General features: G+C 33.6%; 7 protein-coding genes and 1 long non-coding RNA gene across 10 annotated transcripts; 5 read left to right on the top strand and 3 right to left on the bottom strand.

The window, feature by feature from the left end:
- The first annotated feature begins 28572 nt into the window (after positions 1-28572).
- LOC112277734 (uncharacterized) lies at positions 28573-30829 on the top strand. The gene has a single exon (XM_024510415.3). The coding sequence runs from the start codon at positions 29366-29368 to the stop codon at positions 30557-30559; it is 1194 nt and encodes a 397-aa protein (XP_024366183.1). The 5' UTR covers positions 28573-29365; the 3' UTR covers positions 30560-30829.
- A 4964-nt stretch (positions 30830-35793) lies between these two features.
- Positions 35794-39016, top strand: LOC112278177 (uncharacterized). The gene is made up of 8 exons (XM_090247932.1): positions 35794-36569; positions 37022-37121; positions 37270-37365; positions 37529-37581; positions 37847-37895; positions 38179-38226; positions 38563-38660; positions 38883-39016. The coding sequence occupies exons 1-8, from the start codon at positions 36283-36285 to the stop codon at positions 38926-38928; spliced, it is 777 nt and encodes a 258-aa protein (XP_090104058.1). The 5' UTR covers positions 35794-36282; the 3' UTR covers positions 38929-39016.
- A 1025-nt stretch (positions 39017-40041) lies between these two features.
- On the bottom strand, positions 40042-41530 carry LOC112278178 (actin-depolymerizing factor 8). The gene has a single exon (XM_024511353.3). The coding sequence runs from the start codon at positions 41021-41023 to the stop codon at positions 40595-40597; it is 429 nt and encodes a 142-aa protein (XP_024367121.1). The 5' UTR covers positions 41024-41530; the 3' UTR covers positions 40042-40594.
- Positions 41531-45531: 4001 nt separating this feature from the next.
- LOC112278094 (uncharacterized) lies at positions 45532-47199 on the top strand. The gene is made up of 3 exons (XR_002968594.3): positions 45532-45888; positions 46401-46514; positions 47017-47199. It is a non-coding gene; the product is annotated as an uncharacterized LOC112278094 (long non-coding RNA).
- Positions 47200-47326: 127 nt separating this feature from the next.
- Positions 47327-51448, bottom strand: LOC112278093 (putative glucuronosyltransferase PGSIP8). The gene is made up of 5 exons (XM_024511159.3): positions 50113-51448; positions 49531-49786; positions 49188-49389; positions 48611-48758; positions 47327-48297 (listed from the first exon to the last, which is right to left on the bottom strand). Exons 1-5 carry the CDS (start codon positions 50394-50396, stop codon positions 47724-47726), a joined length of 1464 nt encoding a protein of 487 aa, XP_024366927.1. The 5' UTR covers positions 50397-51448; the 3' UTR covers positions 47327-47723.
- Positions 51449-56820: 5372 nt separating this feature from the next.
- LOC112277861 (uncharacterized) lies at positions 56821-59418 on the top strand. Its single transcript, XM_073531764.2, has 4 exons — positions 56821-57070; positions 57370-57451; positions 57710-57879; positions 58161-59418. The coding sequence occupies exon 4, from the start codon at positions 58759-58761 to the stop codon at positions 59200-59202; it is 444 nt and encodes a 147-aa protein (XP_073387865.1). The 5' UTR covers positions 56821-57070; positions 57370-57451; positions 57710-57879; positions 58161-58758; the 3' UTR covers positions 59203-59418.
- Positions 59419-63556: 4138 nt separating this feature from the next.
- On the top strand, positions 63557-68683 carry LOC112277975 (uncharacterized). Of its 3 annotated transcripts, XM_090247957.1 has the most exons (8): positions 63866-64004; positions 64692-64769; positions 65068-65866; positions 66198-66411; positions 66666-66895; positions 67053-67184; positions 67448-67573; positions 67999-68683. In XM_090247957.1, the coding sequence occupies exons 3-8, from the start codon at positions 65570-65572 to the stop codon at positions 68152-68154; spliced, it is 1155 nt and encodes a 384-aa protein (XP_090104083.1). In that variant the 5' UTR covers positions 63866-64004; positions 64692-64769; positions 65068-65569; the 3' UTR covers positions 68155-68683. The 3 variants fall into 3 exon arrangements, 2 of the variants coding, with proteins under 2 accessions (XP_024366676.1, XP_090104083.1); XR_002968540.3 differs by lacking the exon at positions 64692-64769 and having other exon boundaries at positions 63557-64004; positions 67355-67573; XM_024510908.3 differs by lacking the exon at positions 64692-64769 and having other exon boundaries at positions 63557-64004.
- Positions 68684-69618: 935 nt separating this feature from the next.
- Positions 69619-70890, bottom strand: LOC112277864 (uncharacterized). Its single transcript, XM_024510651.3, has 2 exons — positions 70293-70890; positions 69619-70197 (listed from the first exon to the last, which is right to left on the bottom strand). Exons 1-2 carry the CDS (start codon positions 70353-70355, stop codon positions 69778-69780), a joined length of 483 nt encoding a protein of 160 aa, XP_024366419.1. The 5' UTR covers positions 70356-70890; the 3' UTR covers positions 69619-69777.
- Between the last annotated feature and the right edge of the window lie 1199 nt (positions 70891-72089).

Here is a 72089-nt window from a genome sequence, read left to right as displayed (position 1 = left end):
TTAGCATGGTTAGATGACGTGTTGTCGTATTACGTGAAGCCTTACTTAAGAATGTGCCAAGCACCTGGTTATAGAAGGTAAAAAGAATATTGCAAAAATAAGATTTTTATTTTAATAGAATCTTAAATAACTCTAATTAAACCTTAATAATGCTAATGAAGCTTAATCAAATCCAAAGAACTTCAAAAGAATTAAAAAAGAAGGAAGAAAAAATCCTAAAAAAATTCAAAAGAAGTATTAAAATAAAACCTAAAATATATCTTAATAAATTCCAATAAAATCTTAATTTAATCCTAGTTAAAATTCTAGTATTCCTTACTTAAATCCTAACCTAAATTCTAACTAAATCCTAAAAAAATTCTAAATCTTAACCAATTCCTAAATCCTAAATCAAATCCTAATCAAATTAATTTAATCTTAGATTAGTTTAGAACCTCAATATCTATCAATTGTATTTTTGATCTTGTTTAATTTTTTACACACCTTTTAACAACTAAGTTGGTATTAAGCATACAAAATTTGAAGAAGATTGAACTTACCAAATAGAAGATCGATCCTAAATTTTGCTCGAATATTGGCTAGCCTTCTATTCCAAACTGAGTGTTGAACTATTAGTGCCAATATTTCTTTCTTGGATCATAGAATTGCCTTCAAAATATACTTAAACTATGAAAAATCAAGTGTAGTCTCTATACAAAAAAAAATTCACTTCAATCAAATTAACAAATTGCTAAAGATCTTAAAAGTATTTTCTAATCTTTAAATTCCAATTTCTGAGATCTCAATTCACAAAAACCTTTACATACTTTGATCTAACCATTTGATTGACCTCAAAATCTTTAAACACACTAATAATTAAAACACCAACACTTTGCCTAAAATTCTCTTATATATACACCACAAAAATAAAAAATCCTCAATTTTATAAGCATAATTTTATTTTTTAAAATCTAATCTAATCAAGAATATTACTAACTTTAGAAATATTCTAAAAACTATATATTAACTTGATTGACATAAATCAACACTCAAAAATCTCTTTTTTAGTTTTCTCTCAAATTCCACTTTCTAATCTACCAAAAAATCCTAGAGTTGCTATATGTAGAATAGATATTAGTTTTTTTTTTGTAAGATATTAGTAAAATAGACTAATAGTCCATAGAATAGTCAGTTCAGGAGGACGAATGGTTAACTTAGTTATTAAAAGTAGTTAATTACAAGATTACGGTTAAAATCTGGAAATAGGGAGTAAGTATATAGGAGTTGTAGAAGTTAGTATGAGGGCCAGATTGTGATAGTCATGAGCCGGGATAAGCTTAGTGCTACTTCTTTGTTTCTTTGTTTCTTTATTGTTGAAAAATAATGGATAGTTTCTGAATACTGAGAAGTGAGTTTGTGGAATAAATCAGAGATTGATTTATGAATTATTGATTATATAATTGGAGAATTGAGTGATTGAATTATATGAGGAGTTGTTAGAAGATTATGATTGTTGTTTATTGAGAGCTCTATGTGTTTTGATAGAGAAATTCTGTGATTACAAAAATTATGTGAATTTAGATTGGTTGAAGTGAAGTCTATTATTTCAGGTGTTAGATGAAATTATTGTATTTTGAGTGGTCTTTTGAGAGTGGAGGATTATATACTATTGTTATGACTTGATGAAGGAGTACTGTTACGGGAAGAAAGTATTGTAGTATTTCTTGGTGTTTTAGTGGTTTAGAATATGGTTAATTGTGTGATCCTAACAAGTAAAACTCATACACTTAGTCTTTCTCTAAGTTCGAATCCCCCTATACAGGTTTATTCTAAAAAGAATTGTAGAATAAGTAAAACGACAATCACACCATACATATATGATTTTGTGTCTCAAGGTTTGATTTCAACTGAGGTTGACAATTGGTCCTCTCTGAGTATTAATATTTGGTAATTTGAGGTAATTTTTTCTTGAACTTATTGATAACTTCTTTCTAAACATGTGTATATTAATTACTTATCTTATTTACTTTGATTTAAAGCATTTATGTTCCTATAAAGCAAATAGAAGTTCTTTCTTTAAAAAGTAATATTAAGACTAAATTTTTTATTACCTTCCTTTTATTTATCCTTATTTTTCTACCATATCTTTCTACTAGGCTCTTCTATAACAACATCTATATTTTTATTTTCCACCATATAGTCGTATCATTATATGACAACATATGTTTTCAAATTTCATACAAGTACTACACTGAACTTCAAATATACCATCATAGGAGATAATTTGCATTTGAATCACTTCATAGTGTGGTAGGAGGTGAAGCTCCAATCAAAAGTGAGAAAATTGGTGTATGCTATGAACATTATAAATCTTACAGATTTAAGGATTTATAATTAACTTTTAAAGATTTGGTCTTCAAATTCTTTATTATTATTTTTTAGAAGATTCTAGTATTATAAATAATTTTACTATATTTACTATATAGATAAATTTGTAGTTATGAATCAAGAAGAAAAATATCTACAAAAAAATCTAGCCCTGGCCATTATTGACTTCTAAAGTAATTTAAGGAATGCTATCTATTAATTCCACCTTGCCATTTATATCAATTATCTTAAAGAGATGGAATATTAAAAAGTAATTAGGCAATAGATTCAAACCTACTTCAAATAAATCAATTAAGATAATAAATGCTCATTTGAATTTTTTTGGACCTACAAGGAGCGCTTGGTTGTAACACAAATTACAAAATTCATAGATGAAAATGAAAAGCTGCACAACTATTCAAAGGTGCTCGACCACATCAATCATGTTTTCTACAATAAACTTTATAGAAACCAACTTTTTTCATTTTCTTCCAAAAGAGCCAGTGAATAGCTTTATTTGAGGAAATAGATTGATTTATCTTAGATAAAAAAAATAAAATAAAATAAGGCTTTTATTTTAGCAAAATTCACAACAACACTTTAAGATATGAATAAAGATAAATCTCTTAGCATGGATGGGATAATCATAGAATTTTACTTAATTTTTTAAGACTTAATGGAGTCAAATTACTTAATGATGATATAAGAGAGCATTCTAAAGAGGTGACTCCTTCTAAAAGTGATACAAGGGCTTATTGCATTGATTCAAAAATGACAAGTTAGACATGATTTTTCCAATTGGAGACCAATCACATTATTTTATATTAGATATATGATATATATAAAAGTAATATAATTTAGATTTTAATCAATTCTTATGAATATTATTAGCTTAGATCAATCTATATTTTTAACCAATCTATTTACTCTTGACAATATTTTATTGATACATAAGACTATGGCATGGGCAAAAAAATTGAGGCAATTATTTTTCTTCTTTAAACTTAATTTCTTAAAAACATATGATATGGTTGATTGGAACTTCTTCTTTCTCACTCTAGCATTTATGGGGGCCTCTTAAAAATTCAATGATATGGTCTGTATCTAAAGTATGTATAAAAATTAATAGAACTTTCTTCAAACTTTTTTATATAATAAGAAAGGTAAGATAAGATTATCTACTTATTCTATATTTATTTCTTATTATAGCAAAGATTTTCAATATAATGATCATACAAGAAGTATATTTGAGATTGATAAAAAGAATTTAATTATTTATAGCTTATTAACAATAAATTATGACATAATATGCAAATAATACTTCTTTGATTTGGTTAGATAAAGAAAAAAAATATATGGCATGCTATCTACATACTTCAAATATTTTGCTTAGAATTTAGTATTGTATTACATGTGTTCTTGCTTGTAAATATATATTGCATCTAGCTATAGAAGGTAAGTAGAAATGCAAGAATAATCCTATCAAGACTAATAGAATCTTAAATAATCGTAAATAGACCTTAATAATCCTAATTAAACTTTCACCAATTCAAAATAAATTTAAAAGAAGTTATAAAAAAAATAAAGAAGGTTAGAAAATATTTAAAATAGAAATCTTAATATATTCTGAATTAAAATCCTAATTGAATCTTTACCAAATCCTACATCAAATTATAGATCAAATCTTAATTAAAATCTTAATTGAATTCTAATGAAATCTTAAATCTAGATAAATTCTAAATAAGTTCTAAATCAAATCTAAGCAAATTTTAGACCGAATCCAAAATCAAATCCTAGATCTTGAACAAACTCTTAATAAATCCTATAGCAAATGGAATGTCAACAACTAATAATCAAATCATTGATATCAACTCAAAATTTATAAAATTCTTGATGTCTTAGTTAAAAATAAGTAAAAGAAAGATAAAATCAATTTTACTTAGAAATTAAACAAAATGCAAGATAATCCAATTGAGTATTAGGTAGCCTCCTACTTCAATCTGAATACTAAACTTCTAGTGCCAATATCTCTTTCTTGAACTATTGAATTACTTCCAAATTTTTATCTTAAATATTGAAAATCGAGTCTAATATCTTTTCAAAAAATTTCACTTCAATCCAATTAATAGATCATTGAAGATCTTAGAAATACTCACTAATCCTCAAACTCCAATTTCTAAGACCTCAACTTACAAAAACCTTCACATACTTTGATCTCAGTATTTGATTGACCTCAAAATTTGTACACTTATTTACAACTAGAACACCAATATATTATCCAAAATTTAACCATATATACATCACAAAACTCAAGAAATACTCAAATTTTTGAATATATTTTTATTTTTTAAAATCTAAATTGATCAAGAATATCATTAATTTTGAAAATCCCTCAAAAATTCAACATTAATTCAACTAATATAAAAAAATGCTCAAAATCTTTTGTTAAGTCTGCTATCAAATTTTATTCTTTAATCTACTAAAAAACTCTAGAGTCACCATAGGTATGTGGTTTTATACCTCGAGATTTGATTTCAATCCAAATTAACAACTGGTCCTCTTTAAATATCAATTCTTAGCTTCTTGAAGTAAATTTTACTAAAATCCACTCTTAATTCTTTTTTATATATGTTTATATTATTTAATTTTCCAATCTAATTTATTTTTCTTTATTTATGGTCCTACAAAGTAAGTAAAAGCCTATTTTATAAAAATGCAATATTAGCACTTTTTAGGTTTACTATCTTTTTGACTATAATCTATATTTCTAAGATAACTTGCTATAATATTTTAAAATGAGATCTTCTATAATGTAATATTTTCTTCTCTCTTTCTTTCATTAGCCATGTTATATCATGACATTGACTTGATTTTGAATTGGCATAAATCAATTAGACATTAGAAAATTTATTATGTACAAATTTTTTTGCCATAGACAAGCAATTTAGGCATATCTTGGTTTGAAGATGGAAAAATAAACAAGCTTCTAGATGCACTTTTTGAACTTTTATTAACCTTAACAGATTTTGACACCTTTTTAAAATAAAAAATCAATACAAAATTAAACTATTGGATCTCACATATAATCAATGTAATAAGAAGGGAGATTATTGTCAATACAATCTTATTTTCTACAATATTTTTTTCATCTTCATTTGAATCAAGACTAAAAGAAACATCTCCAAAATTAAAATATGAGATAAGTACTACATGCCACAAAGTAACAGCTCAATTGATCACCAATAAGAATAGAAAGTCACAGTATTCAATCCTTTAAGGATTCAATGTGTATATGCATATCACCAAAAGATTCAAGTAGGTTAGTTGAATTTGGATTTTACTATGGAGGATAGTTATATAGATGCTTTAGGTAGAAAAAAATGATGCAATATTTAATGGAACCTTGCAATCTTAAGAATACATATACTATATAATATAATTAAAAATAATTAATTAAAAAAAGAATTCTTATATCAAAATAAAAGTGTGTATAAAACATAATTTCGTTCATACTACAAAATATTCTCAACTTTTTCATTAACAATGGTGTGAAAATAGAACCTTAAGAATATTAATAAGTAATAGATCAAAATGAAATTTATCATGATTGACTAATATACTTATCAATAGTATATTATTAAGGACAAGAATTCAAAGAAGATACATAAAAAAATAAAAAATAAATAGAAAAGAGATGATAAAATAAATATAAGAAAATAAATATATTTAATAAGAAATTAGAATGGCTATTGCAAAAGATTAAGAAGCTAAAAACTCTTGAAACTATACTAAAAGAAAAAAAAGAATTAACAAGAGTAAAAAGGCTACACTCTTGTTTCTATATATACTATCTACATAAGAGATATGTGGCAACATTCTACAAGATCTCCAATGCATATTCAATTTGTAAGATACATGTTTAATTTATAAAATAAATTTCTTATATATATATATGCCACATAATTAGGTTGTTCTACAAGCTACTAACATATGTAATACATAGTTAATTTATTGAAAATTTTTCTAATCTACCAATCACCTATAGACATGTATAAATGTAAAGATACATCTATGAAGCTTTTAGGAAGCTTTTCTTCAAGATATTATCAATTTAATTTACTTTTATCTACTCTTACTTATTCATATTACTTAAAAAATTATTAGGATAAATATATTTGTGACATTATCTCTCTTTTTAGGAATGAATTTTAGAAGGAGTGATTCATATTTTGAAAAAATCCAAGATGAAGCAAATTGTATTTACCACATACCTTGATCATTGTTTTCTTCAAAGATAATTAATAGATCTTCTTAGACATTAATAATATATCATTCAAAAGTAAAAAGACCACTTTGTGATTTGATTATTATTTAAGCCTTTATAACTTCTTTCAAATAAAATATTAATTATACCATCAAAGATCATTTTTACTTCTATTAAAATCACCAAATATTGAGAGTCTTTTTTAAGATTATAATATCAAGTACATTGTATCTTGCCATCTATTTGAGGAAAACCATGTCCTTCTTTAGGATTTTTATTTCAATTATATCATCTTGAAGGCTGTAATAATGACAATGTCTTATCTAATAAATCAACAAATGATGGCTCTTGAATTGAATCTATTGATTGTTGGTTTTCTATCTCTTTGGCATTGCTAAAATATAATAAACTCATAATAAAGGATAAAAGATAAGATGCAATATTTATTGAACATCTTTTCTTTTATAGCAAAGAATTGCTTAACTCTTTATCTTGATTTTGGTGGATTTCATTGATAAAAAAAATTTAACCTTCTTTATTATATTTATAAGATTCTTTATTAGCTTCTATGTGCATTTATTAATATTGTATCCACACCAATGAATAAGATATTTCAACTTATTTTGGCACTACCTTCAATCTAAGATTTCTTCAACCTAGAACTTTTAATAATTATCTAATTCTATAGAAGGTGGTGGCATTTGTCTTCTTCTTGAAATATTTATTATCTTATATGGCTCAATAAGAGACATGTTGTCATGTTGTAACATGACTATATAGTGAAAGATGATAACGTGGATCTTATTATAGAAGAGCCAAGTTAAAAGAAAAAGTAGAAAAATATGAATAAAAGATAGGAAGGTAGTAAAACTTTTAGTAGCAATGCTCCCTTTTTAGAAAGGTGACTTCTACTTACATTGTAGGGCCATAAATAAGGCAAAACAAGGTAGATTGGAAAAATAAATAATATAGACATCTTTAGGAAGAAGTTAAGAGTAAATTCCAAAAAAAATTACTTAGAAAAACTAGATGTTGATACCCAGAGAGGGCCGTTTATAAACCAAGGTCGAAATCAGACCCTGAGGCACAAAACCGAGTCTCGACGATGACTCCTGGACTCTTTGGTAAATCGGAGAGTGGATTTGATAGAAGATTGGATAGGGTTTCTATAAGCATTGATTTTGGATGATTTGGAGTTGATAAGACTTTGTAAGAGCTTTGCAAAGTCAAGGTTTGTTTTAGATGACTTGGGTTTTATGAAATAAAATAAGGTTTACGTTTTGGATGATTTCGAGAGTTTTGTAATAGATCTACAAGTGAAATTTTGTGGATTTATGGTTATAGTTGTGTTTAATATGTGTTGTGAATTTGAGCTCGATCTAACAGTTGAATTGAGGGATATTGAGGTTTAAGTGGGTCAAGGTCTCAGAAAGTAGAATTTTAGGTCTAGTGGGGGTTTTTAAGATTTCTTAGAATCTATTAGTTCGATTGGAGTGAAACTTGCATGAGAGGATATTAGACTTGATTTTCTATGTGTATGAGAATTTTGAGATCAATCGAATGGTGCAAAGGAGAGATATTGGCTCTGGAAGATTGGCATCAAGATTGGAGAAGGAGGCAGGCCAATACCCAAGCACATTTTTGAGGTTATCGTCAATTTGATAGCTCCGATCCTTTTCAAATTTTTTATGTTTATTTTAACTTATTTCTTTAGAAGTGTGAAAAATTTGAGTTAAGATCAACGGTTGATTCATTAGTTATTGAGATTTAAATTTATTGTAGAAATTATTAGGATTTGATTTAGGATTTGGTTAGGGTTTTATTTAGGATTTAGGGTTTGTTTAGGATTTGATTTAGAATTTAGGATTTAATTAGGCTTTGATTTAGGATTTAGGATTTGAATTAAGGTTTGGTTTAGGATTTAGAATTTGGATTAGGATTTGGTTTAGTGTTTAGGATTTGGATTAGAGTTTGATTACGGTTTCATTTAGGATTTAGGGTTTGGTTTAGGATTTGGTTAGGATTTGGTTTAGGATTTGGTTGGGGTTTGGTTTAAGGTTTATTTAGGGTTTGATTTAGGGTTTAGGATTTTATTAGGATTTAAGATTCAATTAGTTTTGGCCTAAAGTTTGAATGAAGTTCAATAGGATTTTAACTAGAATTAAATTAAGATTGAATTGAGATGTATTTGAGTGATATTTGTGATCCTTCTAATATTTCTTTAAGAATTCTTATTGTTTGTTTGAAATTTCTTTGAGGTTTTTTTGAATTTGATTAAGCTTGCTTAGCATTATTATGGTCTAATTAGAGCATTATTAGTATTCTATTAGAATTAGGATTTTGTTGTTGTAATTTCCATTCTTTCTTCCATAGCCAGGTGCCCAAAGCATTCTCAAGCAAGTCTTCACGTATTATGACAACGTGAAATATATGATAGATCTTTATTGACTCTGGTAGATGTAATGAATAAGCAACTAAATTGATTTTTTCATAAATAGAAAAGGATCAAGTGTATAATAATCCAATTTATTATAAGAAAAAATAGTCTTAATGTTGCAATAAAATAATCATATCTTGTCACTCATGTCAAATTGTGGTTGTTCCTTGCAGTAGGCATCTAAATTGATTTTTTGTTGTCCTTGAACTTCTTTTAACTATGTCTTCATTGTTACATGTAGCTTTGACAAAAAAAATTTCAAATCCTTTGCTACAAAATTATCAAATTTTAAAAAGTTAAAGATATTCAATCATTAATGATAATTATAATTGATAAAAAAAAAGCATTTATTGAGTAGAAGAATGTATCAAATTATTATACACAAACTTTACCAATGGAAAAAGAATTATTCAATCATCTTGATTATAGTTGATAATATATTTCAAATACTACTCCAAAACTTGATTCATCCATTTTATTTATCCATCAATTTATAGATGAAAGGCCAAAGGCAATTTTATATCTATGTTCAATCTTTTAAAAAGCGTCTTTAAAAACCTTAATACAAATTGTATCTCTTTATTAAATATAATATCTTTAAAAAATATATAATAGCAATAAATATAGTTTAAAAAAAATTAATTGTTTCTTCATCTGAAATAGCTTTTATACATAGTACAAAATATATCATTTTGGTGAGATAATCTAAGATCACAAATATAGAGATATATAAACTTGAATTTGAATGATTTGTAATAAAATCCATAAAAATAAAAGACCATAATTTTTTTGGTATATGCAATAGTTGAAAAAGTCTATAAAAACAAGAAATTTTTTATCTTGAGAAAATTTTATATGATAATTTAATGTCTTTTATAGCCTCATATTTGTTGCCACAAAAAATTCTAAATATAAGCTCTCAAGACTTATTGTATTCAAAATATCCTACCACTAAAAAACTACAATAAAGTTGAAGAATATATAAATATGCTTCTCTTTTTAGAATATAAAGGAGATTATTCTTGAATTTGAACTTGAAAGTATTATAAGACTTAGAAAAAAATATTTTTAATATCATAAATAATAAAATTAAAGGATAGATTTAATTAAATTTTATTGACAAAGGTTAAATCAATAGTCAATGTTGATTTTATTGCTCTAAGTCGAAATTGCTTATTCTTCAAGATGACTATTTTTTGTTGATCAAAAGCTGCATTTTTTTCTTTTGGTACTAAATAAAATTTTTTAAAAAGTACATCTAACAAACTTTGTTGTTTTTTAGGTTGATATGTAATCTTGAAATCAAATCTTGATATTAACATGTTCTAATGAGCTTGACAACAATTCAACATGTGTATTGATAAGAAATACTTAAGATTCTTATAATTTATAAATATGATGTCTAGATTAAAAGTGCCTTCTAATTAATGATGCCATTTTTAGAAAGAATCTATAATTACAAGAAGTTCTTTATTGTAGATTTTGTAATTAATCTCTACTACTAAAAACTTCTAATAATAAAAAGCTATTAAGTAGAATTTATCATTTACTCCTATTTGTGACAATACCGCACTCAAGGCAAAGTTTGATGCATTTTATTTCAAAAAAAATGCCTTAAAGAAATCAATATGATATAAAATTGGTGCACAAATAAATTCTTTCTTTAAAGCATCAAACAATGCTTTGGCTTCTTTACTCTACTCAAGTTTGTTTTTATAAGTCAAATGTATAAATAAAGTTGTAACTTAAAAAAAATTCTTCATGAAGGTCTACTAGTAATTAATAAAGTCCAAAAATCATTGCACATCTCTTATTGATCTTAGAATCTTCCAATCTATGATAATTTGGACTTTCTTGAGATCCATTATGAAATCTTTATTGGAAATGATGTATCCTATGAAGTCAACTTAAGTAGTATAAAGTAATCACTTTTTTATCTTGGCATATAATCATGCATCTTTAAGTTTTTATAACACATGACAAACATGAAGTTCATGATCTTCTATATTCTCAGAGTAGATTAGAGTGTTTTTTAAATAATATATAATAAAATCATCAAAAAATTCACAAAAAATATTATTCATAAGATAATAAAAAGTAATTGGTGCATTTATGAATTCAAAAAGCATCATATTATATTCAAAATGTCTATACTTAGTTTCAAAAGTACTCTTTTATTCATTTTTTTTTTGATACAAACTACATTATATGTTCTTTGTAGATCTATTTTTATATAGATCATTATTTGATTGAATTAATCAATAAGTCTTGAAATCAAAGGTAGGAGATATCTATTCTTGATGGTAATCTTATTAAGTCCTCAATAGTTTATACATATTTGATTAGATCCATCTTTTTTCTTTACAAATAAGATAAGAGTTTCTACTAGAGATTTTGAATGGTGTATGAAGTTCTTAGCCAAGTTCTCATCAATGTATTCTTTTAATATAGCTAATTTATTTTGCAATAAGTTATAGATTGGTTCAAATTACAATTGAATTTCTTCTTAAAGATCAATTGGATTATCATAAAATCAATACTCTAGACCAATATTTATATATTTTTTTTCAAAAATAACTTGGAAATCTTATTATTGGCTAGGAATATTACTTGATGTCTTTCTATCATCAAAAATAGGTATGGCATATATAGCAAAAGATGATCTTTTGTTTACAATATACATGAAAGCTTTTGAACCTACTAGTAGAGGTTCAAATGTACGAGACTTATATATTTCTACTTGACTAACAAAATTTTAGATTAAACTATAAGAAAAATCAAGGTTACAAGAAATCCAATGTATCTAAGAATTATACTTATTTAATTATGATAATCCTAAAACAACTAGATTAGAAGGAGATCTTATCACATTAAATATTACTACATTAGTATAATCTTTAATTACTATATTTTAAGGAAAAATCTCATAGATAATATCTCTAAAAGATAACAAACAATCATATATGACTTCTATATGTATGGATTTAGTTTTTTTGATTAAAGATATTTCTTATTTTTTGACAAAATCTTTATCTATAAAACAAGTTGAAGCTCTTGAATCTAATAAAATAGAGACTTTGTAATTTTTAGATTCTAAACATATATCCATTATATAACAAGGTGAAAGATTTGAAGAAAGAATAAGACCTTTACTAGATGTTGTACATGATTCTAATTATATAATCTTTATTATAAATAGAATTTTTTTTTGATACATTGTTATGTTTGAAATAGACTAGTCATATTTCAATGAGATAGACTGATCTATCTTAAACATTGCTTCTTTAGATAATATTAAGTAATATACTTAGCTTTTTCATAATATAAGTACAAATACTCTTGACAACGTCATCATTTTTTGCTCAATAAGAAGTTTAGAATATATCATATCAATTTGCACTGATTTCATTCTTAATGAATAAAATTTTGAAAACTAAAGAGCTACTATTATTACTTGACTTATTCTTTTTGAGCCAAATTCTTGTTCTTGACATCTTTTAAATAGTCAATTGTCACATACAATGGCTTGAATAATAAATTATTTTAAAGAAACTACTTTTGACATAGTCAACATCAAAAATTTGATGTTATTCTTCAATTTATATAAAAAATAATTAATAAAGACTTTTTTATTTGATTCCATGTTTTAAATGAAGTTTTGAAATTTAGTAGTATATATGGTAGCTAATCGTGATCTTTTATAAAAATAAAAGTTTTATTTCTATTATTCTTTTTTGATCAATTTTTTTTAAATGTAATTATAATCACTTTTAAGAATGGATTCAAATCATAAAAGGGTCATGAATCCTTTTCCAACAAAGGTGCAAATCAAAAAAGAATACTTCTAAAAAAAAGTGCACTTATGAATCCAACTTGAGTAAATCCATGAAGAATATTTGAAAGGATGTAACCTTAGATAAAACTTGACTTATTGTAGAAATCCTCAAAATTTTGATCTTATTCCATCAAACTTTTTGGGCATACTAATCTTTCCCTCCCTAGTGTTTATAAAAATAAGACTTCTTAGACTTAGTTGTGAGATTGATATAATTGCTTCTTTCAATTGCACAACTTTTTAGTATAGACTCTAGACTTCTTTTATAGGCATAGGAATAGTATTTTTTTAATTGACATAATTGATGCTTGAAATTTCCACCCTAAGACTATTCACAACTTTGTGAAGATCAACAATAGTTGTAAATCTATTCTTACTTCTATCAAATGTAGCATCCATGATTTTTTCTTCTATTTCAAAAAATTTAATAAATCCACAAATCAAATAGAAAAACATAATCTGTAACTTCTAATCTCAAATAAAAATATCCACAAAGAAGGATAATCTATTCTCTTTAAAGAAAACATCAAGGTTTAGAAAATAAAGAATATTAGTTTAAAATGAGTAGTCTACAACCTTTGAAATACAAAAACAAAGGTGATGTAATTCACTCACTTCTAAAAAATAGACATGAACAATGAATTAGCATTTTTGTCAATCTGTTAAAGACAAGAACTCAACGAAGATATATAAATAAGTGTAAAATGAATCAAAGAGAGATAAAAAAGTAGAAATAAAAATTAAATATATTTAATAAAAATTAAAATAGTTATTGCCATAAATTAGAAAGCAAAAGATTCTTGAAACTAAACTTGAAGCAAGAAAAGAATTGATAAGAATGAAGAAGGCTTCACTATTGTCTCTATACATATATTATCTATCTTAGAGCTATGTGGTGATTTTCTATATAACCTCCAACATATATCCAATTGACAAAACATATGTCTAATTTATATGATAAGTTTCTTATATATGCACTATATAGTTAGCTATCAAGGGCATGAACCTCAAAGAATTAAAATGTCAATATATTCTAGTGACACTCAAAAAGACTACAAAATCACTCAAAGATGATATAGTATTAAACTAGATTGGCTATTGTCAAAGACAAGAAAATTAAAAAGGCTTGAAATAAGACTAACGATTAAAAAGACATTGACAAGAGTAAAGAAGGCTTCACTCTTGCCTCCACATATATAATTAATTAGAAGCTACATAGCGATATCATATAAGACTGCCAAAACATGTTGACTTTGTAAGATACATATCTTAACTTATAAGACAAGTTTTTTATATGTACACCATATAGTTAGCTTATTTTTTATGCTACTAATATGTAATTAACTTATTCACCAAATTTCTATCCTATCAAACAATTACAAGTACATGTAAAGTCAAAGCAATATCTACAAAGCTTCTAAGAAGCTTTTTTAGAAAATACTATAAAATAAATCTATTTTTATCTATTTTTACTTAATCATATAAGTAAACATCATAGTAAATATATATGTCCATGACATCATCTTTCTTTCTAAGAATAAGTTTCACAAAGAATAGTTATTATATATTAAGAAAATTTAAGATGTGGCAAATTGTATTTGCTACATATTTTGATATTTTTTTTCTTTAAAGATATTTGATAGGTCCTCTTAGCCATCAATAGGGTTTCATACCAGGGCAAAAGGACCACCATGTTATTTGATTATTATTGAGGCCTTTATACCTTAGTTCAAATAAAACATTTAAAACATTGTATCACGGACATACTCATAATTACATATACAAATAGGTAGAAGTAAGTAAAAGTAGGTAAAAGTAAGTTAATTTTATAGTATTTGATATGAAAGCTTCCTAGAAGCTTTATAGATGCTGCTTTGACTTCATAGGTGTCTTTAATTGATTTTTTGGATTAGAAACGTGGTCAACAAGTTGGCCATGTGCTACACATGTTGTTAGCTTGAAGACCAAGCTAACTATGTGGCCCACACATAGAAAAACTTGCCTTGTAAGTCAAGGCATGTGTCTTACAAAGTCAACACATATTGGAGGTCTTATAGAACGTTGCCACGTAGCCCCTAGTTAGATAGTATATATAGAGACAAGAATGAAGCCTTCTTCATTCTTGTCAACTCTTTTCTTGCTTCTAGTCTAGTTTCAAGGGTCTCTAGTTTTTTTGTCTTTTGGCAATAGCTATTCCAGTTTTTCTTTCAATATACATACTTGTTTATTTATATTTTGTTATCTTTCTTTGAGTGAAGGCTCACTTGTCTGAATTACTTTTTTATCGAGTTCTTGTCCTTGACACACTATTGGCAATGGTTTTAATTTCTAATAAAATCACCTAACATTGAAAGTCTCTTCCAATATCATGATACCAAACACATTGTATGTCACCATCTATTTAAAGAAGGATGTATCATTCTTGAGGATTTTTATATTCATTACATCATCTTGAAGGTTGAGAGAATTGTAATATTTTGTCTCATAAGTCAACAACTGATGGCTTTTAAGTTGAATCTATTGATTGTTGATTTTCCATCTTTTTAGTATTATAAATGCATAAAAGAACTAAATAAGAAATAAAGGTAGAATTCTATCTTTCTTAGATCTTGTATCTTTTATAATAAAGATTTGTTATTCTTTATCTTAGTTTTGATGAAAGTTGTCAATGAAAAATCTCAATTTTTTTTGTTGCATTTGCAAGATTCTTTATTGGCTCCCATGTACATTCACTAATATCATATCCATACAAATAAACAAGATATTTTAACCTACTTTGGCATTGCCTTGAATTTAAAACTTCTTCTACTTCAAATTCTTGATTATTATCTACTTCTATAAGAAGAAGTGATATTTGTCTTCTTTCCAAGATATTCATTGTCTTATATGGCTTAAGGAAATATACATAGAATATAAGATGAATTTTCATGGATTCTAGTAGATATAATCGATAAACAATAAGATTGGCTTATTTACTAATAGGAAAAAGATCCAACCCTATAATAGTCTAATTTATCACAATGACAAGTAGTCTTGATATTGTGACAAAATAGCCATACCTTATCATCCATGTTAAATTATAGTTTTTCCTTACAATAGACATCCATATTAATCTTTTGTTATTCTTGAGCTTTGTTTAATTGTATCTTTATTGTTGCATGTAGCTTTGACAAATGATTTTCCAAACCTTTTGCTATAAGATTATCAGCTTTTGAAAAGTCAAAAATATTAAATTATAGATGATAATCATAATTTATAAAGAAAGATATTTATTGAATAAAAGAATGTATTGAATTATTGTACGGAAACTTTGTTAATGGCCAAAGTGTTGTCCAATCATCTTGATGATAATTAATGGTATACCTCAAATATTGCTCCAAAACTTGATTCACTTATTTTATTTGTCCATTAATTTGAGAATGGAATTTTAAAGAGAGCTTTATATCCACCTTTAATATCTTAAAAAGGATTCTCCAAAATCTTAATATAAATTGAGTCTTCTTATCTCATATAATATCTTTGAGTAATTCATAATAAAAATTGATATTGTCAACAAAAAGCTTAGCCATTTCTTCACCTATGATGGATTTTATATATGGTACAAAATATTCCATCTTAGTAAAAATAATTTACTATCAAAAATATAGAATCATACAAATTTGAATACGGAAGATCCATAATAAAATCCATAGAAACAGAAGACCATGGTTGTTTTGGAATAGGTAGTTGTTGAAGAAGTCTATAAGGCTGATGATGAAGAATTTTGGATCTTGAAAAAATATCACATGCTTATACAAAGTCTTTGACTACCTTCCATATTTGAAGCCACCAAAAATCTCTAGATATTAGTTCCAAAGTCTTATTGTATCCAAAATGTTTGACTACTAGAAAGTCATGACAAGCTTGAAAAATACATAATTGTACTTCGCCTTCTAGAATGTATAATTATTCTTCAAAGTAGAGTAGATTATTTTTAAACTTGAATTTAGAAGTATCATCAAATTTAAAATAATTATTCTTGATATCATGAACAAGAGGATCAAAAGACATATTTGATTGAATTTACTTCATAAAGTTTGAATCAATAGTCAATGTTGATTTTATTGCTCAAATTATTTTTAAAATGAATCTACAATTATAAAAAGCTCTTTGTTGTAGATCTTGTAGTTAATCTCAACTACTAAAAAATTCTTGGAATAAAAAGTAATTAGATGGAGCTTATTATCTACTTCCATTTGTGATAAAACAATACCTACAGCAAAGTCCAATGTATCTATTTCTATGAAAAATACCTTAGAAAAATCAATGAAATATAAAATTGGTGTAAAAAAAAATATTATCTTTAAGGCTTCAAAAAATATTTATGTTTCTTTGCTCCACTTAAGTTTTTCATTACATGTCAAAGGTGTAAAAAGAGTTGCAACTTGAGAAAAATTCTTGATGAAGATTCAATAATAATTAGAAAATCCTAAAAAATATTGTACATCTTTAATTATTTTTGAAATCTTTCAATCCATAATAGTCTAGGACTTCTTAGGATCGATCCTTAATCCTTTGTTAGAATTGATGTATCTTAAAAAATCAACCTAAGTAGTGTAGAATATACACTTTTCTATCTTTTTATATAATCCTACATCTCTAAGTTTTTTTAACATATAGCAGATATGAAGGTCATGTTCTTATATATTTTTAGAATAGATTAGAATTTTTTCTAAATAATAGACAACAAAATCATCAAGAGACTCACAAAAAACAACATTCATGAGATGTTGAAAAATAATTGATGCATTTGTAAATCCAAAAGACATGATATTATATTTGAAATGTCTATATCTAGTTCAAAAAGTAGTCTTCTACTCATTTCTTTCTTTAATGTGGACTAGATTGTATGCTCCTCATGGATCTATTTTTGAATAAAACTTTCTTTAATTGAGTTAGTTAAGAAGTACTCAAATCAAAAGTAAGGTATATCTATTCTTGATAGTGATTATATTAAATACTTGATAATCTACGCACATTCACAGAGATCCATCTTTTTTCTTCACAAATAAGTTAAGAGCTTCTATTAAAGATTTTGAGTAGTGTATGAAGTTTTTAGCCAAATTCTCATCAATGTACTCTTTTGCCACATGCATGAAAACTCTTGCACCTATCAATAAAGGTTTGCATGTACTAAGATTATTTATTTCTTCCTCACTATTAAAATTTTTGATTAAACTTAAAAAAAAATTAAGATTAAAAAAAATCCAATCTATTGAAAGGTTGTATTTTTTTAACCACAATAATCCTAAAATAAATAGATTGAAAGAAGATCTTATTACATTAAATACTAATATACTATTATGATCTTTAATTGCTACATCTAAAGGAACAATTTTATAAGTAACATCTTCAGAAGTCAACAAACAATCATCTATGATTTCTATATGTATGGATTTAATTTTCTTAACTAAAGATATTTCTTGTTTTTTAACAAAGTCTTCATCTATAAGATAAGTTAAAGCTTCTAAATATAATAATACAAAGATTTTGTGATTTTTAAGTTCTAAACATACATCTAATATAAAACAAGGTGAGGGATCTGAAAAGAAAATAGGACCTTTACTAGGTATTGTACATGATTCTAGTCGCATAGTCCCTATTATAATTGAAAAAACTTATTTTTTGATACATTATCTTTTTTAGCAATTGTGCTTCTCATTGAAATAGGATCACTCTATCTCAAGTATTTAAGATCCTTCTAATCTATAGTAATATAAAATTTCATCACAAGATAGGATAAAATAAACCAAAATAAAACTAAAAAAAAGTAAATAGAATAGTATATGGAAGACAAAGCTCAGTGACTAGAATTGGAACAAAACAAAACAAAATAGAAAGATACAAAATCTAAATGTATAAATATATATATATATATTCCAAGCTATACTTGACTAGATGCTCCAAAAGGCCCTAACTAGTTCTATTTATATTTTATTTTATCACTTTGGACTTTCTAAAATATTCCTAGATATTGGACTCCACTTAGATGATTGCCTTAAATTCCTTCTAGAAGGTTCTATGGTAGGCTCTTTCTAGATGATTATCCTAAATATTTTTTAGAATGTTCTATGGTAGATCTTACTTAATCCACTAACCTAATATCAATTCTAAAAATGTCCATGGTTCCAACTATCTATCTTTATATGTCAATAATATAAATATCTTATTTATATCCTATTATAATTAATTTCCCTCTATTAATGTAGAATATCCTCGTTTCACTCCCAATGGTATCTCCAAATTGTCTTTTGGCAATGGATAAGGTTTTATGTAGATTTTTATATTACATCATAGATAGAATAATCTTTCTAAAGAACTTTGTACTAAAGTTGTGGATGTCCACTGCTACGTCAAAGGTAGCAATATTCCAAAATATTGTCCACTTCATATTCTTATTAATCATCAATTACAATTGGTAGTGGTGGTGGTTGGTGTTGATCTAAAAAGTACTTTGGCTTGGTATGAAATTCGTTCAGTTGCAAAATATATAAGATTGGATGGACCCAAATATGTGGTAGAAGCTCAACGTAGTATACAACATCAAAAACTATTACAAAAATACAAAAAGGTCCAAGCCAATAAGGTGCTAGTTTACAAATTTGGATTGATGTAGCAAGTAGCAAGTTGGCATTAAAGGATAATATCTAATCACCTTCCCAAAAAGTCTTGTATTATTGGTGGTTATGTGCATACTACTTCTATCAATTCTATGTAATAAGGAGGTAGTACTGTGCCTCTTGTAAGGTCATTGTAAACTATTGTATAAATTCTTTTATTGTCGAGTTATTGGTGTTGATCAAACAATAGAGAATTGTTAGTATAATTGGATGCTAATTTGTGTTAAGAAAAAGTGGTGAATGACTAGTACTTGCTTAAATAATATCTTTATAAGCAAAGTCCAAAGGTATCAAGTATTCATCCCAATTATTATGATAAACCACTACAAATGCATGCAATATATCTTTCAAGGTCTGATTTGTATGCTTTGTTTATCTATCTATTTGGAGACAAAAGATTGTAGACATAAGAACTCATATGCCTAATAGCTTGAAGAAGGCTTGCTAAAAACTTCTCATAAAGCATGGATCTCAATTTGAAACGATGATACGAAATAAGCTATATTGACAAAAGATGGTGTCGTATTGTAATACAACTATATGATAAAAGATGATAATGTGGATCTTATTTTAAAAGAATCAAGTTTAAAGATAAAGTAAAAAAATATAGATAAAAGATAAGAAGGTAGTAAAACTTTTAGTAGTAGTACTGTCTTTTTACAAAAGTGACTTCTATTTACTTTATAGGACCATAAATAAGGCAAAATAAGGTAGATTAGAAAAATAAATGATATAAGTATCTTTAAAAAGAAGTTAAAAGTAAATTCTAGCAAAAATTACATAGAAAAATTAAATATTGATACCTGAGGAAGGCCAGTTATCAATCTAAGTCGAAATCAAATCATGAGGCACAAAATTGAGCAATTACGGCAATTCACATGTTCTTTTGAAGATCAAAGAGTGAGGTTTAATAGTAAACAAGATATTGTTTTTATAAGCATTGGATTTGGATGATTTGGATTTGTAATGAATTTGTAAGAGCTTTACAAAGTCAAGTTTGTTTTTGGATGATTTAGATTTTGTGAAATAAAATAGGGTTGACATTTTGGACAATTTCAAGTATTTTATAATAGATCTATAGATGAAATTTTGTGGATCAATGGTCATAGTTGTGCTTAATATTTATTATGAATCTTAGTTTGATCTAACGGTTCAATTGAAGATTATTGAGGTTTATATGGGTTAATGTCTTAGAAAGTAGAATTTTAGGTCTAGTGAAGGTTTTTAAGATTTCTTGCAATCTACTTGTTGGATTGGAGTGAAATTTATGTATGAAGATATTAGACTTATTTTTCTATATTTATGAGAATTTTGAGATCAATCAAATGATAAAAAGAAGAGATATTGGCTTTGGGAGATTAGCATCAAGGTCGGAGAAGGATGCTAGCCAATATCCAAGCATGTTTATGAGACTATCATCTATTTGATAATTCCAATCCTTTTCAATTTTTTTATGCCTATTTTCAACTTAATTGTTAAAAAATGTAAAAATTTTGAGTTAAGATCAACAGTTCATTCATTAGTAATTGAGGTTTAAATCTGTTGTTAGAATTACTAGGATTTGATTTAGGGTTTAGGATTTGGTTTAGGATTGGTTACGATTTTATTTAGGATTTAGGATTTGGTTAGAGTTTGATTTAGGATTTAGGATTTGATTAGGATTTGATTTAGGATTTATCATTTTATTAAGATTTATTTAAGATTTAAGTTTTAATTAGTTTTTTGCTTAAAATTTGAATGAAGTCCTATAGGATTTTAATTAGCATTAAATTAAGATTGAATTGAGATGTATTTGAGATATATTTGTGATCATTCTAATATTTCTTTAAGATTTCTTATTGTTTCTTTGTAATTTCTTTGAGATTTCTTTGAATTTGATTAAAGCTTATTTAGCATTGTTATGATTTAATTAGAGTTTAGTTAGGATTTTGTTGTTGCAATTTCCATTCTACCTTCCACAGCCAGGTGCTTAGAGCATTCTCAAGCAAGACTTCACATATCACAACAACAGTATCAAAGAAGACTTGTGCAAGCATTGGGATATTAATATCTAAGCATACTATAGCAAAGTAAAGTTGCTTCAAGAGTTAATCTACAAAGACAGCAACCGCGGTATGATTATAATGTATCTATAAGAAACACATAATGAGATCCATAGTCACATGCTCTCAATATGCCGTAGGTAGCAAAATTAGTTGCAATAGTGCAAGAGACGCTGCATTGCATGCTTTATTACATTGATTTGACTTGCAAGAGTATACAAAAGCTCAAACATCACAATCCAAACCTCTCCAAAATCATATCCTTGAGATCCATTCTAGAGTCTTTTTTTGCTCCAAATATCCAAATATTGGGATGTCATGTCTTTCTTAAAGTATATGCATTTAAAATATAGCATTATTAAGTACATAATTTTTTTAAAAAAAATAAAATAAGCCATTTCTAAAATTATAATCTTAATATTTTATATTGCCAATCTTTTATCGATTGCCAACCATCTTAAAATAAGCATCACAATACATAGCTTCCTTCCATTTTGCTACTTTAGTTAGATTTGAAATGACACTACTAATGGTAGTGATTTTTGCCTTGTCTCTCGAATTATCCTTCAAGTCTGGTCTTTGCAATAAGCTATTTAGCATAGTATGTTATTGCCTTTGCTTATATTCAAGCTAGATATCAAAAAGCTACAACTGTTCTTTTCAATAAGCTATTTGCAATAAGCTATTTCAACAATGATGTCATGATTTCATATTTTTCATATGTAAATTGTGTAGCAAGGATTATTGGTCAAAACGAACAACCACTAGCTTCTCTAATATATAGTGACACCACATCTTGATGGCATGTACAATTGCTAATTGCTCTTGATCACATGCAGAGTAATTATACTTCACCCTTTTAAGCTTGCATGATTCATATACTATAGATTGATAGCCCCTACCAAAGTATTGTTGAAAGACCACTCCAATAGCAAAGTTGAAAGCATCAATGTGAAGTATACAAGGAAGGTTGGAATCATATGGTTGCAATATTGGAGCAATAATAAATGCCTCCTTCAACATATGAAAGGTACTTTGCTGTTCTAGTTTCCATTCAAATGAGGCACCCTTCTCCAATAGGTTTATCAATAAGGTAGTAATATGTGGTAATCACCAAAGAAATGGCAATAATATCCAACAAGGCCTAAAAATGAGTTGACTTCAGAAGCATCTTTGGAGGTTGGCCAATCTTCCATTGCTTTCATCTTATCTTGCTCCATACGCATGCCTTTGGAGGATACCACATACCCAAAAAAGGTGACTTTCAACTTCCAAAGTTCACATTTTTCTTACTTATAATAGAAGTGACTATCTTATAGCCAATGCAACACTTCTTGTAGGTGTTGCTTATACTCTTCAAGAATTTTACTATATACAAAGATATCATCAATAAAGATAACTACATACATATCCAAAAGGTCCTAAAACAATCTATTCATGTAACTTATAAAAGAGGCTAGAATATTAATGATGCCAAAAGATAAAATCAGCCATTCTAGATGTCTATAGTACATACAAAATATCATCTTTTTTAAATGCTTTCTTACAATAGGTATTTGCTAATAGTTGCTTCAAAGATTTATTTTACTAAAGATAGTTGTATCTTAAAGTTGGTCAAGAAAATCATCTATACAAGGAAGTGGATATGCATTTTTAATAGTTTGCTTATTGATGCCTTGATAGTCGATACAAAGGAAAAGTCTACCATTCTTTTTGGATGTAAAGAATATAGGTGTTTTTTATGGTAATGTGCTTTTTTGAATGAGGCCTGTCTTTAAGAATATGTACAATATCTTTTGTAGCCTTTCAAGTTCTTTTTATACTACTCAATAAATTAGTTGACTTGCTAATTTTTCTCCAAGCAATAGTTCTATTTAATATGAGGCACCTTAATCAGGAGGCACACCCCTACATAGGTTGGTTGAGAAGACATGACAATATTCTTGTATAAATTGATCTACCCCCTCTATTCCTTCAATTGTGTTTTCTATTACTTATATAAGATTTGGAACTACCATATATACTAGTTTTTTATATTGTATTTGCTACTCTATAAAGATCATTTCTATGAACAAGACTTAGATTACAAATTATCTTTCTTCTTTACTTGATGCAAAGATGTGAAGAGTCACCTTGCATCCACCATCTTTAAAAGAGATCATCTTTGCTATCCAATCAACTTACTTATTTTCCATCTCTAGCCATGGCATACTAAGAATAACATCATATCTTAGCTTTATCGCTTTGAACTTCTCTCTTAAGACATAAGTGTCAAACAATCTCAAGGTTTCTTCTTCACATATCTCACTCAATGCATTCTCTTAGTTATTTATCAGGGATGTGTTTCTTCTCTTGATTGCCTTAGTTTTGATTCTAATTTAATCAATAATTTCAGTTGAGATGTAATTTTTTATAGAACCACAATCTACAAACACTCAACATGATTTTCTTCTTAGTAGTCTAGTTAGATGCACTAGTCGACTTGTTTTATAGTTATCTAAGGCCATACCATTTGTCTTTGAAAAATAGTAGATATTTCCAATACTGGCCTTCAACACGTTTATTGAGGAATCCCATTTTTCTATTCTATTTCATTATCAACTTAGTGAGTTTCAAGATTGTAAACATGCCTTGTTTTACTAATGCTTGAATTTTGACATTTTGGATAACCTCCAATCTGATGGCTTAGCTTCCAACAATAGAAATACAAACCCTTTTGCACCAATACTTGTTGTCTTTGAGGTATCAATAATCCTTGTAAGACATCAATTTCCATTGATATTGATTATTATGTCATAATATTAGATAGTAGCATAAGACTTTGTGCTTTAGGTCGTGCTCTACAAATTAAGAAATATATAGCATTAACCCTCTTTGTAATCTAAATTTTTTCTTTGAATGTTTGTGGATTTCTTACTTCCATCTCTTGCTAGACCCTAGATTTCAAACCTCATACAAATCGATCTATCATCTTTGCTATTAAAACATTGTGAATTTAGAGATATGGAGACTTGAATTAGGAGACATAATCTTGTATTGACCTAGATTGTGTAAGATTGGCCAATTAATTACATGCTATTTTTTTCCCATTAATGAAACAAAATTGATTTCTAAACTCAATTTCAAACTCCTCCCAATCACAAAATTCACTTTAAGCTCTATAGCTTTGAATTCAATGTTACCACCAAATAGCTATCATATCTTTCAAATAGCTGGCTAGATATATAATTCTTTTAGTAATATCTGCCATAGATAATTGGAGGTATTTTTTCATGTTAAAGAGCCATTGACATATATCTTCTTGTTTTGAAGTCCCACAGAATGTATTAGGCTAATTCAATTTCAGCCTAGCAAATATTGACTCTCTTGTCCTTGTGGCTTCTATTTGCCCTTTCAAAGTAGCTATCTAGTGTAAGAGGTGTTGTATTTGAGCCTCCATTTGAGATTGCTCTGCCATATCTCTCATGTTGTAATTTGTCTACTAGACTCCACTATTATAATGCCTTCTCACTTTCCAATGGACTTTTTAAGAATAACTCATGATAGCCTCAACATAATATCCAATATAACCATAACAATTGATCTTGGACTAAATGATGACTATTTTTACATTGCTAAAAAAAATAGTCTTAGAATTGCTTTGATACCAATGAAATAGGACCAATCTATTTCAAGTGTCTAAGACCCTTTTAATCCATAGCAACATAAAATTTCATCAGAAGATAGAACAAACTAAATCAAAATAAAACTAAATAGAACTAAATAGAATAGTATATAAAAGACAAAGCTCAGTGATTGGAATTGGAATAGAACATAACAAAATGAGAAGATAAAAAATCTAAATTTATTAAGAAAAAGGGTCCCAAGCCATACTTGACCAAATTCTCCAAAAGGCCCTAACCAATCCTATTTATACTTTATTCTATCACTTTAGATTTTCTAAAATATTTCTAGATGTTGGACCCTATTTAGATGACTGCTTTAAATTCCTTCTAGAAGATTCTATTGTAGGCCCCAGTTAGATAATTATCCTAAATCTTTTTTAAAATGTTCTATGATAGATCCTTCTTGATCTACTAACCTAATCTCAATTTTAGAAACTTCCATGGTTCCAACTATGTATTTTTATGTGTCAATAATACAAATATCTTATCTATACTTTGTTACATTCATTTTGTGATTGTATTTCTTCTTTTAGATAATGTTGAGCAATGTGCTTATTTTTTCTACAATATAAGTATAAACTCTCTTAACAACGTCAAATCTTCTCCGTGAGGAGTTTAAAACGTACTGAATCAATTTGTATTTGTTTTGGCCTTAATGCATAAATTTCTAAAAAAATGAGAACCACTGTCATTACTTGACTTGTTCTTCTCTAACCAAGTCTTTGTTCTTAATGCCTTTTAAATAATTGATTGTAACATATAATGGCTTGAGCAATAAATTATTCCAAAGATTCTATCTTGAATATTATCAATAAAAAAATCTTTGATATTATCTTTCAACCCATATCAAAATTGATTGACAATGGCTTTGTCATTTTAGTCCACGTTATAATCAATATTTTAAAATTCAGCAATATATTTGAAGGCTGATTGTGATCTTGGTCATAAAGATAAGAGCTTCATCACTACTACTCTTTTTTGCTCACTTTCTTTGCATGTAGCTATAAATACTTTTAGGAATAAATTCAAATCATAAAGGAATCACAAATCCTTTTTCATTTAAGGTACAAACCAAGAAAGAGCATTTCCAAATAGAAGTGTGTCTATGAATCCAACTTGAATAAATCCATGAGAGTATTGAAAGAAATGCAACCTTAAATAGAACTTGACTTATTACAAAAATTATCAAAATTTTGATCTTATTCTATCAAACTTATCTAGCATACTAATCTATATCCCTATTGTACTTGTAAAAGCAAAACTTTCTAGATTTGGTTGTAAGGTCAATTTTCTTGCTTCCTTCAATTGTATAACTTCTTCTCGTAGGTTTTGAACTTCTTCCATAGGCATAAGATTAGTATTTTCGTAGTTGGCACTAGTGATGTGTGAAATTTCCATTCTAAGAGTATTAGTAAATTTGTAAAGCTCTACTATAATAGTTGCAAATCTATTCATACTTTTATCAAGTGTAGCATCTATGATTTTTTCTTCTATTTTGAAGAACTTAACAAATTCATAAGTCAAATTAAAGGAGGGTAGTCCGCAACCTCTAATATTAAATAAAAATTTCCACAAAAAAGGATAATCTGCTTTCTTTAAAAAATAATAATAAATAAATAAATAAAAATGTTAGAAAATTAAATAGTTTGTTTAAAGGTAAATAATCCATAACTTTCAAAATACAATAATAGAAGTAGAGTAATCCACTCACTTCTAAAACAAGAAAAAAATAAAAAGTTCACATTCTTCTCAAGCTATCAAGGGCATGACCTCAAATAACTAAAATATCAATATATTCTTGTGATACTCAAAAAGATTGAAAAATCATTCAAAGATGATATAGTATTAAAGTGGAATGGCTATTGCCAAAGACAAGAAGATTAGAAAGTCTTGAAACAAGACTAAGGACTAGAAAGGTGTTGATAAGAGTAAAGAAGGCTTCACTCTTGCCTCTACATATACTCTTAACTAGGAGCTATATGGCAATATCCTACAGGACTTCCAAAACGTGTTAACTTTACAAGACACATATCTTAACTTGCAAGACAAGTTTTTTATATATATGCCACATAGTTAGCTTGTTGTGCAAGCTACTAACATATGATTAATTTATTGATGAAGTTTCTATCCTATCAATCAACTACAAACACATGTAAAGTCAAAGCAACATCTATAGATCTTGTAAAAAGCTTCTCTAGGAAATATTATGAAATGAATCTATTTTTACCTACTTCTACTTAATCATATAAATAAATATCATAGTAAATATGTATGTCTGTGATATTAGCTTGTTGCACAAGCTACTAATACATGTAACACATGGTTAACTTGTTGGCAAAGTTTTTAACTTATCAATCACCTATAGACATGTATAAAGGTAAATATGCATCTATGAAGCTTTTCTTCAAGATATTATCAAACTAATCTATTTTTACCTACTTTTAACTATTCATATTACCTAAATAATTATTAAAATAAATATATTTATAACATACATAGATAAATATATAATATCCCTCACTAAACTTGGTTGGGATTTATAAATTTTAAATTACTAACAATAGAAATATAACTTTCGTTGTGTCAATAAAAATAAATAAATAAATAAATAAAAACAATTTTTGGCTCATTTAGGCTTGAATGAGGCATGTTTGGTGACATGGTTCATTGAATTGCTATAGCATATTGTCTTTCCTTTTGTATTTCTCTTGTGAATTCAAGAATTTGAAAATATTAGTTCAATGTCAGTCATGTGATCCTCTTCATATTTGTAGAAGGTTCCATCTTCTTAAAACAGATATTTTGTCAAGTATTGAAATGTTGTGTTGTAGGAAGTTGCAACCTGCTATGATACCATGCTGGAACAAAATAGAATCATATCCAAGACAAGGATGTGGAATGAAGCTATTGACTTTATTATTGAATTCAATGAAATTGGACTTATTAATATGAACCCACCACTTGGGTTTGCTGCCACTATTTTCTCTAGATTTGCTATTTTACAGTTGTTACTATGATCACTTGGTCGGTGTGGTGCCTCCAAAAACTGAATGATCATCGCCCTATTCTACTTGCAAGTCTCCAACTTAACTAGTGGCCATATAATATGATGCCTACGTGGCTAGATTTGGTCTTGTTGACATCCCAAGGCCAGTAATCCTACCAACATGTTGATGTGCTCCAACAATTCTTTACAAGAAAATAGTCAAGTGGCGATTCTGTGGTAACTACCGACGCTGAGAACAGATATTCAGAAGAAGAACTTGTATACTGATAAAATCTGGAGAAGTGGAAAGCCATGTTTCTGACACCACACATACCACCTCCAAGCTCTTCTGCCCTGGTACCTTCTGGCCCCTTGTCACGGGCGTAGCTTTCTTAGTCGCCATATTCTTGCACGCCCCTACAACATCACAATTCAATGCCGCAAAGCTCTACAGGCAGATTCGATACTCATCACCAAACCCGCATTCATTAACCGATGATGCAAAACCCTAATCCCATGAACCTTGAAACCAACACACCCCGGGTACAGATGCTAATCCGTAAATCCTAAATGCTAGACTCAAAACCGTGGGTGCCTTTCATGGTCATAGAATCCACTGGTGACGATAATGTGTTTAGGGTTGAAGGGTTTTTGTAGAGCTTTGAACGACGTCTGAGAGCACCAAGTGATTGAGAGCTTAGAGTCTGTTTTCGAGGGTTTTCAAGGACCCATGCTTGCGCGAACGAGGAGCAGGGAATTTTAGTTGGACTTTTCATTTTGCTCCTCCTGTGCCTTGTTCATGGGAAGTATGTGTTAGACGAATCAACTGTAATGGGTGTGTTTGTTGAAGTGAGGCTCCTTGCAGTTGGAAGCTTCCAGAGCGATGTTGGATTCGCTGGGAGAAATGTATTACTTATTTAATCACAGGATCTCGACCCTATTGGAGACAGCGGGAGATTTTCGAATAGGAACAAGTGAATACACGTCGAACGGAATTAACCTAATGAGGCTGTTTGTTTCTTGATAACTAGTCCTTTCTTTTTGAGTATTAATTTCAATTCCTTATTGGATCAGCACCGCCGTTGCCTTCGCCAGGGCTTAGTTAGCGAAGGTCGAATTGTTGGTTTCGAAATGGAGGGTATCGATGAGGAGTCTTCGTCAGCAGGGGCATACTACAGTCAGGACTTTGAGTGGGAAGCTCTGCGTGATGAAATCAAGCGCATGCTTGAAGCCTCAGACCAACATGATCACCTGAATGTGGATTTACGCGAGTCTTTGCTGGCATCTAAGGAGGAATGCAGTCCACCGTCGGTTTTGGGGACAGTCGAGGAGGGTCTGAACATCTGTGGGAACAGAGAGGAGGGTCTGAACATCTGTGGGAACAGAGAGGAGGGTCTGAACATCTGTGGGAACAGAGAGGAGTCCCCTTCGACATCTACTTCATGGGAAACTTTCCACTCACGCCATTCGCGAAATCTCTTTTTCAAAGAACGGCGATATCTAACAAAGGAGTTCCCAGACCTGTGCCAACCCGGCAAATCTCTGCTTGTTTTGGAAGTCGGATGTGGGACAGGCAGTTCCGTAATTCCAATCATTAGAGCTAATAAGCAGGCCACTGTTTTCGCGTGCGATTGTAGCCCTGCAGCTTTGAGAAAAGCGGCTGAAGTTGTAACTGGTGCTGGTGAATCATCGGCCTCCTCCTTCTATCCCTTCCTTTGTGACATCTCCACAAGTAAGCTTCCAGATTTTCTCCGCTGCTCCGCGTGTCGTCAGAAATATCATCAGTCCAAGGAAATCGGTGCAGAGGCGAATGGCACTTCAGAATCTCAGAACCACTTTAGTAGTAAAGGAATTGAAAACGGGGCAGGGACTAATGCTTCACACAGCGGTGGTGGTGGTGGTTCAGGGTTAAGGAGTCTTCACAGCCATCCCTCTGTAGATTGCTGCATAGAAGGACTAGACATTGTAACAATGATTTTCACTTTATCTGCAATCCCAGTGGAGAAAATGGCTCATGTCTTGTCGGAGTGCTTTGAGGTGTTGAAACCCGGAGGTTTATTGCTCTTTCGAGATTATGGTCTGTATGACATGACAATGTTACGATTTGCTCCCAGGCAACACATTTCTAGCTGTCTCTACCAACGAGAAGATGGAACATTGTCGTATTTTTTTTCTCTCGAAGTGGTTAGGAGCCTTTTTACTCAGGCGGGCTTTGTGGAGCAAGAGCTGGAGTATTGCTGTGTGCTGTTGACGAATCGACGAAAACAAGTCCCCATGAAACGTGTTTGGGTACACGCTAAATTTCACAAACCAATTCAGGTATAAGCATTTTGTTGTTTTAAGTTACTAGATGCAAGCACATGCCAGGTAGTTACACTTCGCGAGTTCCAGGATTCCGCAGCTTTTAGGTACCACACCAAAAGGGGCTGTCGACTTGTTTTCCAATCCGAGAATGGATTATTGCCATTTGAATATGATATAAAGCATTCAGAACTGAAATTTCCAATGTTCGACATCTTTCCAATACGTATTGGAAAGATGCCGAACAAATGTACGCAAACAAGTAAACTACAACCAGGGAGATGTTCATGGAAATTTTCTGTGTGGTTCGAACCAGGATACATGAGATTCATTGGTTTAATTGTATTCCTCGTTTCAGGGTTAATTGTTATTTCGAAATGCTCTTGAACCTCAGCGCCTCAATTCTGTGACATAAAACATAACAGTCAGTGGCAGGTTAATGTGACATCAATAAATTTAACTTACTTGTAAATTCATAGACGCACATCTGAAACACAAATGCTTGCTTTTACAAATGTTTTTGTCGATTTTTTGTGCTCAGCAATGCTAGGTGTTCTTAAACTTGACCAAAGAAGTGAAGGTTAGGTTGACATAAGCATTGATGGTTTGGAACAGACAATGTTTGTTTCTTCTAAAAATGATCACCTGAAAAAACTGCGGCATGAACTTAATTTAACCCATTTTTTAATTAAATCTTTCATTCATGAGAGAATCATAGTGTTGGGACATTCAGTCCAATCTGGAGTAAGCAGCGTGTGATGGAGATGTTGACGTGGCAAGACAAACCACTCCTTCTATGATGTTGATTTTTTGTTTTTTGAAGTAACAATAAAAATAGCAAAAAATATTAACAGCATTTGTGACATTGGTGGTAAGCCATGAGCGGTCAGAAGAACGAATGATTTGAAATACATGGGTGACATGATTCTCCTGTAATTGTTGAACTTTTAGACAATTATAGCTTCTTTGTGATGAAGATGAGCAAACAAACAATAATTGGAACTGGTAGATGTTACAAGAATGGTCATTAAAGTAATTGAGAATCAATTACTTTAAAATGACCCTAAATAAAATCTAAAAGAATTTGGAAAAAAATGTGTGGTGTTTCATGTGAAGTCAAATTTCACCACTTGATGAAACCTATGCCACACAACAAGTCCAAGAGGTGGAATTGGAGAGCTCCCAATTGTGTAATTGTTAGATTAATTTAAATCTTATATTAAAAATTCAATTAGTTTTAGGCCTTCCAAGCAATGGTTACCAACATAAAATTAACATGTTAAATGAAATTTACTATGCAAACACAATAAAAATAATTAACTAAGTTATTACTATTAATTGACCATAAGAATAAAAACTTAAGTTTGAATTAAAAGCTAAGTTAAAAGTTAAGTTTAAAAAAATTAAAATTAAAATTAAGATTAAAAGGTTAAGTTAAAAGTTAAAATTAAAAGTTTAAGTAAAAAAATTAAGTTAAAAGTTAAGATTAAAGGTTAAGTGAAAAGTTAAAATTAAAAGTTCAGTTTAAAAGTTAAAGTTAAAAGTTAAAGTGATAATTTTAAAGATTAAAAGTTAAACTTAAAATTTATTAGCCAAAAAGTGAAATGTGGAGCTTACAAGTCACTGTGAAGACGATAGTAAAAATAAAGTGAGAGAGGTGAAAGCAAAGGTACATTGACAACATGTAAGGATTGAAGGCAACGACTTCCTTTTACTCCAAAATTTGTCAAAATTTGTAATCAGCTTCAATTTGAATGATTCTTGGCTTGTTGCAAGGCTGACTTGAAGACGCTTTTAATCCAACAATCCTCGTTGCAGTATAATGATCCAGTCGTGAGAATTCCTCCTTTGAAGTTGAGTGATCCAAACTGCCGTGGTGACCAACCCTCTTCTCTTAGAAATTCATTAAAAATTCAGATTATCTTCAAATTCAACAAAACTTATGCCTTTCAGAGCTTAGCTTATAAAGCTTGATGCTCCCAAAATTTCAAATAAATCCAATCACCAAATACTGAGAAATGCCTTTCCAAACTCGATTGATTTAAACTACAAAGGCAATCGACTCCATCAAACTCAAAAATTCACCAAAAATTCCTTCTTACTCCAAATCAAGCAAGTCTTATCTTGTTGGAAAGATAACAACAAAAGCTACAATTATTCAGAATCTCACATTGAAACAACAGAAATTGAGTGACTGATTGAAGAAAATCCGAGGCCCTTGAAACCCTTGGGGTATTTGAAAGGCCGAGGAGATATCTACCTCAATGAAACATATTTTAAAACTTAATGACCATCCTTCACAATGAAAAATCCATACATACACAATCACAAGGTTCACAATGAGAATTAAAATCTAAATAAAATTAAGATTAGGGTTTTGGCCAAATTTTGGCATGGCTCCACCCTTCACCCAAAAAAGGAGAGAAAGAGGGCTTGGAAAACCAAGCCTCTCTTATACAATTGAGTGGAGGCTCGTAGAAGGGTGGCTACATCTCCACCCTTGATTTTTAAGATCCCTAATCTAGATCTACGGCCTTCATTCATCCAAGAGCCAATCTCGTTATCAAGGTTGATGGCTCTTGTAAGTGGTCAAGAAAGCATTTTTTTTATAAATCTAACTTCATTGTTGTGTTCAAAACACCTTTTTAAGCTAAGATCGACTACTCACATGCCTCAATCCATGCTCAATTGTAATTTTCATGGAAGTTTTTACTTACAAGGATCTTGGCAATTTTTATGAAATTCTTCAAAATGAGAATTTCATTGCTTCTCTTGTATTTTGAAGGAGAGGTTGCTAATCTTGTTTTCTTCACTCCATGAGGTATATCTGATGCCACCATTGTATTAAAAAAGACTCCCATTAAGTAGAAGAACCACCATGCCGCTTGAATTTGTCGAATTTGGAGGAAAATTCAAAATTATCATTGCTAACTTCCCTAAATCTTTTAGAGAATTATAATTCCAACTCCTAAATCATGTGAATGATTATAGATGCACTCATAGGCTTTTAGTCAACCCTTATAGTAATGACTAACAACCTCTAAATTATTAAACTAACTAAATTGCTATTTTCTAACTCTTATCACTTTAGTCCTAATTAACCTAATTCAAGGAATTATGCTATAATTTATACCATCAAGGATTGTAATCCTAAAAATTCTATAAAACTAAATTCCACTTATATAAATCCTAATCTAACATGTTTAATTATCATAAAATAGAAAAATAACAAAAATTTAAATTTTAGAGTATAATTGAGAGCTCACATTTCATAAAAAATCAAATGAATCAAAACCTCTGTAGAAGTTCAAGAGAAGAAAGAAGCTTTAAAAATAAAAATAAAAAACAACTGAATGAGTGAGTGAATGAATAATTAAATAAATGAAACAAGGAGAAGGGATGAAGGAATTGCTAAATTCTCTGTGAAGTACCACAAAATATATATATATATATATATATATTATGGAAACTTGATGATTTCATGGAGTTGATTGGCAATTTTATAAGATTTTAATATTGGTTAATTTTACCAATTTGTATGTTTGTGGAACAAAGATGAATGTTAATGGTCTGATTAGCAATAAATAATATTGGTTAAAGGATGTTAATCCTATTTTTTTTCTTAAGGCCTCAAAAATGGAGTGAAAGTTTATACTAGAATTTGGCTTTGAAAATTTTATCACATCTAATATATCACATAAATTAGTAAATAAATCTTGATAAAATATCATTTATATTTTTAATTATTTTTAATTTAAGAATTAGCATCGCCTTCCATTAAATATAAAATGTAATAAAAATATATTGTTTTTTCTTTTAACAATATTTTTTTATTTCTTAAAAAACTTAATAAAATTTGGTAAATAAAGAATTTTTTTACATTAATTTTCTACTACGAATTTTTAATTTTTAATAGATTAAATTAAGTTATATTTGTTGCTTTTGATTGTTAATAAGTAATTCTATTAAGGATTTCTTTGTTTAATTGTAGTTCTCAGATTATATTTTATATGCTTTTCTTAATATGTTGACAATCAAATATCAAACATAATTCTAAAATTATAAAAAATCTTAAAGTGTTAAAATTATTTACTTGTTTTCTGATTAATTGATTTCTTTTAAAGCTTTAACAACTGATTTTGTAATTATTTTATCATTTTTTCTCAAGAAATCTAATACAAATTATATGTCTTGTACGAAATTATACCAAACATATTTTACTATTTTAACAACAACAACAACAAAAAAAAAAAAAAAAAAAAAAAAAAAACACACACACACACACATATCAACTTCTAGCTGCATTATGGAAACATTTTACCTAAATCAATTTTGAAGAAACTACATTAATTCTTTATATATATATATATAATAAATCTCAGTATTAAAAAAGATGTATTTAAAATACTAAAAGGAGCACAAAAAAATGGATATTTGGTTTTTATTTTATATAATTTGTTTTTAAAGTAATATATAAATATATTTAATCTAGAATTAAAAAATAATATAATATTTAATAATTTTTTAAAGTAATCTTTTTTCCTGGTTTCTTTGATTAATTCATCTATATCAATTTTGAATATATTAATAAAAATATCTAGGATCAAGAATTGCTCCAAAAATACCTATATATATATATATATATATGTTATCATATATTTATGTATATTTATGTATATTTTTTCATAAGTATTGTCACTATAAAAAAATGAATGACAAATCTTGATCCTTGATGTTCTCTTCAATGCACAACATCTACAAAAAAAAACTAACAAATCAAAAAAAAATCAAAAACCATGTAGCAATTTATGGACCAATCAAAATAATTACGTACCATCACCAAAAAAAGTCGTTCAATTAACTGAATTCAACTTGACAATCCACAAATCGCCAATAAAACACCATCACGCAGTGAGAACGGGGGCATTTGGTGATTGCGAGACGATGATTCGTGCAATGCACAACATCGAAGGGACTGCAGCTCAACACATTCCACATCGGAACTGTCCAGCAGTCTATCGGGCAATGCAAATTCGCGAGGGCCGTTTCGCGCAGGAATGTCTCCCTCTCTCCCTTCCTTTCATCGGCATCCGGAAATCTGTGTCGTTGCTCCGAGAGCTCGCTCGAAAGGACAGCGACGAAGACACGTTCTCCGGCACCTTAGTTGAACAGATTTGTATGGTAGAGTCCGCATTTACAACGCCATCATCCTTAAGGAAGAAAGGAAGGAAGGAATTGGCGCATTTTGCAATTTCTCTTTTGGTTCACTCGGATAAATTAGGTTGAGTTCCAGTCGTACCAGTCTCGCTGCAGTGTTTATTGGTTGGAGAGAGTTCAGTGTGGAGTGTGGAGTGTGAGCGCAGATGCGTGTGACGTGTGGCCGGGGCCGCTACTCGTGTGCTGCGTTTGAGTCTGAAATTTGATGTTGCAATCCAATGGAGTGCAGCTCGTGGTCGGTCACAACGTTGTTGTAGTTTCTGTGATAACCTTATAGAAATTGGCCTCCACATTTTGCACGATTTTTATAAAGTTTTGTAGGCTTTTTAGAATTTTCCTTGTGAACGTCTTGTTTGTGAAATTAGTTTCACTGTCCAGCTCGAACCCGGGTTGTGTTAGCCCTTTGAATCGATTTGACAAGGTTTGGTTGATGTATTTGGGAATTGTGTATTGCCTCCTGAAGTGATAGGTTGTAATCTTACTTTAGTGCCTTTGAACCCTTGAATTCAGAAATTGTGAGCGAATCCCTGATGGAGGTCTCTACCATAGCTGTGAGTAGCTGTAGTTTTGGACCTCCTGTATTTGGATTAGCAGTAAGTGCCCCCCGGACTTGTTGTGGCCGATCCCCTAGGTCTGTCTTGCGAAGAACTGCTGGAAACGCACTTGAACGACGTGCAAGGCCGGGTTGCAAATCCTTCAACAATACAGGTGGGAAAATCATGGTTGGTGCTGTGGCGGGGTCTCTCTTTGGTCAGCAATTGGGCGTAAGGTTGGGGTCTGGTGCTCGTTGGACTGCAAGTACCTGGCTCGATAATTCGTAAGCTTTGCATAGCCCTGATTCTAATTCCATTTTTATGTATTCGTCTTGTGCTTATGCTATTTCATGAGTGCTGATTGAACACGGTTGATCGATATTGGTATGTTCCGGTAGAGGGTGTGTTAGATGTTATTACCTATCCATTGGTCGTATTTATGCAGAATTAGATTTATTTACAGCGTTTGCTCCGGTTGTGCCGTTAGACAGCGGCAATCTCGTTTGGTAGGTTCTTCTGTCGATCGCTTGTTTCAAACACTTAATCCTCGGGTACCTTTTCATCCCGTTCCAAGCATTTGAAATGGCGATGTTCCGGAAACACAACTACATCCACTGCTGAACCTATCGTAAAGATTTCTTTCTCAATGAGGTAGTTCATGTGTTGCCTCAGAAACGTAAACTGGTTTCACATTCAGGGCAAACAACATTAGTGTTAAATCTGTGCTTTTGTATAGTGCACGAGTGGAGGCAGATGTACCGTTGTCTGAGGCATGGGCTTTGTGGTCTGATCAAGAAAACGTGGTGAATTGGATGCCATGGATTGCGGAGGTTAAGGTACCTAGCTTACTACTACACTCTAACGACCATATGTGTGTGTGTGTGTATATATATATATATATATATATATATATTGTTTTCTTTGGATAAAATATAGTAATGTATAGTCGAATAGTAATGTTCGATTATGGATATTCGGAGACAGGTTCTGAAAGACCAACCGAACATGTCAAAATGGACCCTGCGTTACGAAGCATTTGGTCAGAATTTGGAGTTTTCCTGGTTAGCTCGCCTCCTCAAGGTACCTTCTTCCACTCCTGCATGTGACTACACAATTTATAGGAAGACGTCAATTAGCTTCTAGTTCTTGCTGACAAAGTGTCCTGGAATGTTTGAACAGTTTTTTCCCTATCAACGCTTAACTCTCGTCTGAAGATTCTTGCTGGGGTTTGCTTTTTGTGCAGCCAATTCAAAATCAAAAAATCCACTGGCGCTCGGTGGATGGACTTGCTAACAGGTGCGTTTCACTTTCTTTGCAAACATTTAATACTGTGCAAGACAGAAAATTCTCCTGTTTTTTCATGAGTGCACTTTAGTCTCCTAACTTTGAATCAAATCATGAATCTTACAGGAACATGGTATGAAGCATATTCTTCACATTCGTTGTACTAGACATTTTGATTCTCAAATGCTTCAAACAATTTGAATTAGGCGATGTTTAATTTTAACTGGCTTTTTCGTAAGTGGTCCTTTTTGACCCTGTCGCAATTGATAACATACAGGGGTGCCGTACGTTTCTATCCAAGAGGACCAACGTCGTGTGGTGTTGAAGTAAGCCATTCGATTCACACGAACAGTTTCAGTTTAGGAGTACCTGCTGTAGTCGTGCACTTCAAATTTAGATTACTGTTATTATTGGTGCATAGTGGTCCCATTTAGTATGGCGAGATAAGACCATAACATAAATTTGACTGGCCAGTGTGCACAATGATGTGGTTCTTTGTGGCATTTATTTAGCACATGGTTCTTAGTTTTTGCTTCTTATAACTAAAACTTTTAAATTTCAATATAGCACGCATTCTTCATACAGAACCTTGTTTTGTTTTGTGTGCAGTTGACAATCTCTTATGAGGTTCCAGATGTTCTAGCACCTTTTGCATCGGTATGCCCACTTGAACGCCAATGTCTTGACAATTGTTGTTGAGTGCTCAACAGCAGGTAACAGAATAAGAGTTCTGTTGGATAGTTATAATGTGAAAAATGTGGCCTTCCTCCTCACTTTGATGCTGAGAAAGAGAATCTCCCTCTTTGTGTACGACGAAGGTTTTCTGTGACACATTCACTGTTCTCCTCGTCCTGAGAAAGGCTGGTTCTTTGCTTAGCGCAGGTTAGGCCAGTCTTATTTTGTGAAGAGTTTTAAGGGTCCTGGAAGATATTTATCCGATTTGTGATATTCATGGAGACTATTCTTATATATTCTACACTTGCACCGTGACAGGGTGTGAAGCCACTTGTGGAAAGTATCTTGCAGGGCGATTTGAACCGATTTGCGGTGTATGCGAAAAGTCAGAGTGCCAAGAAGAATGCCACACCCAAGTAGTGACTTACCCATTCAACTCAAAAATGTCAACTGATGGCTAAGTGTTTCTGAAGTGTTGTTGCAACACATCGTTCATTATCCAATTTGTCAATAGCAGGTCATCAATTTGAATTTATAATTAGGTGTAACATCTACTTTTAGATATTCTCTAGATCGTTGAGGCTTTTGTGGTTTTGCTACGAGAATTTATGCAAAGCTTGTTTTTATTTTTATCACAGAATGCCCCAGATCAGACCAAATTTTAAGTGGAGGACAAGATTGTAGTTTGCTTATGACTCTATCATTCATCAACTCCTGTACGCTATTCATCTATTTCGCTCAATGTTTCAATTATGAAAGAGTTGGAATATCACGTCTGCTAGGCAACCTGGAAGCTTTGACATGTTAAACATCTTGGTCGCAAAGGGTGCTTTACGAACTACCGGGTATAACTGTGGCTTCAAACCTTAGAACGTATCTGCTTTGCAAGATTGATACTGCGTTGGTTCTTTGGCAAAAACTTTGAGTTACAGTGATGACAAAGAATTTTTAAATGGATTAGAGACCAGTGAAGAAGACGGTTGTTGAGTGAAAAGATTCTACCAACCCTGCTGCTTCCTGGCTGCTAGGATTGGAGTTGCAGATACCAGGGGAGATTTAATCCTTCACCGATTCATCTGTCCACAAGCGCATCCGCATCATGAACCAGAATGAAAATAACTGCCAGTCTCTGCACCTACAATGTCATTCTCGACAGTGTGGGCAGATGACAGATTCCCGAAGTTAAATTGTTGAACCCTTGCCTACCATCCTAGTTTGCGTGGAGGGATCAGTTATAGTCGATTTATAGATGCGACGCACGATTGGATACGTTAACAGCCAAGAGACCAACTCCTACCACTCTCATCTGTTGCTAAAGCCCTTATGAATATACATTGATGAAACGCAATGTGAGATGTTAAGATCGTGCGGTAAATATGACGTGGGATAGATCTGGACCGGTCTTGGCATCAACCGACTAAAGCAATACCCAGGAAAAAATCTCAATTCCCTTAACCACCCACCCAGATACTGACCACAAACTTGACCAATACATATATCTGCCAGCAACAGAGTCCCATAAATCTGCGTCTTCTGACAGTCAACAGTGAAGATTAATTCAAAATATTACTTCGAAGTTCCAGATAACTTAGTGATATTTCAGAATCATTTACTACGGTGCCGATGTGCCAACCACATCTATGCAACAAATGCACGACTGTTGCATGATCTGCTTCTTCAAACATCTCTCTTACCCGTATACTGGTAGACATTCCCCACGCAACAAGACATAATTTCTTCTTCAAGCGCGGAAATATCAAATATCTACGATTTGTTTCTAAGAACGACGCGTCCAAGAACTTGTAACGAGGTGCAGCACATAACCTAGATCGAAGGGCCCCTCCATTCGTGAAGAACGTGTGAGGATACGGAGGGACTACCCCAGACCATCGGCATATCGTATTAATGAAGGAAATTACAGGTGGCTAAGCAAGCCAAGTGCGTTTCGGAATCCAATTCGTAAGATCGATGAACCCTTCCAAAATGAAGCACACATACTGTATACAAAATGAATAATAACTGTCTTCCTTTTTTAACTCGACAAATGCTCACAAGACAGCGATAAAAAAAATAAAGAAAGAGTCTAGGGTTAAGAGCCCTTTCTCCCCAAGGAAGGGGAGATCGAAACTCACAAGACAGCAAAATAACAGTCTACGGTTAAGAGTCCTCTCCCCCCTCCTCCAAACGCCGGAGCAGTTCGAAACTCTCAAGACAGGGATATTTTTTATGAAAAGAATCTAGGGTTCAGAGCGCTCTCTCTCCATCCACAGCGGGGTCGTTCGAAGCTCAGAATACAGCGCTCGAGTTCTCAGTGACTCTCCTCCACAAGTAAAAGCTTTGATCTCTTCATCTACTTGGCGCGTTCCTTGATCACCTCCAGATCCATTTCGGTAGGATCAGTAGCTTGAAGCTCGTAGTGAATGCCGCTAAGCTCGCGCTTAAACTTGTCCTTAGAGCTGGCATAAATCATCTTCGACCTCACGCGCGAGATAGACGGCGACCAAGCGATAAAGAAAATCTTGCTCTTCTGACAGTTGATCTCACCATCCTCGGCCGTGAAGTCGAAGTCATACACCCCATACCTGCAGTCGTTTTCCGGCAACGCAGCCGCGAACTCCTCATAAGTGGCATCGGGGCCGCCACACTTCTCCACAGTGATGTGCTGCACCTTGTCGTCGATCTTGAAAACGATAAACCGGAACGCCTTCTTCCTCTGCAACTCCTGGAACTTCAGTTTGCAATCATCACTCACCGCCACCCCCGACGAAGCGTTCGCCATCGCACCGCACCGCACCGCGCCCCCGCTTAACTCCCGGCCCGCAGCAAAAAAACACCAAGACCTAGTGCTCACCCCCGCCTCGCTAAAAAAATAAGACCAACACAACAACAAACACCCCCTCCAACCGAAACCCTCTCCTCCCTAAAAGCGCCCACACACACCTTCCGGCTTACACCTACTAGTGGCTTCTTCTTAAGACCAGGCGATGAGGGCCGCACGCATGACCGATGGGGGAGGACGGAGGAGCTAAGGCGAGAGAACGGACGAAGACGGGAGAAGCCGAGAGGGAGGGGAGAACTACGTGTAGTAGAACGCGAGCGGCAGGGCGAGAACGTGAATGGCCGTGGTGGCATGTGTTCGTTCCATAAGTTTTGGCGCAATCGTAGCCAGACATGGGGTATTTAAAGCAGCGGCGACTCTCCGTCCATAAATAGAGAGAGTCACCCGTTTATGGAATTAGGCTAAGACCGAGTGTGTAGAAATTTATCCAGTTCTGTGGCATTCATTTGTGTGTGTTTTGTGTTTCAGAGATAGGGCGAATGGCTCCTCTTCAAATTCCCACCACGGGGTCGGGTCCACACGGCTGCAATTGCGCGTGCAACCTCTGCTGACGCGGACGCCATCTCGTCTCCCAAAGTTTGCCTGGAGCCGGAAGCAGCGTCGTCGTCGTCTCGGTTGAGCTGCGGGATGGAATTCTCCAAACAGAGGGAAAATAAAAATTTGGAAGAAGAAGTCGAAGAGGAAGAAGACCGAGGGGACCCAACTTCCTGTCGGAGTACGCAACCCTATTTTCCGAATGGCCACGATTTGCCCCAAATATATGTCCACTCCGTGTCAGGTCCCTTTCCTTAATGGGGGTGTGTGTGTGTTTCTGTGACCGGACACAGCGCATTATACCATTCATAACATATAGATATATATATATAGATATAATTAGGTTTACTTGATTACCACACTCCCCCTCACTCCTTCCTTCGCTACAAGGAGGGCAAGCTCGACCACCAGTTGGTGCAAATAGGAACGCGGCATTGTTTGGTTGCTAGCCTCGCGTTACATACCACCCACGTAATAGACACCAGAGAAGAAAGAAAAAATATTTATATTTATATTCATATTCATTCTGCTGAATGCGAGTGTTGTGACTTAGCTACTGTTCTCGTTTTCTTCCTTATCCCCCTCTTAACAACACACACGGGGGTAGAAAAATATAACAAAAAGGCTAAAGACAGAAAAATATATATATATCGACCTTTGCTTTTCTTTTCTGGCATCAATCTGAGCCGAGTATTACCCTCCAATCGCAGAGTTTTCTTTTCGCAAATTTTATTTTTATTTCGTAGTGTGTGTTTCTTTGTGTGAGTGTCTCGTAGAAATTATTATTCTTCTCCCTCCCCGAGGAATCGCCGTCTGTAATTCATGGCTGAGAACTCTCACATATTCGCTTCAAATGTAAGCTACCTCTCGGTTTCTGAGGACGAGTGGATGAACGGGGGATGGATGATATCGAGGATAGATAGATGATAGGATGGGTCCATACAGTGAGTGACCCACTTTATTTGCTGCTGCTTCAGTTGCAAGCCAATTCACACCCACAAACCCATTCTCTGCTTCAAAGTTAAGCTACCCTTACAGTCTCCAACTATAGAATAATAATAGAACGAAAAATCCCTTTTTATTTGATTTCCCTGCTCTTTATTTTTTTTCTTTTCCTGCTTTACCATGTAATTTCTAATGAATACCTGGCACATCCTCAAGGGCCTTTCAATGGTTTTGGGTTGCATGCCCAAAAAATTAGGGTTTGTTGAGGAGACCAGGGAATTAGCTCTCTGAACCCATTCACGAAAAGGCTTCCCTTTTTTAAACAATATATGGGTGTGTAAACATACACGCGCAGAAACAAGAAAATAATAGTTTAGAGAAAATAATAAACAGAAAAAAACTAATATTGCATGTTAAAAGATCCATAAAACTTTGAAAGATGATACGTGTACATGTGGTGTCAATTCAAGACACGTTAGTGTGCAAAGGTGTGGAATTTCCAACTTAAGTGCGTGAAATATATTCTTTTACTAAATAGGTAAATATCATTAATTTTTACATTTCGACAAAGAACAGAGTGATTTATACTTGATTAAACCGGTAATAAGGAACATTATTTATTTTTCATAATGTGAAACAACAATAAAGATATTTAAGAACATGAATTCATCAAAAACATTGTATCTGAAAAAGAAAAAGAAAATCATTTGTGAAACCATTATTGTAATGCATTATTAACCATTATTATTAATTCAAACACATGTTAATTTAGGACTATATTTCACCACTAAAAAGAATACTATTTATCCATTTTAGTTGGTAATAAAATATGTCTGATAACATGTTCCTCGTTGAAGTTAACTTGGAAAGTCTACAGCGTATTTGATTGATTTTTATTTTTAAGAGGGAAGCATTAATTATCTGCAACTTATAGTAAAATTTTGAAACCATGCTGTAATAGACATGCACATTGAAACTAAACAAAATTTCAACTTTCAAATAATGCAAAAAGTATATTATTTTTTTAGCTGTAACTAAAAACATAATGTAATTGCATTCACCACGCGGATATCAGTGTTGAATTACATAATATTTACAATATTTTTTGTCAATGGAAAATATGAGACTGTTAAATATTGATAACGACCACACATTTCATTAATACATTCAATATCAATCAGAGAGTTTATGCTGTTCAAACCTCCAAGAAATATAATATAAAATTATTGTTGAAGAATTAATGATAATGTTTTTATTAAATGTATTCTCTTTCACTCGTATACATATATATATATATATATATATAATGGTATTTTTTATGTATGTAAATTACAATACATCATAATCATAAACTTTTGTAATATTTATTATTACAATATATCTATCTGTAAAATGAATATTTCTTTAATGAAAAAATTAGTGTTTGTGCTTGATTTTTCTTAACTGGCAAAATTCCAATTTGAACAGAGCGATTATTAATTTTTAGACAATTCCTTGATTAACCAATTCCAATTCACATGTGATTGGCTGACTGTTTTTGAAAGATTCTTGTTTAATAGGTTTGTCAAATACTTTCTGATGGACATGTGAATGTTTTAGAAATATTTAGCAAAGAGTATTGCATAATATTTGGAAATATTTGGCCAAAGAATAAATATGAATATTTCAAAATTTTACAATATTTGCAAGGATCATACGATAATATAACTTATCTATAATAATAAAAAAATCTATTATCTTATATAATTCTTGTAGGACTGAATAATCACTTGGCTTATGTAACTAGATCTTCTTTCTGATATATATATATATATATATATATATAGAGAGAGAGAGAGAGAGAGATAACATGCACACATATTTTGCCTTCTGTAAACACTTGTATAAGGTTTCTATAATGTTCGTACAAATTTAATTATATATATTGAGTTAAATTAATCAGCCAGTTATTTTTTTTAAATCTTTGGTTGTGTAATACCTGCTTACCAAGGATAATTTTTAAAAGATACAAATTAATTATAAAATAAGACACTGAATAGATATTTTCAATCAATTTTTTAAAAATGTAGAATATTATTCAAAATTTGTTAATGTGTAGTAGATACTTAACTTAAGTTTATCTTTACTTAATTTATGATCAAAGAAATATTAAATACCTAGTTAAAAAATATATAAAATTTGGATAATCAAAAAGTAATTCACAGGCTCTTTAAAGACAACAATGTATTTCAAGGATCAAAAATTATATATATGGTTTTTGTATGGAATATTATAATGTTGAAATATAAACTTTTCATTCCAATTGCAATATTATCCAGAACTAAAAAGCATTTCAAAGCTTGATTTCAAACACTTCAACCATACAGATATAAATATAGCTATTTAAAATTTTAAAACTTAATTCACTGAACTTTGAATTTAAAGGTTAAATCTTTCAACAGTTTTATTTTAAAAGACGTTTTTCATTATTATGACCAAACACAGAATTTTATTATAAAGTTTACTTGAATAAATTTCCAGTCATATTCAAAACTACGTTTTTTAATTAAGTCACGATTTTCATTTTTTAACATTATTATTATTATTATTATTATGATTTGAGCATTAATTATTATGATTATTATGAACACTTTTAGATTCACATTGAAGCATCCCACATGGGGTCATTCATGTATTCATCCATCCACTGTTCCGTGTCTCAAAATCAACATCCCCACAGTCATTAATTTCGTATTATTTAATTTATCCTTCCATAAATATGTTCATATGCCCCTCCAATCAACAACAACGAGTTCAATTCGTTTACTTCAAAAGAGAGACAATTGTTACGAATATTTTAGCATATTGCTCAATGCCAAGATTCGAATCTCGGGATAGATTCTATTTTTCGAAACAGGATATTTATTTATCCCATGTCGTTTTTTCAAATTTTGAATCTGGGTAGTGGTCGGCATCGGCCACGGTGGATCTTCGGTTCCAGCCGCCCCTTTGCATCGCCATCCACGAGGCGCATTTCCCCGCGCCATTCATGAATATCCTTCGGAGCCCCGGTACAGATTCGACGATTACTTCGCCAGGATCTTGTTGGATTGATTCTTCACTCGGATCCCTGTCGAAACATTTTCATACCGGAGCTTTTGAATCCTCGAAATTCGTCCATGGTGTCGGTTTCGTTCGAGTGGGGAGAGAAATCTTCGTGGCAGAGAGTTTGCGCAGTGTGATGCGAAGAATGGCTGTTGTTTCAGTAGAAATGCCTGATCTCTGAATGTGGGTAAAGCTTCGGTGGGAGGTTTATTCGCGAGATGGACAGCGTTCTGAGCCTTCAGGTTGTTAATCCGGTTTAGCGCTTGTGGAAATCATGGTTGCAGTGTTGAGTTTTTTCCTGCGACCCGTACATGAATTTTGATCCTCACTGGTGTTGCAACTCTTACGTGGGCGTTTTTTTGGATGTCTTAGAACATGGTCTCTGCGTCCCCATTTTGGTTCGGATCTGAAATGTTTGTATCGTGCTGTAATGATGTGTTTGGGGTAACGTTGGAAGGTCTGAAACGATCATCTGGTCATTCCATGCAATTTGTCCTGCTTTGCTTCCGAAACGAGAACACACTCTACACTGATTGATATTACTCCTGCCGGATTTGAAGTGATGTGTCTCCTGTACTACTATCTGCAGCCAGTAAATCTGCTTCTTTTTTATTTATTCGCCACGACGATAGGTGTAAGCTTTTGGCATGTCTTCCGATATGGAACGCTTTTCCAGTTTTGTATTTGATTATTATACCATCCTTTGAAACCGTTTACGCAGTATGTGCCGACTCGTGTGTTGGAATTCGTTCAGGCTGTTGGCAGCAGGCGTTTTGTGTTGTCCTTCATCCCAGACACCTTTAACACGGCAAGAAAGGACCGTGTTGTTTACAAGCCTTATGGTCTTGTTTCTCCTTAAAAGATTCAGGTTCGTCGTTCTACTTTTTGTTCATCTGTATCTTTCACGTCTTACTGGTCGCAGTTCGCTTCAAGTGAAGGGCGTTTGGTTCTGGAATCTCTTGCAGCGGTTAATTAAGTTACGCGATTCAATACCCAGCAGTTCACCAATTTTATTTCCAGCTTCTGATAGTTTGCACATTGGTTTGTCACCATTTTGAGAAAAAGGTTGAGTTGTTGATACGTGTTCTCTGCTACATTCCCGCATTAGTATAATATCGTATGCTCTCACAGCAAGCTGTCACATTCTCGACAGATGTTTTTTCCACAAGGTCCCGTATTTCGAATGATTTCCGGTGGTTATACTGCATTTATTTTTAATACCTACACTAAGTAGGACACAGGCAATCTCATTATGTGATTATGTGATGTGTACATTATGTGTACATTATGTGTACAGCTGTGATGAGTACACAAGAGCTTCCGTAGCTATGTCCCTTGACATGCTTCATCTTTTCCTCTCCTTGTTGCAGGTGCTCTGAAGTTTGCAAAGACTATTGAGTGATAATATCTTTCAACATGCTTGATATAACTGTTAAACTTTACCGCAAGCAATATTGTTTTGTTTTCACTCATGATTGGGAAATGTCGGTTTCTGCGTGAAGGTCTGGCACAGTATGTAAACAGGAAAAGAAAATAAAAGAAACTTTTGAAAGCCAGGAAAGTTGAAAATAAAATAAACTTCAATGGCAAGTTACCTATTGGTCTCTATTGATTCAGCATCAGGCATGAGCAGCCACCAATTAATATTCTGTATATTTATGGAAAGGGGTAAAATGCACATACCAAGTCGAAAGAAATATTTGTATAAATCTACAGAAGCATACAACTTGTAAAATCCTCTCTGCAGTGATCCTAGGAATATGCCCCCACTTGTTACCCACGGGTTAGAGGTCATTTCCTGAAATTGTCCCTAGGAGCAGCAGCTGACAGGAAGGACACATTGGAAGAACTAAACGACATATAGTTCAGAGAAATGTGCTACCTCCAAAACGTCACATTCTAGCCTTCACTAATTGTGGTAGTCCTAAGCCAACTTCGCCGTGAATAGAGCATGCTTCGCCCACGTCACTCAGAAAGTTCTCCCAACAAGAGGTAGCACTGTTCTGAGAGCGTTCTACAGGACCGATTCTTCGCAAAGAGAACTGGTGAATTGTTAACCCTATTCATTCTTTCCAGGCTAGCATAGTTTCATGAGAGTTTCTGAGCCAGACCCCGAATTTAAACGCGTCCAAGTCAATTGAGGCTCCCAGTGTGTTCGAACATCCACAACGGCACTAACCTTCATTGCAGCGTTCCACAGAATTGGGGTGACCAAAGCAGTGTACACCGCAATGGCTGCTGCTCGCAGAATACCATTGCTGTAAAAAGGCCAAGCCAAAACTGATAGGGCTCCAATACCGCCAATCCAGGGGGTCAACACTGGTAGAACTGGAAGCTGGAAGGAATTGATGACGACAGTGAGATGCCAGAGAGATCCCAGAAGGAAGACTCCCCAGCCTGCAAATGGATGCACTGTTGTTGGTATTATTAAGGCAGGGAATAGGAAGCTCACGGCCACCAAGAGAGCGATGAGGATTTTTAAGGCCAACGGGTGACACATCTTTTTCTCGCAGTAGAGTCCCCGACCAAAGCATGATTTCGTGAAGCTCTTCTCGACGGCCGCATACCTCTGCCGAATAATTATTGCAAGGAACATGGTGACGACATAAAACAAGCTTTCGGCAATGAGAGTGGATGTCTCACTTTCATATCTGTAGTTCACATGGAGTGAGATGTAAGTGGATCGTGCGAAACCAAGCGTTTAAGCAAGAGGTACAAAATCAGCAAAGTCTTCAAATTAAAAACTTGGTAATCGCCGCTCCGATTTCTTTCATGCTTACTATTCAATTATCGCCTTGTATACATTTACTCGAGGAGCTTCCTCTGTACCCTTCAAATGAGTTGCTGTTTACTTGATTAGCTCCTACACAATCGATATCTAGAATCTACTACGCTCAGGTATGCCTCGAACAAATCTACTTGAAGGAGCAATAGAGAAACACTATAACAGGACATAATACTCACCCAATGGTTTCCATACGCTTTTCATGCCATGATAGTCCCAGAGGCAGAGTTGGCCACGACCACCAATACCATGGCTTCAGCATAGGAACGCTAGGAAATGTGATAACGCTATTTGGACCACAAGGTATGCGCCATTTCAACTTCAAATCTGCAAGTTAAAGCTCGTGGTGCAGTCGTTTAAGGTCAAAAACAATGCCTTCGTTTCAAGGGCTGTCACACCTTAGGATGCCTCACACTTTCTAACCTCTAAAACATGATTGTCACAAACCAGGCAATGTAAGTACGCCAGCCGCAGGACCTTTACCACATGGCTCAGTCCCATATCACTCACGAGCATATTTTATTCAAATGTTATTGTTATTATCATTATTATTATTTTAATGAATGACATGGTACTCCGTTGGAAGCAGGTCTTTGTTGGATAGCTAGTGGGTAAGACTCAGTGGACCAGTTCATTTTACCACAGTCCCAAACTAAAAACTACGTGGCGTAACCTAATAGAAAAACCGTAAATCAGACCAAGTATACCTTCATAAAAATATCTGTTGAGCATATGTTTTGGAAAATGACAACTTACAGTAGAACGCGGCATCCATTTGATATCCAATTGAAAGTCGGAAAAGTCCATTCAGCCTTGAACCGTCTACTGGGGGGTGAAACATTGGTCGATCAAGAAGATCAGTGAAGTGACTGACCAAGAAACCTTGATCTACTCCATCCCTGTTCTCCTTTTTAGCATTGATGTCATGCATCATTGTACTAAAAACCTCGCTCGATGGCTGCAGATCAGGAACAAAAACTCAGATTGCCATATAATTTGAAGGACTCTGTGCCTGAACAATTATCTGTGTGCACCAAGGCTTACACAAGAAACACAAACTTCTAGACACTGAAACTCTCTAAGTATGGGAGTAACTTGCCTGCAGAACAAAGAGACCTGTGTGGAAAATGCAGGGGTTGATGAAAGCAGCACAAAATTGACCACATTGAAAAAGCTCGTCGGGCTTGCGGAGAAATAAGTTGTCCACATCAAGCATTACAACCCGCGTATATTCCGTCAGACTCCAAACGTAGATCTTGTTCAATGTGAATTCAAAGCGCTTGTTAAAATTGTGATTGCTATGGTAAGGATTCTGAATATCCTTGACTACCACAACCTTGAAACCTTCGTCAGTCCTGTATTTAAGGAGTGCTAAGATAAGACAACGAGGCCATGCGCATGTTGCCTAATCCTGTAATTTGAAACCAGTTTTGTAGTTTTGATAGACCAACTTCAACCTTGAGGATAAACCCTTGCTGAAAATCCTCTTAGGGAGATCACCTCCTACTGTAGCATAGGTCCACTTATTGAGTAATTACACTAAAGAACGGAACCCACAAGATCAAAAACAAGACGGGCCAACAATGACAAGCCTGAATTGAACGAAAGATTTCAAAAAAGCAACCAAGGAAAAGACTGGAGCAAGTTCGAAGCTGCCAGAGTAAGCATTCAAGACTCTTACAAAGTCTCCTGCCAATGCTGGGGCACGCTGGTGGAGGCGATAACCACAAGGTCTGCGTCTACTTCAAGGCGCAAAAGGGTCCCCAACATCACCCGAGCGGCGATGTAAAATTCGTAGTCACGAGGTGTGCCCATGTACAGCAATGTCGCATAAGCATTCGTCTTCGGGGTTCCTTTCAACGTCGCACAGGCGACCTCAGAGGAGACTGCAACTAACATAACGATAACCACCCCACGAATCGCGATGGAGAAACTGTTAACTGGTTTATCAATCGCATTCTCCATGGCTCTAGAATGCAAAGCTCCGGGTTCCAGCCTCAACGTTCAGGTACCACAGTTCGAATCCTAACTCTAAGTCGCAGAAGATCGACTTGTAATTGGGTCTCAATCTTACAAAATGTTTGGTCAAATTGCTGAACATGCGATTTGGAGAGGCCAAGATACTGAGCCTTGAGTACTACCTAGTTGTCCAAAAGAAACTTTACAAAAGTTGTCCAAAGAAAAACGAACATCGATTATGTCACAAAGGCCTCCAAAGCTAACAAAAAGCTCCTACTCATGATTCTTTCATGAAATCAGATTACAATCTGGCAATTTGGTGAAAGTATAACAGACACTAGAATCCGAGGATACACTCCCAACTCTAGGAAAAAAGAAATCTCGGCCCCGAGGACACACCGAGCCAGCAGCTGAACCACTACATTATCCCGCCTCTACTGCTCAATATTCCTCGAAAGGAACGAACCCCCACTAGACTTAACCAAAATGAGTGCTGGCACTTCGACTCTTGGACCCAAAAAGTAACGAAGACAGGCTCACTGCACACAATGCACGGAGTGATGAGAGCCTATGGGACCAATCCTTCAAGAAGTCGAGGACAGACACCGGATACATCAAAACTCCCCTGAAACAAACGAACCCATACAATTCTCCACATCCAAGCTTCTTCAGGTACGCGAGCTCACAGCCCTTTCAAAACAACCACGAGCTCCTACCACCCCACCACCTGAAATGCGTAACGCGACGACGCATTTCAACTCGCCATAAAAAAGGGTGAGAGGGCAAGACGAATTGTTAAAAAAAACTATCTGCAGCTACAGTTCGCGGAACGAACCAGCTATCACGTGGAGCAGAATAAACACATGGTGAGGAATGGAATTAGCAACATCCAGGTATTATTATACCCTCGCGAACACCTCCTCCTCCTCTACCCCAAATTAATCCCGCAATTGATCAATAAATCAAGCAAACACAGAATGTGTTCTCTCTCCCCCCCACCCCCTCAAGCCCTTCTTATCGCTCCCTCCCTCTTTGCTCCCGAGCAATTACTGCTCCGAACATGTCTGGAGTTGACACATTATGAGTCTGACACGCGAATTGATTGAATATATCATGGGCTTGCGTCGCGGTCAGAGCCACGCACAACCCGGACTGTTACTCCCACAGCATTTGCATGTGGGTTGGTTGCTCTCTGAGCAGAGGAGTCGCAATTTGGGTGGAGCAGGCGGCGGCTGGGCATTGCCCCTCTTGATTGTGAAGATCCCTTGAGGTACATCACCATTTTGCAAAGAGATTCTTCGAAATGTTTCAGCAAAAACATCGACATGATAATAGTAGGACTGAGATTGGATGATATGGCATTTATTCCAGAGTTGTTTAGTTGTCTCAATGTTGAAAAATCAATCTGTTATTTGAAGTCAAAAAAGTTTATATGAGACTGTGCATATAATGAGATATTGCATGCTATATGATACTATATGCATACAGTGTGATTACATGTAATAAAAAAATAAAAAGTAAAGATTCTAAATGTTTGTTACCTTGAATATCTACATACTAAGATCGCTCAAGCAGATAGGTGGTTCTCATTCACCGCATGGACCGGTCTTTGTTTTCATCAAAAAACTTATCGTTGTCTGGAGTTTAAAAGGAAGCAAAAGCTTGACCAATACTCAAGTTGAGTTCACAGGGAGTTCACAAGGAGTTTTAAATACATAAATAAATAAATAAATGAAATTTCAAATATTATAAATGGCTTAAATAAACTTCTAGCAATTTAAATAAATAATTTATTCTTTCATTGATAAATAAATGAATAATTGCATCATTTCCTAGAAGTTTTAATTAGATAAATATTAGTATTTAGTATTTAGTATATTTATTTATTTATTTCTTGATTTTAGTACATTTTTGAATGTCTTAACATACTTTTATAATTTTTTAATGTAATTTAATTTTTTATTTTTATTTTCATAAGTAATGTTTGTTACCTTGAATAAAATTAACTACTTTTTTTGCATATTGTTCATGACAACAACACAGCTTTACCTATCTTACTCTGTAGCTGAAAGCTTGATTGTGTATTTTATTTCTTTCTATTTGTATTATATTGTATTTGTATTTGAAAAATATTCTTTGGCTCAAAAAATGGTTCATTTGAGTCACACTTTTTGTGACAATAACACAAGTTCATCTAGTCTATATATTAAAAATGTTCCAGGAAACAAGTAGTGGTTTGTAATGGTTGCATGGATGTGTCTTTATTTTCATCAAAAAAGTTCACCTTCTCTAGAGTTCAGAGGTTCTTTTTTAGAATTCATAGGCCATTTTATTAGTTGTTTTATAGAGCTTTGAATTGTTGAGTGAGTGCCTTCATGCACTCATTTGGTCTTTGTTTTTATCAAAAAAGTTTACATTTACTCTCTCCACAATCAAAATTTCTTTAAAGATGTCTTATAAGAGAGAGAAAAAAAAAAAAAAAAAAAAGTAATTTGAATAAATAAATCTATGCTGATTTTTTTTAAAAAAAAAAAAATCAAGATAAATTATTTTAATCACAATAGGTGTTTGACTTAAAATTTAAGGAAAAAATCAAGTAAATATTTTCAACTGTATCAAGGAATACAATGTTATAAATAAAATCAAAATCAATAAGCATTTTTATAAAGAACTATGAATACATATATATATATATATATATATATATATAATTTCCAGCCACATATTATACTTTTGAAAGAATTACTTTAACTCATATTTTAAATTATTATAAAGTCACTATTATAAATTTGCTTATTATAATATCGAAATAATTAGTTATGTGTTGTTCAATTGATATATTTGTATTTTGTCCATTTTTGAAGCTTGCATTTGCTACACAATGACTTAATTTCTCATTCACCTAATTATTTTAAATATTTTTTCTATTATCACTTATATTTCCTTAGTCTACTAATTATTTTGTTTCTAGACTTTGTTGTTATATTAATGTCTAATTAGTTTGGAAGAACTTGAATGCAAAATTTCCTTCTAATGTGCAAGCAAGGTGAAATGCTTAAGAAGCTAAGATCTTGATATCAACAAACTAAACTTTCTGGAAATCTGTGTCATAAATCCATGACAAGAGCAGGGGTTCAACAAGTGTAATTTGAAAACATTAAAGGATTCAAAATGGATGATTGAAACCAATTCTCTAATTTATTTATTTGTGTGTATCTATATATATATATATATATATATATATGTTTGTGTTGTTGCTAATGACAAGCTTTTAATAACTTCAGTATGGACATATTGCAATATATATATATATATATATATATATATAAATAATCCTTCAAACTTAAATAATATGTTTTCTTCTTAGTAGGTGTATTTTCGATGTATTCTATCAGATGGGTTATATTTGATTTATGTACAATATATATATATATATATTCAGATTTTTTCTATCTTAATTGTTACATGTTTATTATTATATTTTTGCGTAATTTTCTTTGAATCTTCATGAAGAATTACAAAATTAACCCAATAATAAATGCTACAATCCTTGCTTATACTACTTCAAAACTATGTCAATTTTGTATATTTTACAAATCCTACCCATATCATATCCAAAAAAAGGTATTAATATTCGATTAAAAATTCCCATTTTTTACTTCTTTTTTAATATTATAACAATTCGATGCCATAGAATTTTTTTTGAAGAAGTTGTATAAACCATGGAATATCTATGATTGCAAAGAATTCTGAAATTCTTGTGTGCAAACCACATTTTTTAAAGCTTCTTGAACACTAACATCTTGGTTCTTAGGGTTCAGAAAATTGTTTGGATATTAGAATACTGGACAGTAAATACATTTTTGCTTGTATTAATACTCATCTATTAATTTCAATACTTTTTTAAGTGTCGAATATTTTTGGAATTTTAGATGCCACCAAAAACCATTTCATGCACCAAATAAATTTAGTTTTGTCAATTAATATAACTTATGCAAAACTTGCACTTAAACAATTTAGTTCATTTTTTTAATGTTTCTTTTTCTTCTACTTCCTTCTTTCTTTCTTACTTGTTTAGTTTAGTTTTATTTTATTTATTAATTTATCTCTTTTCATTATAATCCAAAAAACTTAGAGAAGGAATGGTATGCGTTCCAATAATCCTGAGAGAAAACTGGAAGAAGCTTAATTTGTATGAAAAGGATGGCAATGGTTTTAAATGCTACAAAGTGAAAGAAAAAAAATAACATATATAATAGTTAACATATATATATATTTATATAGATAGATAGTTGACTGCAATGAAGAAAAATCAACTAGTTATGCTATTATTATTATTATTATTATTATGATTATTACCTATGTCTTGAATTGAAGTTGAGTGAGATATTCGGAATGAGCTTGTACCATGGTGTACTTCATGTGGAATTTTCACAACTTCTACTAGAAAATTGTGCAAATAACTTCCTTCTGCAAGTATTAATATTATAAAATCCTGTGTGCAGTAAGTTTGAAATCTCCTATAAAGCGGTAATGGCCCTAGTGAAAACTTCAGCTCTCATAAAAATTTGTATAAGTTATGGTTGCAACTTCAATTCATCTCATGGTAATGCCTTCAAACTTACAGCTATTCTTATAAATTTTGATAATATAGTTACAAAACATGCATAAAATTAAACAATCAATTCATGGTAAGTTTATCTAATACCTTTTATCATCAGTGACTTTTTTGGAACATTCTCTTACAAAAAAATATTCACTGACATTTATTAGGAAGCTTTCTAGAAAATTTATTTTTTCCCCCCTATTCCCTGAAAGATTATGGCAAATGTTTTCTGTTACAGATGTAAGTCAATAAGTTTTCTTGTGATGTGAAGTTATTTTACAATAACTGAATTTTTTTAAAAAATTAAAGTGGTTACTAAAATTTACTTCTTATTTTTTAAAAAATTGATGGTCGTCAACATTATTTACAACCCTTAAAAAATTTGAAAATTGAATACAAATATATATATATATATATACACACATTTCTATAAATTTATCTCTCACATCATGGTGTGATGAGAGTCACATTTGTTTTGATGAACATTTCATATCATCAAAAACACCAAAAGTCAATGTCACATCAAAATAAAAATAAAAACCGTAGAATGAAAAAGTCATTCGTGACAAGACCCTGAAACTAATCACGTCATTTTCTGATTTCTTGTGCACTTTATAGCGATTTCAAGAACAAAGAAAATCAGAATAAAATTCTGGTTTATTCGTTTTTTAATAGAAATATAGTTTTTTTTTCTTTTATTATACCTTGAAATATTACACTCCTCTAAAAAAATTAAAAGAAAATTGAATAATTTAAATAACACCATGTTTATCCTTCAGAGTTCTAAAAATAATGACATGGCCATATATTATACGTCGTAATTCAGCATATAAAAAAAAATCTATTTTTAATAAAAAATTATTTCATAAATTAAACTGGAATGTCTACTTTCTCTATTTTGATACTCAAGAAGGAAAGGTGTACAGTGAATATTCTTTCAACCATGAATTTATTCATTAATTTCAAGACAAAAAATAAAATAAAACCAAAATATAAATCTTGGTTTGATGTTTACTTGTTTTGAAGGAAAAAGAAAAAGAAAAAGAAAAAAAGATCTATTAAAACATTGTATAAAACTTAACTATTGCAAATTCAAACTATAATTTTTGAAAATACTAAATATAGTTAAAATAAATATTTTGTAATAATAAAAATAAAAAATTATTGTTCGAAACTAAATCACTTAAAACACATTATTACAATTTTTGATGTACTTATATTACATATATAATTTAACAACCAACAACACAAAGCATTTTCTACGACACTTATTAAGCAAAAACCTATAAAATGAATATATGGATAAATATATTTATAACAAAAATATACAAAAAAATTATAAATACCAAGACTAAATCCAATTATATTTTAGAAATACTAATTTTATAAATTATAAAGAAAATTCCTAAAAATTAGAAGACAAACATAAAAATAAAAAATTGAGAGTACATCGAATAGAAATTGACGATAACATACTATAAATAGCTGAAACAAATTTTACTAAATGACATAAACAAGATTGTAACAATGAAACTTTGCAAAATATAGTGGTTACCAAACAAATACGTATAAAGCACAGTACATGCAGAATAATAAGTCATTTATAAGTAAAACTTTATGTAACTCTAAATCATGAAACAAAAATAATTCTAACAAATTTCAAAATTCGTGTGTGTGTGTGTGTAAATATAAATATAAATATATATTTTGTAGTTGTAGTTGTATATTAAATAGTTGTATGTCCCAGATATAGACAACATTAGTTTTACATTATTCAGCTAATTGTGGATCATAAACAAATTCTAGGACCCTAAGCTTTTATTTTTATTCATAATATTATTATTCTTATTATCATTTCTCCGTGCAATTAAAAGCAGTTTACGAGAACTGAGATGGCTCTTTAAGAACTGCAGGAGCTTCAAAGCTCACCTTGATGATTTCGTGCTTTGCGTTTTTACAATCTTAAATTAGAGCATGAGCTGATTTAGCAATTTAGATTTAGCAGAGGTTTCAGCGCAGCTTTTTGGACGTTATTATACGAGCAACGTAATGGCGTGTGTCTTCTGGAAAAAAGGTGAGATATAGAGCAATTAAACAAATCTTTCATTGAAATATCTTGACAAGACTATGCCAGTGCACTCTGCCTATTTTGTTTCTGCGGTTATTACTCTCGATTTTATGTTTTACTTGGATTCTCGTGTCTATTCGTCATCTTCTAAATGTTTCAATGTCGTCGTGTATGGGAACTCTCTGCAATCCATCCGGAGAGGTAATCTGCGTCCAGTACTAGAACTTGGAACTTTCGGTTGTAGATCGGTTCGGTACGAGTTGAAACCACTTATTATGAGTATGAAGCTTATGCAATATCCACAGGGTTGTTAGTTGAGGAAGTTAGTGGAAGGAAGATAAAGAAATGAGGGACTATAATTTCGACATATGAAAAAGTGATTGTCAGGTAACACATGGAAAACCATTTTTAGTTGTTGAGAAGTTACGAATTGCCTTCTACACATAGGAAATATGGAACTCTTCATGTTCGGATCATTCTCCTCTTCTGATGACAATAGCATGTTGATTCTGTTGATAAGCAATCCAATCAGGACACTGAAACATGCCTTGCGGTATTGCATTGTAGTGTTAAGCACTGCCTTGTAGACTTGGGGAAGCTCTACGAATGAAGCCAAGGACTTCATTAGTTCAATGTTTTTTGCAGTGTCTAGCTGAATCTGTGGTGGCTGCTAGCAAGTCACTTCAGTTGCTTCAACACATTTAGGGAGGTAAAGGTGATGGAGAACGTTTGCACTCATCTCACTCGACTGCAACATGACTTCTTTGCCCCGGGCAGACTCTCCAGTTAGGCATGAGAAGGGATGCGTTGAAGAGGTAACTGGATTTCAACCTTTAAGAATGCATTTTGTGTTTGCTTTCGTCTTCGCATTTCGAGTAGAAAGCTGGACGTCATGCGAATACTGCGTCATCCACTTTGTATGTGACATTGTTCTATCAGAAGAATCTTTCACCTAGGACCTGATTGCTGCTTTCCGCATCATCTTGCTTAATATTTTAAGCATTAATCGAACGGGATCACGCTGGCAGCTAGATAATGTCGTGGATAATTGAATGCTCTCAACAATTGACATCAATAAGGTCACTTTTTTCGTCAGATTTTGCCTTTTGGTTCGCGTTCAACGGACCTCATCGGAAAACTTCGGAGAAATTTGGAAGATGGCATCTGTTAATGTCACAAATATTCATCTCTGTTTTTCAATAACCATTATCTTTACATGTCTATTTCATAAAAACTGGAAGGAAAACGCCAATAAAAGGAGCTTAGGTATATGTAGAGATGAACAAGCTCCGGAAATTGTTCAGAGCAGGGGTTATTGTAGCTCGCATGAAGCTGTCATATCACCAGCAGTGACGAGGACAACCAAGAAACCTTCAGTTCGGAATTCAATCTAGGGCAATGTGATAGAATTGTAGTCTTCCTTGGAATTTCTGAGATTCCAGAGTTCTTGAGGTTGGAACCTGGCCTTTATTTCAGCTTATGCTACGGTTGAAGAAAGTCATTATCATATCTGGTTATGCATTTATATGCTCCTCCACTGTTAGCAATTGGCAGTGCACAACGAAGCTCTCAGTCTTTGATTTGCTGCGATTGTCAGCTTTGCAAAATGATACCGTATCGTCTGAGGATGCCATGGAGGAACTATCACCATCTGCAAAGGTTTTTTTTGTTATCTTGGGTGGAAAATTTTCTCAATGGAGGGATCTCGAGAAGACTCAGCGCATATGAAGCTAAGTTTGAGCATAAGCAATCAAATATTGCAGTTGAACGACTCAGAGCTCTGGAAGAATATTTTCGATGAGATTGAAGATGAATCAGGTAAAGATCGGGATGTAGAAATTGATGCAAGCTCCTCCATGGCTGTTTTCGACGAGCGATTCGGATTAGGACGAAACCGTTGCCTAAAATCCAGGAAACCTAGAAGCGGCATCAATACTATCAGGGACCTAAAATTGGCAAGAATTGGATTGAGAATCGCAACAGATTGCAGTCATGGTTTGGGATGTGACAAAATTTTATCCACATACTTGGGAGAGAACGTGAAGGGAATGGAGCGTGTAATGCCCCATCCGATTGAGTTTCCATTTTTCCGAGTACGTGATGTGAAACCACATGTTCAGCTGGTAGTCACTTTCTGAGCAATTCGGAGAAATCCGACAATGGTGACCACGGCAAACACAAGTATTTTCTCGTTTTACGTGTTGTATTTCATACTTTCTATTTGCTAATACCTGACCTCCTGCCATTTAAACCATTTTTTAGTTGTGCTCAAGAAGACTGATGCTAGTAGAGGATATTTCGGGCTTTGAGTTTATTGATAAGAACAAGTTTATGTAAAATTAAACTTTGCAATACCTAGAATGGTCCCTACTCACCTTTAGACCTCTCCTTGTCATAATCGTTGGAGATATCACCTCAGTCCTCTCCTTGTCAATAAATTCTTCCCTGTAAAGAGGAGTATTTGCTTCAAAGGGATAGGGTCTTTCATGCACTTTGCGAAACGAAGGTGATGACGTCAGGCATCACGAGCACCGGTTGTTGTTCCAGCAGAAACTGATGCAATTTGTTAATATTCTGCATCAACATGTCAAGGACGGGGTAGGTTTGTCTGTGGTTTCATGATGGATACATCATTAGGATGCACAATCTAACAGCATTTGTTCTTCATCTTTCGTTTCATTAGACAATTCTCTCCTGGAATGGGTTCTGGGGGCATGGCTTCGGCTGGATACCTCGATCAAATTATAGCCTGCCATGATGATTACCTCACATCCATCCAGCGAAAGTGCCCGATGGCCCCAGAAAAACTAGTGAGGATTGATTGGTTCTCCACATTCATATTACTTCCATGCTACTGAGTATGCTGTTCTCGGTTCACTCGCCATTAGACCTGGTCGTTATGATCGCAGGTTCCAGATTTTCATTTTCATTTAGGTGTAATAGTTCATTCACTATTGAGAAATAAAGTACAACAATAGATTACACCTAAGACCTTACTTCATTAATAAATATTTCTGTGTACATGGAAACTCTAGCGTCAAAGGGATCGTCTCTTGGTTGCGTTTTGCAGAGTAGAGATGGTGCTGGCCTGGTTTATCCCTACCAACTGGATATTTTTGGTGAGATCTGGACGCTTATTGCAGGTGGGGTCATGGCTATCCTGGGACTTGCGCTAGACTACTACTCGATTTTGAGAGCATTGTGCGACGGAGTAGCAGCTCCCAATGCAACTGGTCGATGTAGTTGCATTAGGAGTGAGAATTCGGTGTGAGAATTCGACAAGCGCATGGGTTTTCTCTTGAGTAGTTCTTTTCAAAAACTGTGTTCATCTGATTTTATTTGGATTGGTGGTCTTATCTCCCACGATTCAAGAATGACCACCCAAATTTTAGAGATGCCTTAACACATTCATACATTTATTATTTAAATACGGATGGGATGTGCAGATATTCAAAAAGTGTTGAATGGACGTTTTCATCTTAACCACAGAAATTCTTATGTTCTTTAAATCTAATCTACAAAACTCCCTCAGTCCTGAATTGAGTGCATTATACTTAGCACATTAGTACCCGTTGGGCTGCAGTAATCCCAAGATTTTATTAAAATTTTGGAGTACTTGAAATCATTCTCTGGATACAGGTTTTATCATTTAAACGGAAGGTGGGTATTTTTCCACATATGATCGATCTGGTCACACGAATCAACTGCAACTACCACCACATTACCATAGACGGCCGGATGCTGACCCCAATTCCTGGTGGTCAAGGCCAAATGTCGAGGCGGGCCTCAGGTCGAAATTGATGTTTTATTGATAATTCTCGTTGGTGAGTTGCGTCGCTGCCGCAATGTCCACACTTGACACCGAACTTGAATCAGCGTTTACCATCTCATGGTGACCGACGTCGTCATGCATGCAAGTGACCGCTTATTTGACTCAAGTTTGTTGGGTCGTCTGAGAATGCCCCAACGCATTCATGAAGTTGAACTATCTGATTATGCAGAAAATGAGCATACATGGTGAAATTGTCGACATTTTCAAAAAGAATGAGCACTTTTCCGCAAAAACTTTCATGGGATGCTGGAAGAAAACTCTCTGTTCGGCCATACTTCACATTTTATGGCATTATGTAAGCTGTTCAGGTAAAATATTAGCTGGTCAAGTATTAGTAAAAGTAGAAGGCTTAATTATCGACGTTGAAAGTGTTAAGCTTTATCAGAAGATAGTCTGATAAAAGTCTGGAATATTCTTAGACTCTGTCTTGCGCTAACTTGAGCTTCGAAGCATTCATCAACTTAATTCATGAACTTTCAAGGTCTCGTAGATTCCTTGCACTCTTGTCACCATTCAATCTGTGATCCACAGATTGGAACTGCAAGATTCTAAAGTGCTGGTCTCTCTTGCTGATTGGTCCATCTGTTGCAGACAGGATGCGCAAGTTTGTCAGGACCTCATCGAACGCACTTCCCGAATCAAAATGTGGCCCACCGTGTGCAACTCATGCAACATGCTCATTAAGCCTTGAGCAGGCTAAGCCCCAAGTTTCCTTCATCTGCTCCTCGGGATCTAAGCAATGCTGCACAATTGCTGCACAAATGCTGTTGATATGTTCAAGCTCACCCTGATCTATATTTATCAGTGGCTCACTGGTGTATACTGTGTGCACTTGTATGTATGTATGTATATGAGAATTAAAATACATGTAGATTGTGTTACATAATTCTATGCACTTGTACTTATTAAAGTATTCATATTTCAAGTTATATGCACTTGTGTGATCTAAGGCCCACATGGGTGTTGTGTGACTTCATGCCACTTGGCTGCACAGGAGGGTGCTACCCCAGCTGGCCTGCCATTTTGTACCTTTAACCACTTATTGAGGGGTTGGTCGCAAGGTCATCAAGTTGGCCATGGCTTGGAATTCACAGCTTCCCACAAGACACACTCTACTGCCTGTGACTTGTAATGCTCTGGGTTTCCAAATCCTGTGCAATTGGTCACACTGAACTGAGAGTCAAAATTGCCTGGAAAGTTGCCATTTCCAAGCCACTCTTAGATTCATTCGAAACCACAGAAGCTACATTACCCACAAACTGAAATGCACCGTGGCTATCAACTAGTGACCGTTGATATGGTCATGCTAGACGCAAAGAAATCTAAAAGTACTTGCCCCTGAGTACAGAATTAAGCTGAACAGGTAGGAATTTCAAGGCACATGCCACTTGCAGCCTAATCCAGTGATTTTAAAAAAATCAATCACAAAGGATATTCATTAGTGGATGAACATTATAAAAAGGGACACAGCTAGGTAATCATGTGTCCCTTTTACTTTCATTTAAATCGATTTAAAATTTTAAAAATTGTTCTTGAACCATTTTTTAATACTTGAATAATAATTATAATTAAAAAAATACTGCCTGTGTACTTGAAAGGAATCATAGTAGACTGTCCAAGGAAACCGTGTATAATAAATATTTGAAAATTTGAAAATTTACAATGGTTGCAGTAGCTTTACTTTTTTGAAACAGATTCATTTTATTGTGGTAAATTTAGAAGGTGTTTGTTTGTTTCATGATTTATTGATTCTTAAACTTATTCTGTGTTTCAATAATTCAAATTGATTCTTATTTCAACATAAAAAGCACACTACACTAACAAATCAAAACTCTGTACTTCCCAAAAATTCTTTGAGGACAAATCATTCATCAGTATCCATTTGAGTATCAATTAAAATATTGGTTCAAAAATATAAATTAAGAAAACCCATTGTTTCAATGTGCCTCATCATAAATATGTACGTTTTAACCAAACAAAATAAAAACAAAACACTAAAATATAATTATTTTTACTACCAAACATCATGGAAACATCCTTGATCTTGGGATACCTCAATTTACAAATAAGAATATGAATGAACCTTCGTCATACACAAATTTCATTGGTATTACTCATGGGTTGATCAAGGTTTCTAAAATTCAAAACTCATTGTAGGGTAGAAAAAACATATATTTTTTTAAAGTAAGCTACTTTCATCATTTTGTAAAGAGGCAATGGTATGATGAATAACCCATTGTTTTGGGTTAATTAATATCTTTTGAAATAAAATATCACTACTCTTAACTGAATGCGTCTAATAGAAAGAGAGGATTCCATGCGTTCACTTGCTACATCATCCCACACAAGGCTTACAAACACGGTTGTATTATTCCCAGAATGTACACACGAGCATACGGAATAGAATACGTAAATACACAGGCGAGTCGTTTTAGGACTTGAGACGGGCTAGATACGAGGGCCTGAAATGTAGAATCGACGAGATATTTACTTCGCAGTTCAAGCCCTCGGACATAGATCGGGACCACCGGAACAGGGCAGAACTGTCGTCCTCATATTCTCGCAGGGGGAGAATTCCAAGTGGAACCTGTCGTCGTCCACCTTTCGCCCCCTTCCCAACTTATCCCTTGGATGCTGCAGATCCCGTTTCTTTTCCGTCTCGCTGCTGGAACGTGCTGCTGCGCCTCTCGAATCCAACTGCTCTCTCGCTGTCTCTAGTGACGGTCTTGTTGGTTTTTTTTCTTTTCACCTTTATTTTTTGGGGTTCAGTTTACTCTTTTCACGGCCCTGTTCGGAGACGACGTTGTCTCAATCATTCTTCATTTTTATTTTTAGAGAGTACGCGGGGGGCGAGTCGAGAGATGCTTGGTGCTGCTCTGTGACCTATCCTGCTGCATCCTCTCTATTGCTGCGACCCTATGGCGTCGTGTGTGGAGCTTTGAGGGAGTTGGTAGTGTGCACTGTGGTTTTGGGAGTACGGCGCGGTGAATTGCTGCGAAGGGGTTCGGGATCAATCGTCGTCCTCTTGGTGAGAAGGTTCTGCTTGCTTTCGGGGACTGCCGTTGGTTTCTCGGTCGGGGCTGCGCTGCCGCGGTGCATTTGAGCCAGGTAGTTTTTATTTGCGTTTTCTAATTCGTATGTCTTGTTTGGTGTGTATAGTCCTCGTTCGTCCTGCTCTTTTGAAAGGAACCTCATTGACACCGTTATGCCCTCGCTGGGTCTTCCTTTCAGACTTGGGAGATTCGAAGTAGATTTTGACTGGGCATGTTCCATGATTGAATCTTCTGCAGACCACGTCCTCTCTGTTTTCTGGGTATTTCTGCGACATCTGTTCATGTTTTCATAGGCATTGGAGAGTCTATGCGCATTAGCTTTAGTCTGAGTACCCGACATCGTTTTACCTTGTGACGTCTGAGGTTTCTGAGCGAAGATCAGCTCTATCTACTTCTCTGCAAAGCAATTAATCACTTTTATGGTCTTTTTACAGTGTTACTTTTTCTACTTAACCCGTGATCAGGTGCTTAGTAAGGTGTAATCGTTCGATTGATCATACCCTAACCTCGAGTTCCTTCTACTGTCGACCGGTTGAAGTGGTTTTTATTTGCTGTCTGGACCGGCTTCAGCTTCTGCTTGAGCTCCGCATGGAAGCGTTTCCTGATTAATTTAATGGGCAATCTTCTATCAAGTCTACGAACAAGAGGAGTGTGTGTGTGTGTGTGAACCCCGACATCTGGTCTGCTTTTGCCTAGTAGATAGTTCTGTCTGCAAGTCGCTCATTGTTGTGAATATTGCCAGGATTGCAAAGGGGTGCCTCTTGTAGCTTAAAAGAGCAGCTCTGCAGTCTTAGCTTCAAAACTACCATGCTGTTACAGGGTAGCTTCACATACCTTTTATTCTTTTAGGCTATTTATAAGTGTGTATTTGTAGCTCGTCTGTGGCATCCTGATTTCCTGCATCTCTTCTGTGGTGTAAATAGTGCGTTATTTGAAGGAATATTAGTTGCCACTTTGGTCATCAAGGATCTAGAGTTCGCCCGGTTATCGGTCCGAAATGTGCTCTGTTGGAAGTCTGCACAGTTACTGCAAAGCAATAATCGTCTCTTATCCCTGCCTTTTGCACATATACTCGATTCCAATCTTGTCCAACTGACATCTGGACTGTTGCATTGTAGGGACATGACAGATTTTCAAATTTGGTGACAACGTTGGCAAAGCTGCATGTTGAGTAGTACGATCATATTTGTCTGTACCTGAAACTACTATTTTTCGAAGCTGATTGTTTTGGGGCAACAACAGGTTGTGGTGGTGAACAACAATGAATCTCCTGTAGTACCGTGGGATTGTGATTGCAGATAACAAGTTTTTTAACATACAGCTGAGCACCTTATGTTATTTCAAACATGGATTGATACTACCATGAAACTGGGTAGCAAGCTACTTGGATTCAGTATCTTTGCTACGTGCTGAAAAATATCCTTGTAGACGGACAACGTGAGTATGAGTGTCGTGTATTGACCTCACAAGAGATTTCTGCAAGACTGTGTACCTTGAATCTGCTGAAGACCCCAGATCTATCTTAGTCTTTCTTCCGCATCAGTGTCTCGATGACCAGTTTCTTCTAGTTATATTTGTGACCTCACCTGTCAACCAGGAACATTTGGGAATAGGAATTCCATGTATGAAAGAGACATTAGGGAAATGCCAGTGGTGGACAGTGCTACCCCAGGGGTGAGCCCCAGTGCTGTGCCCTTTTCAGCTACCGCAAGCTCCCGGAAAGAGAAAAAGAAACAAGCGAAGGAGGAGAGAGACCGACTGAAGCAGGCAGAGAAGAAAAAACGACGTCTGGAGAAGGCTCTTGCCACCGCTGCCGCCATTCGGACCGAGCTTGAGAAGAAGAAACAGCGGCGAAAAGAGGAAGAGCAGAGACTAGACGAGGAAGGTGCTGCTCTTGCGGAGGCTGTAGCTCTTCAGGTTGGTGTTTTTTGTTCATTCTTGCAACATGAATGCATTCGACCTGACAAGGTTTATTATTTGACTGTGGCGTTTTGCGATGATCGTGATTTAGGTTTATGCTTATGAGTGCACCCTTTCATGTCTTTGTCTCAGTACATGTGTCAGTTTTTGAACAGTCTTTTACACTCGGATGATACTTGGCCGCCACCATGTTACACTTTGTGTGCACCTGTGACATTCTAATCGTTTGAGATAATCTTTTTGACCTCTCAATTTTTTTAAGTTCACCCTTATTTTTATTGATTGTCGATGTATCCTTTAACAAACAAGAGTATTTTGAAATATGCAGGTGTTGGTAGATGAAGAGTCCGACGGGTTAGGTCGACTTCAAGTGGCTAAAGAAGGGGAACTTCTGAACTTTAGGGATGGAGATGATGGAGGGTCTTCTTCTGGAGACAAAGTCTCTGATGAAAAGAGTATGGGCCCTTGTTTGGGAGTACGCCGTCGAGAGACAGTTCAACAGAATGGTCTAAAGCGACACGGCAGTTTCAAGAGCTCTGGAGGTCTGCAAAGTTTCTTGCTGCATTCTCTTTTATGTAACCAATTCTTATTCTTATATGTTGGAAGAGCTGGTGGATGTTCCATTCTAGGGTTTCGGTAGATAACTTTGTGAATGTGGCAACTACGGAGTAAATGTCACAAGTGGTTTTGAAAAAATTATCTGTAGAGTGATAGCTTTAGTTGCAGGAGTTGAGCTAACGTTGCTCAATCATCACCTTGTATCAAATTTAAATGAAAATTATCTGCATATGTACAGATAATGATCGAAGTTTTGAAAGAGAATCAAAGGAATGGAAGGGACGTGAATGGGAGTCTCTTGGAGAGACTCATTCAGTGAATGCGCGAGATGACGCTGGTATTGACAGCGAGCTCGAAGACGAAGAGGATACCACATGGGAGGTTTTCAGCAGTGCAGAAGAGAAAGCTAGGGCCAGCAATGAGAGAGCTCGACGGGCAGAAGTGGCAGCAGGCCTGGCTGCAGCACAGGTTATAACTGACACATAATTTTTTCATTATTTACGGTGTTTTGATCAGGCAGTAAAAGATATAGCTTATACAGAATAATGTCGTATCGAAGATTATCATTATTATTATTATTATTATTATTATTATTTTCCTTCACTAATAGTTCCTTCACCAACAGGCGGTTGCTGCACTTAGGATTGCCGAAGAAGCTCGAGCTGAAGCTGAAGCTGCAAAGAAAGCTGCAGAAGAAGCAATGAACGAAGCGCTTGACCATTGTGATATTGTATTGAAACCAGAATCCCTTGACGAGGTTGGTTTCCAAGCATTTTAATCGGTTGGAGATAGTTTTCTAGCACCCTGTATTGTTATTTACTTTGAAGCATTGTTAAGAGAGTGAGTAGATCATGTGTGTCTGTCTCTGTAAACCAAAAAGGATAAGGAACATTTGGTAATGACCAGCTAATGTTAGCCTCAGTCCAGCTACACAGGGCCGGGGAAAGGGAAAAAAGAGTGATTGAGCCTGAGTCAAGGGCAGGGCATGGATGAATCGTGATGGGGCTGGGACTTGAACAGAAGAAGGCAGTAGCTCTGTGTGTGGAGAAGGAGAGGGATGAGTTGAAAACTCGTCTGCAAGAGACTGAACGTCAGCTGCAGGAGAAGACTCAACGTGTCTCAGAACTAGAGCATAATTTGGAGGAGGTACGACACACAAATGAGACATAACAAGTTTTTTGTCACAAGTAACATCTATTGATGTTTCTGTAATTGATCAATGTCAAGTGTGATCTGGTGACCCCTCTTTGAAAACGATCCTGTATGTATAGTTACGGTCTGAGAATTTATTACACTGAAAACGTGCTTTCTTAGTTGACATTGATGCCAATGATTGCTTCTCACATATGTTGTGCCAAGGCAAATATAGCCTATGTTGGTTGTTTTTTCTGTGCAAACTTCACATAGGAGGATGGTATCTAATGTTTTTTCTACTCTGCCCTCTACTTACAGCATATGTACACCCTGTACTCTCAGTTCACTATCTCCAAATTCTTTTTTCATTCTTTCTGCTCAGAAATGGTATTGCCTTTTGTTTCCTCTTAAGTCGGTTGTGTTGATATACTCTACAGGTGACTCAGTATCTACTGGAGTTCAAGGCTATGTTTGAAGGGGGCAAGCATGCTTTGCTTACAGTTGGTCAAACTCCTGGTAAAGACACTGGAGCAAGCTTCGAGCAGGATGATGCTATTCCTGCAGAATCCTCTGGAGGCACAGGTGATCAATGACTGTTCAGAGACGCAATTTATAATGTCACTGTTGTGAAGACATTGATATGCATAGATTGTAGAATGGACTTCTTCAACGTGAATGTCCTCTCAAAATATGCATTAGCTTAATTTGAACACATTAAGGACCATGAAGATTCACAGATCCAGGTGCTGGTTCTGTATCCAAGTCCGAGGACAGTGAAATTACTCTGTTCGTTTCGAGGTGCAAATAGCTTTATGTTGGTTAGCTTTCTCAGGGTAGAAGGGCCAAAGAATGTGTAGGACGTGGATGTATACAAGACTCAGTTGAAATGTGGATGTGTACAAGAGTTTCTAATGAAAAGGCTGGGTTGAAAGAGAACAAGAGAGATGGGAATTGGTAGTGGGATATGAGACAACCTGAATGTGGTTGTTGATTCTCCTGGGCCCCATCAATCTGACGTGTTAGTTCTCTATCCAACTTTTCTTGTTAGTATCTGATAAGCTGTATCTTGACTTGTTTGTATAAGGCACTGAAGGGAACACTTACAATTATGTTTTGACTGAAGCTATACTGTCCCGAGTGCACGCAGATGAAATGCTTCGTATTTTTATTTGCCTGAAATAGGTACTTTGCAATGTTCTGCTGACATTGATTGTGAATGGTTTTCTTGGAAAATCACTTTAGTTCAATCGAGTGATTCCAAGTCAGCTTTCTGTCTTGAACCTGGTTGGACTCACCTCCGTTCAGTGATTCATACCCGACTCGCATTTGTCAGTAAGTAAATAACGAAAGTGTATTCTTTACCATTCTCGTGAGATTTAAGTGCAAATCCTTGTTATGGCGTAACTTAGATTTCTTTGGATGATAACAATTCTCTTTCGACCCACAGGAGGTTCCTATGATACAAAACTCTGATATTTAACTTTTTTATCTGGCTTATCCCAATCTACAGCATGATACAAACGTCATTTTTATTTTAATGAAATTCCTAACAAGATTCTTGTTTCATGTCTACTTCCATTTCCAAAAGAGTATGAACTTTGTATACCTGAGAGCGGGTGTTGTCACAATTTGTTAACTTCAGAGGTTATGCAAAACTGTACATGGAGAAGTGGATGTGGATACAGCGTCGCTTCCACGCAGGGTAGGAAAGTTGTGTAAATCATCTTGATCTGATGTCTACTTATATTGTTTTCTTATTAAACTTTAGAAATAAAAAACTGATCTCCCTGTCTTTCAATCACAACAGAAAATCTTCCATTGGTCTCTTCGGGAAGTGAATTGATAGGCGTTTATATACTCCACATTGCTGGGTGCAACAAGAAAATTGTGCATACAAAGGAACTTTGCCGAGGAATCTTCGTACAGGATTCAGATCGCTGGAAACTTATTTCGATCTGAATCCTGTACGAAGATTCCTCGGCAATGTAGAGCTAGACATTAGAAACTCATTTCGAGGTAAAAGTGCTTTTGTGGTGAAAACCGGAAAGGTGGGTGGCTTGGCATTGAAACTGGGAGCATCATTCAGTTAGGGAAGAAGAATGTTCAATTTTTCTGTCACCCTACTGACACGGATATTGGGCACTGCTCAAGGTGAACCCGAATCCATAAACAACAGCGGTAATCACGTACAACTTGCACAAGAAGAATTCTCAGCGCTACCTGCTGGATGCGAAGGAAGGAAATAAAAATGCGAGCACTCTGTCCACTTCTGGGTTCTCTATAAGTTGAGCGGGGTCAGTCACCATTATCTGGGGCTCCTGCAGAAAACATGGTGGTCGCAAAGAATAGATTCTCGGCGAACAATTCGCACCCTCGCGCAACGCTCGTCTCCGTACAGTACTGAAGGAGTATTTGTGGAGTTTTGAGAGTGAAAAGTCTCTGTCAGACATGGCATATTTGGAATATCGAAGACTTTGTGGGTGAGTCTCCTTGCCATCTACGGCATTATAGAGCTCAGTAGGAAACATGTGGTTGCTTTCGAGGTAGCAGAAAAGCTCTACCGTGATCCAACCCATGGGAATGGGTGTGGGAAAAAGCAATGTGATGCAGATAGAGTAATTCCTCGAGTATAAAACCTGCGTAGGTAAAGGATGGTTGTAAAATTGCAAGCCAAACAGGCCAAACAAACCAGACTTTCACAAGCGTATAGAGGATATTGGTTGCAATTTACCTGGAATAGTAAGTAGCATGACACGAGGAATACTCGTGTTATATTTAGCCCTGTCTCGAGCATGGCAAAACTGCGACACAGATTCGCACGCGATCACGGAATGTATCACAGAAATATAAACACGTGAACATCAACCAAACGCTTTGCCATTGAGGAAGTTATCCTGGATATGTGGATGTGAGGTGATCTCTTTTGTTCGCCCGATGATACCTCTCAATGAAGAATTTCACACCACAATTGCTTGCCCAGAAAATTCGCAAATTGCTTCTGTTAAGCCCCAAAAAGACTTGAGGCTCCAGAAGCCACCATATTACAGTGGTATGAATTCACTAATACCTCTCGCAGCTGATTGATCCACCACACGACGGAGGCGCACCCCAGAATTTCACCTCACTTTGGTGTAACCCAGTTTCCGTCAGCACAGCAGGAATCTCGGAACTCGTCCCATCTTCAGAGGAGTCATTTCAATTGTGAAGTGAGCGAAACGCGGAAGTCACGATCGAATGCATAGGAAAGGAAACAAGAGAAGCAGCCATGAAGTAGATTTAGGATCCTCAGGTCTATCACATGAATTAAGAACGCCCAACTCAATCAGATGATTACACCAATGCTACAAGTTCAAATCTTCAAGATATAATTATAGACATACTTCCAGAAGAATACAAGTTAGATCAAAGAGAAAAATGGAAACCAATCTAAGTAATACTGTTTCGCCACTGTGAAGCTTTGTAAGTCATCATGATAATAAAACATATCAGCTCTTAGATCTAGCCTCCCAGGTACCGAAACTGAAAAAATTATCCATCTCAAGGGATCCTTCCTTAGCACATTCCTTCAGGTGCTTCAATCGCTCTCCTACAATTAGCCCTGTTCATGTTTTCCTAGTACCCAGATATATGAGGCATGCTCTTGGGTACTGACAAGATATCTTCATCTACATTCGACTGTAAATGGCATCAGTTCGATCTTGATCGGCTCAGCGGTGTCGGCGTTTGGGACCAAACCAGTTATTCCAGACGTCCAGTGAACAAACTATTCAAGTAAAAAAAAAAAAAAAAAAAAAAAAAAAAAACCCGCACATTCCTCAAGACAACATCCAGTTTTAAATATTGTGCAACTTGTTTCGCCGAGGGATTCAACATTATCATGTCTTAACCCACGTCGATGGACTGTTTCATTGCGTTGTCTGAACGCGGTCAGTGCTAACGTATGCAATGATCCACCTAAACCTACTTTTTGTGTGAAGCGGCTGCCAAGGGACGTTTCTTCTTCTATTCCATACTGTATTACCAGCATTCCTCAGGTGTCTTTGTTTCTAGCACATTACCAGCACAACTTGTCAAGAGGAAGAGCCTATAATTAGAACTTAGATATAAAAAATTGCTCATTATGTATATATATATATATATATATATATATATAAAATTTTATTTAGTTTAATTTAAAAATTAGTAAATTAATCCTTGTTATTGCTAGTCATATGTGAGGATTTATTTAAATAGAAAAAATTATAATATTTTGGATACTCATAAAAAATTGTGTTATTATAAGAACTTATTAACTAATAAATACAATCTACTCATACTTTACTTGAAATGTTCATTTTATTAGAGTATCACAAGTCTCATTGTGTTGTGACTCTTAGTTGATGATAATACTTCTAATATTATATTAAAACTCATTACTTATAGATAATTGTTTAAATAACCATGTATAAATTTAATTTATAAAGATATCTAAGACCAAAACTAAACCAAATATCTTCTACAATCAAGAGATTTTTTATTTAACATTATT

The sequence above is a fragment of the Physcomitrium patens genome, chromosome 26 (genome assembly GCF_059467195.1).
Source record: "Physcomitrium patens ecotype Gransden chromosome 26, ASM5946719v1, whole genome shotgun sequence".
In the NCBI taxonomy this organism is placed as follows: domain Eukaryota; kingdom Viridiplantae; phylum Streptophyta; class Bryopsida; order Funariales; family Funariaceae; genus Physcomitrium; species Physcomitrium patens.
This window is presented reverse-complemented; position numbering and strand designations above follow the sequence as displayed.

Bases quoted from the DNA above. Each gene is read 5' to 3' on its own strand.
- LOC112277734 (XM_024510415.3), top strand. From the start codon at position 29,366: ATGGAGGGTATCGATGAGGAGTCTTCGTCAGCAGGGGCATACTACAGT.
- LOC112278177 (XM_090247932.1), top strand. From the start codon at position 36,283: ATGGAGGTCTCTACCATAGCTGTGAGTAGCTGTAGTTTTGGACCTCCT. The intron at 37,122-37,269 runs GTACCTAGCTTA...ATTCGGAGACAG, and splicing joins CATGGATTGCGGAGGTTAAG to GTTCTGAAAGACCAACCGAA. The intron at 37,896-38,178 runs GTAAGCCATTCG...TTTTGTGTGCAG, and splicing joins CAACGTCGTGTGGTGTTGAA to TTGACAATCTCTTATGAGGT.
- LOC112278178 (XM_024511353.3), bottom strand. From the start codon at position 41,023: ATGGCGAACGCTTCGTCGGGGGTGGCGGTGAGTGATGATTGCAAACTG.
- LOC112278093 (XM_024511159.3), bottom strand. From the start codon at position 50,396: ATGGAGAATGCGATTGATAAACCAGTTAACAGTTTCTCCATCGCGATT. The intron at 49,787-50,112 runs GTAAGAGTCTTG...CCTTAAATACAG, and splicing joins CAGCATTGGCAGGAGACTTT to GACTGACGAAGGTTTCAAGG. The intron at 49,390-49,530 runs GCAAGTTACTCC...CCTGATCTGCAG, and splicing joins CAGGTCTCTTTGTTCTGCAG to CCATCGAGCGAGGTTTTTAG.
- LOC112277861 (XM_073531764.2), top strand. From the start codon at position 58,759: ATGGAGGGATCTCGAGAAGACTCAGCGCATATGAAGCTAAGTTTGAGC.
- LOC112277975 (XM_024510908.3), top strand. From the start codon at position 65,570: ATGTATGAAAGAGACATTAGGGAAATGCCAGTGGTGGACAGTGCTACC. The intron at 66,412-66,665 runs GTCTGCAAAGTT...GCATATGTACAG, and splicing joins CAGTTTCAAGAGCTCTGGAG to ATAATGATCGAAGTTTTGAA. The intron at 66,896-67,052 runs GTTATAACTGAC...CTTCACCAACAG, and splicing joins CAGGCCTGGCTGCAGCACAG to GCGGTTGCTGCACTTAGGAT.
- LOC112277864 (XM_024510651.3), bottom strand. From the start codon at position 70,355: ATGCTCGAGACAGGGCTAAATATAACACGAGTATTCCTCGTGTCATGC. The intron at 70,198-70,292 runs GTAAATTGCAAC...TTACCTACGCAG, and splicing joins CATGCTACTTACTATTCCAG to GTTTTATACTCGAGGAATTA.